The sequence below is a fragment of the Akebia trifoliata genome, unplaced genomic scaffold, assembly GCF_017979445.1.
Source record: "Akebia trifoliata isolate Shusen 1 unplaced genomic scaffold, ASM1797944v1 Contig00325_ERROPOS2800000, whole genome shotgun sequence".
Classification (NCBI taxonomy): domain Eukaryota; kingdom Viridiplantae; phylum Streptophyta; class Magnoliopsida; order Ranunculales; family Lardizabalaceae; genus Akebia; species Akebia trifoliata.
This window is the reverse complement of record NW_028236967.1, coordinates 7,947-80,035: the sequence shown is the minus strand read 5'-3', so window position 1 is coordinate 80,035 and position 72,089 is coordinate 7,947. Positions and strand designations below refer to the sequence as shown.

Below are 72,089 nucleotides of genomic sequence, written 5' to 3'. Positions count from 1 at the left end.
CATTTGTTTCAATGGGTTGATGGGATTTTCCAGTTATGTGAGGTCTTTTGGTAATATCTTTTCATTAGCTTATAGAAAGCAAAAGAGAGTTTCTAAGTGTTTATTTTTGCTGATAAAATGACCTTCTCTTGAAGGGATCTTTTTCTTTTTAAAGTGTGAGAAAGCATCGAATCTTTATCCATTCCATTCGCTTTTCTTATAAAAGCCTATAAGTTCAAGGTTATTGAGTGTGATCGTCAAATTATTGTCACGGGTTTGTGACAATGAGAGCAAGGGTGGAACTACATAGGGACAAGGGGGACTATGGCCCCCACAAAAATTTCAAAATGCGTTTTTTAATATACTTAACCCACGTTACAAACAACATGGGCTGAAGCCACTGTACTATGTGTAGATGGCTTGTGCCCCCACACAATATTTTTATACAGAGAAACACTTTCCTTACCATCTTCGTAAGAGTCAAATCTTACCAAGGGTCATTGAACACAAATTGATTACAAAATTGGCAAATCCAAGATCACAGTCTTCAAGATTTCATGAAAAAACTCAGTTTCAAAAAAATAATCTTCTTGGGGCTTGATCCAAGGTTTTGAAAATGGAAGATTATTGACCACCCAAATTTAAAATAAAAATTTAACATTGAAAAATAACTTTTTTTAAGTTTTTATTTATTTATTTAGTTTAAAGTTAATTGAATTTTGTCCTCTATATCCCTGTGGTATCAAACATGTTTAGGATGCTAGCAGATGAACTCAATGACTCTCTTAGCAAGATTTTAAATCTTACTAAATTAGTAAGGCTAGACTTACTCTTTTATATATAAATTTTGGGAAATAAAAATTCTTTCATGGTTTCACTAACCTATTATACACTTATAAATTTCAACAAATTGTAATTAAAACTTACATAACTGAGTAAACTTTACTCCAACAATTATTATTATTTTATTTTGAGAGGGGGAGGGGGGGATTAATTTTTTGGTCAAAATGAGTTAGGCTTTCTACTTGAGTTCATCTTCTCCACTTCTTTACTTTCTCCCTTCTTAAGATTTTTTTCTCCTAAATCATCATTTTTTATTATTGAAAATTGATTTTCTATAATCTTCTTATTATTTATAAATTTTTTTTATATTTTAAATTTCATCTTCATACTATTATTAGTTCCCCCCTCCCCTCAAGTAAAATTCTCTAGGTCCGCCCCTGAACAGGAATGGGATTAGGATTACTTGTTTGAGTTCTCACTAGAGTTAAATGTAGAGAGTTTGGTAGATTTCATTAGAGTTTTGGAGGTAAGCATATATCTCCATTATTGTAATTTTCTCTTTGATTAGTGGATTTTTACTTGACGGTTTGATCGTGGATGTAGTCTTATTGTGGGTAAACCACTTATATCTTGTATTGTGGTTGTGTGTTCTTTCTCTACTTTCTTTATTAGTTCTTACATATGCTTTGCATGCACTCTGAGTATTCTAATTGTTAAAATTAATCCAACTATTCTTAGAAATTAATTTCGATAATTATTTTTTGTGTGCGTGATTCGGGCTCTTGCAATAACACTTTTTTTTATGATGAATGTTACAATATAGTAAAATGTGTTTTCTAGAAAGCCATTATGATTAGAGCTTTCTTTCTATTGTAAATACAAAATTTAAATAGGAAATTCTAGAATGTTTAACTTATGCAAATATAAGGACAACTTTTATTTTGTACATAAAAATCCCTAAATGAGCATGCTAGAAATATGGGCTCTCCAGTGGAAGGACCCAACCCTATATTGAGAGTTGAGTTGAATTAGTATAAAAAGTGCGCTAATCGACACGAGACTTGCATTTTATGATTAGATAAGAAAGAAAATAAATATGTAATATTTTATAAACTTTAAGAAATTCATGCGATTTTAATGTTGTATATAAAATAGATTTCACTATAATATTCTTAGCATCTTAAAATCATTTTTGTTTCTCATCGTCCTTAATTATAAGATGGAGATGTAAAATTTACCAAGCTTGGTAATTCTTTCTACCGGAATATTTTTCAGATCAAAGTAATTTATAATATAATAAAACTTTTGGATCTGAATGATTTGAGTCATATTTATTATTTTATCATCAAACATCAGAGGATTTTAACATTGATGATGGGTTTTATTTTTAGAGTAGTTGTTTGAGTAAATAATAAAAATAGATGGATTTTTGAGTTTTGGATTTTCAACAAATAATTAATATTGAATTTTGCATAAATTCTCTAAAGATCGATTTCTTAATTCTAATATTTTTGTTTTCTTTTAATAAATTTGTATGCCAGTACATTCACAATTATCTTAATCAATTTTAAGAGGAAATTTATCAAATATTCTTTTAGATAAAAAAAAAAAAAAAGAATAGTCTTGGATCTATAGAAAAATCTTCTAGATTTATGGGGGTAATCACTAGAAGAAAAAAAAATTATAAATTTTTTAAATATTTTTTATAGTGTTTATTTAAAAAATTCAATAGATTATACTTTAGAAGCAAAATAATCTATTTTATAACTCATTATTATCAAGAAAAAAAAAATGTAATAAGATATCAATATATTTGTTTAAAGATCATAATTTTATGTTAAATAATAAGGTAACAAAAATTCATCACATTTTAAATTATTTTAAAAAATAACTTTTACATTAAAATATATCAGAACTTTATAATATTTTCTTTTTGCAAATGATTCCTATTTTTCTTTATATATATATATATACATTTTTCTTCTAGATTCTATGAATCTAAAGTATATTAATTTTAATTGTAAAATGAAATTCCTAAAAATTTGAGGTACCTGATTAGTTAAATAGCAAAAATAAATATGACACCAAACCAATGATTTTCACTAAATATTCATTGTACATATATACTTTTTTTTTAGTTTCTATGATGGATGTTAATGATTGGTTATGACACATGCGTTGTGGGTACGTAAATTTTAGTAGTTAAATTTTTTTTTTTGCCCAAAATGTATAATTATCACGTCTTCGAAGAATGATTTTTCGTAATAAAGTATAAGAAACTTGTATTTTGAGAAAGAATTATCTAAATATATTTCATGTTAAAAAATCTTTATAAGTCACAAAGATATTGGAATTGGTTCCCTCATTTATGTGGATCATTGGAAGTTACTTCAAATTATCACAAAATATATATATGGGTAGCGTTCAATGGCAAACTTTTTGGCAAAAAAACATGAGTTAGAAGTTTTGGAATGGGCTGATTTTTGGTGATGATGATCTCCTCTGATTTTTGGTGAGGATGATCTCTACGGTGAGGAGATCATCATCACAAAAAATCAGCCCATTCCAAAACTTCTAACCCCATCAAAAACAGTTTATAAAAAATGGACGGTCCACGATTTTTCAACTTGTAAACATGGGTCAAAAGTTTTGGAATGGGCTGATTTTTGGTGAGGATGATCTCCTCACCGTAGAGATCATCCTCACCAAAAATCAGCCCATTCCAAAACCTCTAACCCATGTTTTGAAAAATATTTTGCCAAAAAGTTGGCCCTTGAACGCCACCCTATATATATATATATATATATATATATATATATATATGGGAGGTGTTCGGAGGCATCAGTTTCGTCAGCCATTTTAACAAAAGTTACCCGACCGTTGGATATAATTAAATCGGACGGCGTGGATTGAAAATTAGCTGATTTGCGTGTAAGTTATAAAACCTCCATTATTTACAGCGCCATCCTTAAACTTTTAAGGATTTAGTGATACCTCCCCTCAACTTAAAACCCAAAGAACGAAGAAAGAAGAACAGAGAGTTTTGTTCTACACCAGTTCTCTCGTTCTCTCTTGTTCTCGTTGAATCCTCCCTCCCTCTCTGTTCGAACGGTCCTTCTCTTCGTTTTCTTTGCTCTCCTGTGTGTATTATAACGACAGCAAAAGAAAGAGATAGAGATAGAGATATAGAGAGAGTGACCACCATTAAATCTCTATTTAAACTCTGTTGTGTGTGTGTGTAAGGGAAAGAGACGCAGAGAGGTATAGAGAAATGTATGCAGAGACATGTCTTCTGTTCCCTTATTTTCAAAGTTTCTCACAAGAGATTCAACAAGTTGAGGGTTTTCTCAAAACCAGAAAACCAATTTTTCGAATGTAAATTCTTTATCTTTTTCTCTCTTTTATGATTCTTTGATTGATTTGCATTTTTAATTATTTTTTCCTTCACTGATGCTGCTTCCTCTATTTTTCTATCGTGTCTCAGATGCAAATCTCGGGTTTCGACGAGAGAGAGGAGCCATTCGTGTTCGTGTTCGTGCTTCGTCGATGGAGTTGCAGCGAGAGAGAGGAGGGTTTCAACGAGAGAGAGTGAGAGTGAGGAGGTTCGAGGGTTTCGGCGTCGCGAGAGAGAGAGAGAGAGAGAGAGGTTTTCGTCGAGGAGTTGCAGCGAGAGAGAGGAGGGTTGTTCGAGACTTTTAGAGAGAACAGACGAGAGAGAACGTAATAAGCACTCTCTGCTGTTTTTTAGTCAGGGAGGTGACACTAATAAGTCAAAAGATGAGGGATGGCGCAGTAAAAACCTATAAATTATCATTTAAACGTAATAAACAATCTCGACCGTCCGATTTAATTATATCCAACGGTCGGGTAACTTTTGTTAAAATGGCTGACGAAACTGATGCCTCCGAACGCCTCCCTATATATATATATATATATATATATATATATATATATATATATATATATATATATATATATATATGGGTCCCTTTCAGCAACAAACATTTTGACAAACATTTTGGCAAAACATTTTTCAAAACATGGGTTAGAGGTTTTGGAATGGGCTGATTTTTGGTGAGGATGATCTCTACGGTGAGGAGATCATCCTCATCAAAAATCAGCCCATTCCAAAACTTCTAGCCCCATGTTTACAGGTTGAAAAATCGTGGACCGTCCATTTTTTGTAAACCATTTTTGATGGGTTAGAAGTTTTGGAATGGGCTGATTTTTGGTGATGATGATCTATTCCCTGTAGAGATCATCCTCACCAAAAATCAGCCCATTCCAAAACCTGTAACCCATATTTTGAAAAATGTTTTGCCAAAATGTTTGTCAAAATGTTTGTTGCTGAACATTTCCCTATATATATATATATATATATATATATATATATATATATATATATAGGGTCCTGTTCGGCGCCCTACCACGTAACAAACAATTTGGCAAACATTTTGGAGCCGTCAGATACGAAGAAATCGGACGGACAAGATTAAAACCAACACCGATCCGCGTTAAGTTATAAACTTTATGTTTATTTACAACGCCATCCCTTAATAACATATTATTTAGTGTTTCCTCCCTCTTCTCTTTAAACTCAATCGAACAAAAAAATAGAGAGTTCTGTGGAACCCTCTCTCTCTTATTGAAACCCCCTCTCTCACTCTCTCATTCTCTCTCGCTATCGCTCTCTACCTGCAACTACCTCCCTCTCGACAGAGCCCCTATCTCTCACTCTCTCAAACCCTCGATCAATATCCAACGGTTCCATCGTATTTTGTTGTAAAAGCTGGACAACAAAAGAGGAATTGGATAATCAGAAATCAAGCTTTCAATCACTATCTGATTGATAGAGGAAGGGAAGGGCGTGGAAGTGATTCCATTCGGTAGACACGATTTTTGAATTTTCAGCTTTTCTATCGATTTAGATGTAGTAGAGGCCGTATGAGAAAGATTGGTGTGGTGGCTCTCCTATTTAACTCGCTTTGTCCCTAGAACCATATTGTGCTCTCGTTCCTCCACCTTCAAAGTTGGATTGCTTGGGTTTGTTGTTCATCTCCTTTTTTATTCCTATATTACTTTATTTTCCCATTTAATTGTTTGTAAACGTCTTTGAAATTAAGAAAAACACCATAACCTATATATTTCCTATTTTTTTTTCTTTTGAGTACAAATGTAAAGTGGAATTCAGTACATGAAGTCTTACACTATTGTTCAATCGTGAGTGCAGGAATCTTCTTTGTGGCACCAACCTCATCCTGTCAGTTCGATCAAGAATGAGATCGTGAGAGAGAGTGAGCTCGAACGGACGATTGAGAATGAGAGAGTGAGAGAGAGAGGGTTCTATCGTAATCTATCGAGTTCTGTCGAGAGTGAGAGGGTTTGAGAGAGAGAGAGAGAGAGTTCATTCGAGAGAGAGAGAGAATGAGAGTCTCACTCTGTTTTTTTTTAATAAGAGAGTGAAAGAGAGTGAGAGAGAGAGGGTTATATCGTAATCTATCGAGTTCTGTCGAGAGCGAGAGGGTTTGAGAGAGAGAGAGAGAGAGTTCTTTCGAGAGAGAGAGAGAGAATGAGAGTCTCACTCTATTTTTTTTTTTAATGAGAGAGGGAGGTAACACTAAATAATCGAAAGTAGAATGATGGCGATGTAATTAATTGAAAACGTATAAGTTATTCGTTAAATCGAGGAGATTGAATCTCGTCCGTTCGATCTTCTCATATCTGACGGTTCCAAAATGTTTGCCAAAATGCTTGTCAAAATGTTCTGTGCTGAACATTTCCCATATAAATATATATATAGGATGGCGTTATTACGACCCCTTATTACGACTCATATTACGACTCACCGTTTGTCTTATATGGGCAAAAATGTTTGGAATGGGCTGATTTTTTGTGAAAATGATCTCTGTGATAAGGGGATCATCTTGGAAAAAAATCATCCCATTCCAAAACTTCTAACCCCATCAAAATTGATTTACAAAAATTGGACGGTCTAAAAATTTTCAACTTGTAAACATGGGGCTAGAAGTTTCAACATGAGCTGATTTTTGGCAAGGATGATCTCCTCACCATAGAGATCATCCTCACAAAAAATCAGCTCATTCCAAACATTTTTGCCCATATAAGACAAAACGATGTGTTGCAATGTGAGTTGTAATAGGGGTATACAGAACCCGACCCATATATATATATATATGGGAATGTTCAGCAACAAACATTTTGACAAACATTTTGGCAAAACATTTTTCAAAACATGGGTTAGAGGCTTTGGAATGGGCTGATTTTTGGTGAGGATGATCTCCTCGGTGTAGAGATCATCCTCACCAAAAATCAGCCCATTCCAAAACTTCTGACTCCATCAAAAATGGTTTACAAAAAATGGACGGTCCACGATTTTTCAACTTGTAAACTAGGGCTAGAAGTTTTGGATTGAGCTGATTTTTGGTGAGGATGATCTCCTCACCGTAGAGATCATCATCACCAAAAATCAGCCCATTCCAAAACCTCTAACCCATGTTTTGAAAAATGTTTTGCCAAAATGTTTGTTGCTGAATGGGACCCATATATATATATAGGGAAATGTTCAGCACCAAACATTTTCGCAAAACATTTTTCAAAACATGGGTTAGAAGTTTTGGAATTGGCTGATTTTTTATGAGGATGATCTCTACGGTGAGGAGATCATCATCACCAAAAAGCATCCCATTCCAAAACTTCTAACCCCATCAAAATGATTTACAAAAAATGGACGGTCCACAATTTTTCAACTTGTAAACATGAGACTAGAAGTTTTGGAATGGGCTGATTTTTGGTGAGGATGATCTCCTCACCGTAGACCATTCCAAAACTTCTAACCCATGTAGGAAAAAAATGATTGGCTAAAATGTTGGCCAAAATGTTTGGTGCTGCACGGGACCCATATATATATACATATGTTTTGAAAAATCGTGGACCGTCCATTTTTTGTAAACCATTTTTGATGGGGTTAGAAGTATTAGAATGGGTTGATTTTTGGTAATGATGATCTCCTCACCGTAGAGATCATCCTCACGAAAAATCAACCAATTCCAAAACTTCTAACCTATGTTTTAAAAAATGTTTCGCCAAAATGTTTGGTGCCGAACATTTCCCTATATATATATATATATGGTGGCGTTCAAGGGCCAACTTTTTGGCAAAACATTTTTCAAAACATGGGTTAGAGGTTTTGGAATGGGTTGATTTTTGGTGAAGATGATCTCTACGGTGAGGAGATCATCCTCACCAAAAATCAGCCCATTCCAAAACTTCTAACTCATGTTTTGAAAAATGTTTTGCCAAAAAGTTTGCCATTGAACGCTACCCTATATATATATATATATATATATATATATATATATATATATATATAATTTTCATTTAAAAACAAAAGAGAAATTAAAAATACAAGGTTGAGAATAGATATTCAGTTTCCTATCATGCAACTGTGGCCACTAGGTCTAAAATAAATAATGGAACTTGGAGCCTCTGCGCTAATAGAATTTAAATAAACATGCAACCAATCATTATCCCTGGATATCCCTTCACCAACCTACATATAACATTATAATGTAAAATGCAGACATCACCTACATTTTACTGTTTCATCTTTTTTTTTTTTAATTTTCGCAGTTTTCAACCTTTCGAATAACATATCCACTTTCTAATATTTATCAACTCAATATGAGTACATTGAATAGTAAATCATTTTTTTCCGACTATGAAATTCATTTTTATTAATAACATTGAAAAACTACAAAAATTAGATCAAAATGGGGTCCGAACGGTGCACAGGACCCAACTGACGAAAATAACACGGTGAAATGTCCTACCCGCATATAATTTATTATAAAATACAATTAAACACATTAAATAAGCAGGTTCTGGCGTGAATTTGAAACAACGAAAAGAATTTTATATTTTGGAAATATATAACAAATTTTCGAAAAAATCTTAAATGCAATTTTCACAATCAATGATTACTAATAGAAATTGAGAGTTCCTTACAATCTTTGTGTGAGATGATCGAAGCGCGTGCGCAAAAATTGAGATGATTGGAGCAAAAATCGAGACGGACCAAACTTAAAGACTGCTAATTTTCAAATTTGACCTAGTGATTTTGAAGATCTTGATGCCATCGTTCTTTCTTCCTTCTGTGATAGAAAACGGTTTGACTCCGAAACAGATGAAATCTAGGGTCGAAAGTACGAAATATCCATATCACATACGACTATTTTTTGATGATACGGGATGAAAAATACGAGAAAACGACAGAAAATTGAGTGGATTTTATAGAGGTTGAGGCTGCGGATGTTTTTCCCTTCTGCATCGAAGGTCGAAGACAGATCGTTCGTGGTGAATCTGAGTTGAAAAGTCGAGGAAAAAAACCAATTTTTTTAAAAAATGTTGGTTAGTTTTGGATGGTTTTAAATGATGATGAATAGTGAAAATTTTTAAAAATTTATTTATATAAATTTTTGGGACGAAATCGGTATTTTACCTATTGTTTCGTTTGACGATAACTTGATCGTCCGGACTTCAAAAATGACGAATGAATACTCTAGTTTATCTAATTTTTCATTTTGGATCTAATGGTATGGTCAATTTATACAAATTTTGTCTCAAACAAAAATTTACATTTTTGACCCAATGGGACTCAAAAATTGATGTCGTTTTCGTTTTTTTATGATAATTCGACTTTTTAGGTTCCAAAAATGATAAGTAAATAGTCCATTTTTTATAATTTTTCGTTACGAATCCAATGGTATGATCAAATCTTAATAATTTTTACTCTAACAAAAAATCATTATTTTTGTCCTGTCCGACTCGGTAATCGAGGATTTTGCAATTTTTCTATTCGGACTCTCATTTGAGCGTACTTACAGGCTAAACTATATTTTTCAATCATTTTGAATCCAATGGTAAGGTCATATTTTATTAAAAATGATCATATCAAAATCTCACAATTTTACCCTAAGTCCCACTTTTAGGATTTTTTCAAATTTTCATTATTTTTTTATCGAGATACGAATAAAAACTTAGGGTTTTATATAATGGTCAAAGACCATGTTGATATTTTTGAAGGTCAAAGGTAAAAAATCTCATCTAACCAAAGTGAAGTCTGACTCTCTTGATGAAAAAGTCATTGAGGTATGAAAACAAGAAGATACTTAGATTGTTACTTGATTGTAAAACATTATGGAGTTGTAGATTAGTATTAACTTTATGTTTTTGAATACTATGAAGAAGATTTGGGAATGAGTAAGGCACATGTATCCAGGATCCAATAATATAATCCGAATTTATGAGATCATTCAGCAATACTTCTCTTTACAATATGATAATAAAACTTTGTATCAGACCTTCGTTTCATTGATGCATATGCGTAAAAAGCTTGATCAATATCAACCTATTTCTACTGATATCCTTCAAATACAGAAACAAATAGAGGACATGTATGTTATTCATTTTCTTTCATCCCTTTAATCAAAGTATGATGCAATCAAGTTTAGATTTTAGGAAGTCCTAATCTTCCTTCCTTAACAGATGTTTTCTCTAAGCTAAAGAGAGTCATTCTATCAGATAATGGCCGACCTACTAGTAATCACTTTCTATGCGTTTGGATAGAACTTCTTGACGACTTTTGCTCCTACGAGGAGTTAACAAACATTTGAATATATTTTTACTTTTACGCAGAGAGATTTTTGCTCTTGCGGAAAGGTTTTTTACTCTTTGTTGAGAAGCTCCAAGAACATGCTCTTCCGGGAAGGGATTGAGTTTTTGCTCTTGTGTGGAGAGATGTATTTGCTTTAGTTACTCTTGGAGATCGTGGTGGTCGTGGTCATCAAGGTAGGCATGGGGGATATGGTAGTTAGTAGTCATGGAGGTAGATTTGATAGTAGGATTTAGGAAGGGGTTGTGAAGGTCATGAAACCCGAAAGTGTACCCATTGTGATAAGGATGGACATACTATTGACTTTTATTGAGATTTTCATAGGAGATCAGTTGTTTTTCAAACATCATTATCTTTAGTTCAAGATGCTGTGTAGCCTACTATTTCATCTAATCAAAGTATTGAGAATGAATTCATTGTCTTTTCTTGAGAGGAGTATGGTAAGTTATTCTCTAACTCATCAGCTACTACTACATTAGGCCATACAGATAAGGTATCTACTTGTTTATTATCATCTATGAGCCCTTGGATCATTAATTTTGGTGTATCAAACCATATGATAAGTAATTTTTACCTATTATCATCTCTTTCTCCATCAAAATATTAAATTAGATGATGAGTCATTTTCAAAAGTTGTTGGGTTAAGAACTTCACAACCCAATTCTAGCCTTTCTTTATCCTCAGTATTTTATGTTCCTAAATTTCTATTTAGTCTCCTTTTATTGAGTCAACTTACAAATAAATTGAATTATTCAATAACATTGTTTCCTTTTTATTGTGTATTTTAAGATTTAAAGACGAAGAAGATGATTAGTAGCGGGCGTGAAGTTGATGATATGTATCTTCTCGATAATGCTTCAGTCCCAACAACTCTTCATTCATTTTCTAGCAGCTTTCAATGGTATTATCGACTTGGTCAAACTTCTCATGTTTTATAGAGTCGAGTTCCTGCTTTAAATAATGACTTTACATTTAATTGTGAAGCGTGTTAGTTTAGCAAACACCATCGAGTATCATTTCCACTTAGTGTGAGTCGTAAAGAATCCAGTCCTTTTCATTTAGAGCATTCTAATGTATGGGATCCTCCCCCCATTACTTCTTATTTATGTTTAATTATTTTATTATTTGTGAGGATGACTATTAAAGGATAATATGATTATTTTTAATGAAAGATTGTTCTAAGTTATTTAATATATTTCAACAGTTTCATATGGAAATTTGAATCCAATTTCGTATTTTTTTTATGCATTTTAAGCTCTGATAATGAAAAAAAAAATCATTAGTCATTATACTACTTATTTGTAGTTTCATGGTATCATTTATCAATCATCTTATGTTCATACCCCTCAACAAAATGGGGTAGTTGAACTAAAAAATTGTCATCTTTTTGAGGTTGCATGTGCCTTAATATTTTAGATAAAGGTTTCCAAATATTATTAGAGTGAGGCTGTGCTTATTGTTTGTCATCTCATCAATCGTATGCCGATTGTTGTCTTTGATAGTATTTCTTCACGTCAAATCTTATTTCTTGACTGTCCTATTTTTCATTTTCTTTCTCATATTTTTTGTTGTGTCTATTTTGTTTATCATTTGGTTCTTGATCGTGATAAGTTAGATCCCAAGAGTTTGAAATGTGTATTTCTTAGGTACTTTCGTTGTAACACCCCGAGTTTTAATTTGTATCTCAAAGAAATCTAATTGTGAATTTCGATAAAATTCTAAAAGAAAGACTTGTGGTAGAATATTCAAATTTTAGGTCGTTCATTTTAACAAATTTTGATTTCACCATTAGGTTTAAAATGATCGAAATATATACTTTATCTTGTAAGAACGTTCAAATTCGAGTTCGGATGAGAAAGTTATAAAATCCTCAAATTTCGTGTTGAGTGGGACGCAAAATAATAAATTTTCATTAAAAGAAGAATCAAAAAAATTCAACCACACCATGAGGTCCACAACGAAAAATTATTCGAAATGGAAAACTCATGTGTCATTTTCTGAGTTCGAATGGTTATGATTTCGTCGAAAATAGAAATGAAGGAAAAATATAAAAGTGCCCTCCAGCTTTTATTATAAAAAGTACCAACTCATTCTTTTATTCACTTTCTCCTCTCCAACTTACAAAGAATCAGTCCAATCTCCAAACTTAGGGTTTCAACCCTTCCCATCAAGATCTATCGCAAGCAAGTCCGAGTTGATCATCGACGAAGGAGAAAAAGTCGTTGGCATCGACAAAGTCCATACCTTCAACCAGTTTAATCTTCATCTTCCTTTCTTTCTCTTGTTCTCTTACAAAAATCAATAAGTAAGTTCATCTATACCTACTTAGAGTCTCATCCAAATCAAGGAAGAGTCATCCATCTTCATTGAAAAAGAGAAGAACACCTCAAACAGGGTTTCACGATCAACTCGACCGTTGGCAGTCGAGTTAAATCACTTTCGAAACTTCGAGCCGCCGAACATTGACCCTTAGTGTTGGTTCATCACCATTGACAACTACGAACCAAGTAGGGGACTCTCAACTCTTATTAGTAGCCGTAGATTTCGAAAAAATTGTATTTAGGGATGTTTTGAAACTTATTTTGTGTTTTAAAATTGTAAAATATTGTTGTAATTGTTTCAAATTCATGATTAGAACTAAGGTATTTGATGTATTTTATCATGATTTAAATATTGGATTCGTGGGTGGGTTATTAGAATCGAAAACGAGTGAAAAACTCGAAGAAACGATGAAAAAAATGGAAAAATCGCGAAATTCCAGCATTCTGACAGTTCCACTATGAAAATTAAAAAGTGCCCGAAATTCTTTTTTATATTATTTTTGGATTCCTTGTGCTTTTAACATACCAAAACGACTACTTATGGGCCCCGTAACTCTTTCAAATGAGCCAGAAAAAAAAATAAACAAAATTTCGTCACGACGGGAATGTTTCAAGAATTCGTGTGATATCTTTTGCATTACTTTGAATTATGTTACAAAATTACATGACTCTTCTCATGTTGTCGAGGGTCTTCATTTACAAAAATTCATTTTTAATTTTGACAATTTTGAAAAATCGAGTTTTAGATACTTAGTCAAAATTCCACCAGTTTTCCCAATTTTGGTAGTTTGCCTTCGCATACCTATTGGGATTCCGTTTTAATAAAAGTTGGACAGTTTTTTTATCGAATGATCAAAGTGAATTTGCAAGCTTGAAAAAGAAATATTTGATTTGAAAAGTCGAGAAGTTAAAACACGACAGAATGGGAAAGGAAAAAATCAATAAAATGTCAGAATCACACCGAAGGGTGATGTCTGCATTTTACATTGCATGTTATGTGTAAGTTGATGAAGGGATATCCAACGATAATGAAAATGTTGCATATTTATTTAAATTATGTTGGCGCAGAGGCTCCGAGTATTTTTTTATTTTATGTGTAAGTTGATGAAGGGAAGGCAACCTACTTTAAGCTATTTTCAACGGTTGAATGAAGTTTAAAATTGCCTCCGGCCAATCTCCAAATTTTTCTTCCGACGAAAATGGGATTTCTTTGCGTCCACGCGTAACCCTCGGCGAGAGGAACAACTTTCCTTCTTGCGCCTAAGCTCTGATCGTTCTCGTTTAGTGTAGATCTGAGTTTCAAATATTGAAGGAAAATGGTTGAGATTTGTTTAGAGAGGAGAATAAGAAAAATCTGATTTTTCTAATAGAATTTAGATATTTATATCACTTAAGTTGGGACATACTTGTCATTTTGGGAAATGTTTTTTCCAAATGCCGAATTAGACAAACTTATACTCTATTTCGGGTGATTTTTCGACACGAATCTAATGATATGATCGGTTTCCTCAAATTACGTCTCTAAGGTGTCATTTACCTATTGTAAAATATCTAACGCGAAACTCCAGGATTTGATAACTTTTAAATCAATGCACGGATCTAAAATTCTTTCCTCGAGATACATTTTAGGATTTTTAGGTCATTACATGCACTGCTAACAACAACTTCTTTTCCATCTAAAGATCCATCTCCACCTTTTGTACCCGTATATCATTTCGTTTAGGTAATGGAGTTGTTTCATATTCTAATGAATTACCTATCGCTATTCTTAAATGTACCCATTTTTGTGTTACTAAAAATCCTATCTCTAATTTTGTTTCTTATGTCTTATTATCTTTTTTAAAGTCTTTTTTATTTCTATTGTCTCTTTTATTTCTACTCCTAAGAATCTCTAGGATGTCTTATCTTACATGAGATGGAAGATAATTATAATTGATGAGATAGATGTTCTACATCATAATGATACTTGGTCTTCGGTTTCCCTTCTTCTTGAGAAATATGTTGTTGGTTGTAGGTAAGTCTACGTAGTTAAATTTCATCCTAACGACACAGTTGATAGATTGAAAACTCAGTTAGTTGCTAAAGAATACACATAGATTTTTGAAATTGACTATGCTGATACTTTCTCTTTAGTTAGAAAAATTACTTTAGCTCGAGTGTTGATTGTATTAGTTGCTATGTCTGATTAGCCTTTGCATCAGATATATGTTCAAAATGCATTTTTACATAGCGATTTACATAAGAAAGTGTATATGGAACAACCACTTGAGTTCGCTACTCAGGTGAAGACTAGAAAAGTATGTAAGCTTTAAAAAGTACTCTATGGTTTAAAGCAATCTCAACGACATGGTTTGGTAAATTCAGAAATACGCTTTTTTTTTGTTGGATGATGCGATGTTAGACAGATCTTTCAATTTTTCATAAGAAAACTAAAAATGGGTACGTGTTGCTGATAGTCTACGTTGATGACATTGTTTTAACTAGTAGTGATGTCATGGAATACAAAAGTTGAAATCTTATCTTCAACAACAATTTCATTCCAGGGACTTAGGAAAATTAAGGTATTTTCTCGGTTAAAACTAGTAAGTAACCCCATGGACTAGAAGTTGAAATTTACAATTGAACAAGGATGTCGTTTAATGATCTCAACAGATACAGGAGATTAGTTGGAAAGTTGAATTACCTAACAATTACAAGACTAGACATCTCACATATTGTTAGCATTATAAGTCAGTTTATGGAAGTACCTAGAATGTCACACTGGGTAGTTGTTCAATGTATTATGAGGTACCTAAAGGGATTTCTAATATGTGGTTTGTTGTACATGCCTAATGGTTATAATTAGATTAAAAAATATACAGATGCATATTGAATTGGTTCTTTCTCAGACAGGTGGTCTACTACAGGTTATTGTACATTCATATGAGATAATCTTGTATCTTGAAAAAAATATAAACAGTGGTGGCCAGATCAATGTAGAAACTGAATATAAAATCATGTATCATACTTCTTATGAAATTATTTAGTTGATACATTTTTTCAAGGAGATTGGTTTCATGATAGAGACGCATATGAGTCTTTTATCTGATAACTAGGAAGCCACACATATAACTTTCAATCCAATGTTTCACAAGCGAACGAAGCATATCGAGATGGACTATCATTTTATTCATGAGAAGTTTCTAAGTGGTGAAATTGACACAACGTATGTCAAGTCTAAAGATCAACTTGTTGATCTATTTACTAAGTTGTTGGAAAGTGCTAGGGTTAAATTTCGTTTTGTAGATTATAGATATTTAAATCATAAAAAATTGAATATTTCATCTAAAAAATATCAAATTCAATTGAATCAGACAATATTTTCATAATAGTGATAATCTCGCGTAGTTGCCTATGAGATCAAAATGATTTATATGAGTCATTTATGTCAAAATCACATCTATTATTTCTAAATATTAAAAAAAAAAAAATGTTTGCATTATCTTATTGTCTATAGCAAAATTTAGAAGGAAAAAAAAAACATATTTTAAGGTCTTTGTTTTTGTTTTCGCTTCAAAACATCTTTCAAAAAAACCTATTTTTTGAAATTATGTATCAAAAAGTCCCTTCTAAAAAAATATGGACTCTTTCGTACTCTTTGATCAATATTAGTCTAAAAAGGATTTTTAAAACAAAAATACCGTAACTTCCCTTTTAACGATTTTTTAGGTTTACAGAAATGTGTTTATTTGAAAATATTTTAGGTACTCCTATGTTTTAAAATTAATGAAAAATCCCTTGATTATGGTCATCTCTTACAGAACAATGGAAAAAAAGATATAAATAAATAAAAAAACCTTGCTTGATCTCTTCCCAAAACTAGTACTCTTGAACTCACATAGATGATTATGATGATTACAACAAAGATGATAGAGATGAGTATGGTCATCATCACCATCAAACTGATTTGATCTATATATGTTAGATTTATTAAAATATATAAATAAATTTTAATAATTAAAAGATAATTTAAATATTCAACTTGAATCTTCATCGAATTGATTCAATTCAAAAATTTGTAAGACGACTTAAATGAGTAAAATACAATTATATTAAATTTATGAATAACTTTTAATAAATAAAAATATGTATTTTATATTTTTCACAGAAATATTAATAACCAAATAAATTGGTCAAGTTTTTTATTTGTTTTGGTATATTTTTAGATAGATCAAACCACTTTGTAAAGTTGTTAAAAGGGTATTTCATGTATTTTATTTTAAAAAATCTTTAAAAGATCCTTAATAGGTTAATATTTTATTAAATGAAACGTAAATGATCCCTATTGTTTATTAGGGGACTATTCGATACATATTCTTAATAAAAAGTCATTCACAATCATTGTCCCAAAATTAAATTACTCCCATATTTTTTAAATTAATCAAATAATTTAAATTAATATAATAAGAAAAGTGATAAAAATAACTTTAAATAAAATTGAATGAGATATAAAAAATTTCATCATTACTTACAATTGGATAAGTAGCACATGTCATGCAAGTTTGATTAAGATAAGAACACTCTTCAAAGCCATGGACTCTTGTCTTGATACATTTTGTTTTAGTCAAAACCACTAGCACAATTAAGATTCTTTAAAATTATGGACTACTACCGCTGTAAATTTTGTCACATACCAAAATTATGGACAAGTGTTACATACATCCTATTAGTTATTGCATATATTTATGATTTTTGAAATATTGTATTTTCTACCCATATTGTAAAACCTCGAGTTTTTAATTCGTATCTCGAGAAAAAAAATAGTAAATTTTGAGAAAATCTTGAAAGTGGAACTTAGGGATAAAATTTTAGGAGGTTTCTGATCATCTTTTAAGAAAATCTGAGCTCACAATTTAATTCAAAATGATTGAAAAACATACTTTAGCCTATAAGTATACTCAAATGCGAGTCCAAACAGAAAAGTTGCAAAATCTTCGATTACCGAGTCGGATTAGGCTAAAATAATGACTTGTTATTAAAGGAAATTTTTTTAAAATTCAATTATAGCATTGGATTCGTAAAGAAAAATTATTAAACATGGACTATTTACTTGTCATTTTTAGAGATCAAAAAGTTGAATTATCGTCAAAAATGAAAATGACGTCAATTTTAGGGCTCACCTCAGGCAAAAAATATAAATTTTTGTTAAAGATAAAAATTTTAAAAATTGACCACATCATTAGATCCAGAATGAAAAATTAGATGAAATAGAGTATTTATTTGTCATTTTTGGAGTTTGAATAGTTAAGTTATTGTTTAACGAAACAATAGGAAAAATACCGATTTCGTCCCAAGATTTATATAAATAATCTTTTTTTAATTTTTTTTCACTATTCATCATTTTAAACTAACCAAAACCAGCCGACCTATTAAAAAAATTCATTTTTTTTTTTTGGATTTTCAACCTCGGATTCATCACGAACGGCTCGTCGTCGACTTCCGACGTAAAAGGGAGAAACATCCGCAGTCTCGTTCTCTACAAAACCCACCCAACCTCTTTTCGTTTCACCTTCTTTTTCACCCCGTATCGTTAAAAATTAGTCGTATTGATATACAGGGATTTCGAAACTTTAACTTTGAATTTCTTCCGTTTCGGGATCAAACCATCATTTGTCGTAGAAGGGAGAAATGACGACGACGTCGAAATCTTCAAAATCATTAGGTCAAATTCAAAAATTAGTCGTCTCGAAATGTGAGTCACCTCGATTTTAGCATCAACTGTCTTGATTTCTCCGTCGATCATTTCAATTTTTGTGCACGCGCTTCGATCCTATCACATAGAGATAGTAAGTAACTTTCAATTTTTATTAGTAATCGTAGATTGTGAAAATTATGTTTAAGATTTTATTAAAAATTTGTGATGTGTTTCCAAAAATATAGAATTCAATTGATTATTTCAAATTCACGCCAGAACTTGCATATTTGATATGTTTAATTGTATTTTACAACAAATTATACGTAGGTATGATATTTCACCGGGTTATTTCCGTCAGTTGGGTCTTGTGCACCGTTTGGACCCCGTTTTGATCTAAGTTTTATATTTATTCAATATTATTGATAAAAATGAATTTCATAGTTGGAAAAATAATTTAATATTCAATGAACTCATATTGAGTTGATGAATATCAGAAAGTTGATATTTGGTTTAAGAGATTGAAAAGTGTAAAAATTTGAAAAAGGGAAAAATGGTATGAAACGATAAAATGTCAGAATCACACCCGAGGGATGATGTCTGCATTTTACATTGTTGTATTGTGTGTAGGTTGGTGAACAAATATCTAGGGATAATGTTACTGATTGTATGTTTATTTACTTTCTGTTAACGCAAGGCGCTGTTTACTTTTCCGTTATGTTATTTATTTTAGGCTGGGTGGCCACAATTACATGGTAGAAAGCTGGATATCTATTCTCAACCTTGTATTGTTAATTTCTCTTTTGTTTTCAAATGAAAATAATATATATATATATATATATATATATATATATATATATATATATATTGTGAGCTGTTAAAGAGTATGTGAATGCCTAAAGGGATAGTGTGTCATATCATCTGGAGTGGTGTACTATCCTGGAATGTACGGTAAGGACCACCAAGCTCATACGTGGTATGGGACGCGTATGAGAATGGAGTCACAACTGGAATCCGGATTTATTCATTTCTATCTTTACGAGTGAACTTGTAATGTAAAGGTGACCGTATACAAATGGTTTGTATATTTGGGAATCACATACATGCTTGATAGGCATAGACAAAGATGATTAGTCAGTGATTACTAACAATCTATAGTAGTCGAACGTTCTGATACATCGAAAAGAGATCTATTGCTTATGGTCACGTCAAACAGTCAGCCTAAGCCGGATAAATGGTCTCGCAAGTGTAGTAAACAACGATCAGTCACAAAATCAGGAACTACTACTTGATTATGAGACATCATGTCTCGACTGGGAGGGATCCAGTCGTGAATCCCAACTCTCTAATTCCACTACTCCACCATTGTGTATTATGTATCTGTTGCCTATTTTGATATATAAAATGAATGCATGTTTAATGTTTCCATTTGGTCAATTAGATTTATATAAAAAGAAAATGTTATAGTGAGTACTGTTGATAGATATAATGTGAGTTTTAAAATATTTAGTTATTCATCCCTGACTATATGTACCAGTTAATCGTAGTTTACTATGTAAAATTTTGCATATGTTAAAATGATTTAGTATGCTTATTCTTTCATACTAGAAGATATTATTAGCAGAAATTATTTTCTTCCTTACTTGGTAATCATTATTACTCACCTTTCTTTCTTTTTTTTTTTAATTTCAGATCCGAAGCTTCGCGAGACAGGTGTAGAACAAGGTTGAGAATCATCTGGTGGGTCAAATAGATAGCTAGATTCCGTCACTTGGTGAGTATTGGGATTATACCCCCTAGTGGTGTCGATTTGTCCAAAAGTATTATAGATGTTATTCTAAGCGTTAGGACTTTTGTTAGAGTGAGAAATTTTTGTATAATCCCATGTTAAATTTCTTCTTATGCACTATGATCTATTGTACGTTATTAGATGTTTATAGGTTTCCGCTAGTATTATATTTTGTATGTATATATGTAGGATTGTATGTCGTTTATCAGGTACAGGTTGAACGCCTTGGAATGCTAACATAAATAAAAGAAACCATGCTAAAATTTCGAGGTGCCACCTAATGCCCCGAGATCTGACATAGGACTTTGTATTAGCATTTGACGGGGCGCCACACATATCGAATCAACTCATCCGTATCTTAAACAACTCAACTGCATAAATCAATTAAAAATTACTTACAAATACATAGATCATTATGATAACTACAATAAAGATGATGATGGAGATGAGTATGATCATGATTACCATCAAACTGATTTGATTTATATATGTTAGATTTATTAAATATATAAATAAAGTACAATAATTTAAAACTCGACTTGAATCTTAATCAAATTGATTCAATTCAAAAATTTACAAGACGACTTAAATGAGTCAAACACAATTATATTGAACTTATAATAAATTTTGATAAATAAAAATATTTATTTCATATTTTTCACATAAATATTAATTAGCAAATAAATTGGTCAAGCTTTTTATTTGTTTCAGTATATTTTTAGATCAAATCCCTTTGTAAAGTTATTAAATGGGTATTTTAAGTATTTTACTTAAAAAATCTTCAAAAGATCTTTAATAAGTTAATATTTTATTAAGTGAAACGTAAATGGCCTTTATTGTTTATTAGGGGACTATTTGATACATATTCTAAATAAAGAGTCATTCACAATCATTATCTCAAAATTAAATTACTCCCATACTATCTAAACTTATTAAATAATTTGAATTAATATATTAAAAAAGTGACAAAAATAGCTTTAAATAAAATTAAATGAGATATAAAAAATTTATCATCATTACTTACATTTGGAAAAATGACACATGTCATGCAAGTCTAGTTAAGATAGGAACACTCTTCAAAATCATGGACTCTTGCCTTTATTCATTTTGTTTTAGTCAAAACTACTGGTGCAATTAAGATTCTTTAAAATTGTGGACTACTTACGCTGTAAATTTTGTCACATACCAAAATTATGGACAAGTGTTACGCACATCCTGTTAGTTCTTGCATGTATTTATGATTTTTGAAATCTTGTATTTTCCACCCATATCGAGTCAACTCATTCGTATCTTAAACAACTCAACTGCATAAATCAATTAAAAATTATTTACAAATACATAAATAATTATGATGAGTACAATAAAGATGATGATGGAGATGAGTATGGTCATCATCACCATCAAACTGATTTGATCTATATATGTTAGATTTATTAAATACATAAATAAAGTATAATAATTAAAAGATAATTTTAAAATTTGACTTGAATCTTAATCTAATTGATTCAATTCAAAAATTTGCAAGACAACTTAAATGAGTCAAACACAATTATATTAAACTTATGAATAAATTTTGATAAATAAAAATATTTATTTCATATTTTTCACAAAAATATTAATTAGCAAATAAATTGGACAAGCTTTTTATTTGTTTCGGTATATTTTTAGATTTCCGCTTTGTAAAGTTGTTAAAAGGGTATTTCAGGTATTTTACTCAAAAAATCTTCAAAAGATCCTTAATACATTAATATTTTATTAAGTGGAACTTAAATGATCCCTATTGTTTTATTAGGAGATTATTCAGTACATATTCTCAATAAAGAGTCATTCACAATCATTGTCCCAAAATTAAATTACTCTCATATTTTCTAAATTAATCAAATAAATTGAATTAATATATTAACAAAAGTAACAAAAATAGCTTTAAATAAAATTGAATGAAATACAAAAAATTTATCATTGTTACTTACAATTAGATAAGTGATACATGTCATGCAAGTCTGGTTAAGATAAGAACACTCTTCAAAACCTTGGATTCTTGCCTGCATACATTTTGTTTTAGTCAAAACCACCAGCACAATTAAGATTATTTAAAGCTGTGGATTACTATCATTGTAAATTTTGTCACATACCAAAATTATGGACAAATATTACGCACATCCTGTTAGTTCTTGCATGTATTTATGATTTTTGAAATCTTATATTTTCCACCCATATCGAGTCAACTCATTCGTATCTTAAATAATTAAACTACATAAATCAATTAAAAATTATTTACAAATACATAGATCATTATGATGACTATAATAAAGATGATGATGGAGATGAGTATGGTCATCATCACCATCAAATTGATTTGATCTATTTATGTTAGATTTATGAAAATATATAAATAAATTACAATAATTAAAAGATAATTTTAAAACTCGACTTGAATCTTCATTGAATTGATTCAATTCAAAAATTTGCAAGACGACTTAAATAAGTCAAACACAATTATATTGAACTTATTAATAAATAAAAATATTTCTTTCATATTCTTCATAGAAATATTAATTAGCAAATAAATTGGTCAAACTTTTTATTTGTTTCGGTATATGTTTAGATAGATCAAACCACTCTGTAAAGTTATTAAAAGGGTATTTAAGGTATTTTACTTAAAAAATCTTCAAAAGATTCTTAAAAGGTTAAGTGGAACTTAAATGGTTCCTATTATTTATTAGGAGATTATTTGGTACATATTCTCAATAAAGAGTCCTTTACAATCATTGTCCCAAAATTAAATTACTCCCATATTTTCTAAATTAATCAAATAATTTGAATTAATATATTAAGAAAAGTGACAAAAATAACTTCAAATAAAATTGAATGAAATACATAAAATTTATCATCATTACTTACAATTAAATAAGTGACACATGTCATGCAAGTCTGGTTAAGATAAGAACATTTTTTAAAATCATGGACTCTTGCCTTTATACATTTTGTTTTAGTCAAAACCACTGGCACAATTAAGATTCTTTAAAACTGTAGACTACTATCTCTGTAAATGATTCTTTAAAACTGTGGACTACTACGTCTGTAAATTTTGTCATGTACCAAAATCATGAACAAGTGTTACACAGATCCTGTTAGCTCTTACATGTATTTACGGTTTTGAAATCTTATATTTTCCACTCATATCGAGTTAACTCATTCATATCTTAAACAACTCAACCGCATAAATCAATTGAAAATTATTTACAAATATATATTTATATTTAAATAATGATTCTATATATCATATAAAAAATTTAAATTATTAAAAAATAATTATTTTATTTAAAAAATTACCAAACCCAGTTGATTGTTGATTGTGAAAGGAACGAACCAACTCATCTCGAAGGATATGCTTAGTTATTAATACATTTTAAAAGGGTAGTTTCGGTATAAGAACAACAGAGAAAGAATCCTGACGAAAACAACGGCAACTCAGACTCAGTTTCCTTTGCATGCATTGTTCGCGCCCTTTTGTTTGCTAATTAATATTTATTTATTTCCTTTTCTGTCCTTTCCAAAACTCTACTTATTCGCCGCTGCAACTTCTTTCTCTCTCACCGGAAATCTTCGTCTCGAAAACAAAGGTCTCTCTATCTTTCTCTCACTAAAGTTTCAATCTTTCTGTCATGAAAGTTTCAATCTTTCTCTCTCTTTGAATATTCGAGTTTTGTTATTTCTGCTCTTCGATTGGATCTTTGATTGTTTTTCTTTAAGTTTTGGTTTAATATTTTGTTTCAAAGATCGAAATTTTGTAAAATTTGGTGATGGATTTCTCTTCGTCTATAGCGAAGAGAACTCGATCAAAAGAAGCCCTATTTTTCAAAACCGAATTTGAGAGAAGAAAGAAGAGTAATGGAGGTAGTAGTACAGTGGGGTTGAATCAATGTGGTAGTAAGGAGTGTGGAGAATCGAATGGAAATGGAGTTAGAATTAGGGATTTTGAGAAATTAGGGTTTGAGAATGTAAGAGGGGATAAAGATGGTTCTAAGGCTCGTGATCATGCAGTTTTTGTTGACGATAGAGAGGATGAAGAAGAAGAAGAAGAATTGGAAGTAAGAGGCGGAGTACGAGAGAGAGGAGGATTTGATTCTTTTTGTAAAAAGGGTTTTGGTTCAAAATCAGGGGTTGAGCGTGAAGGAGAGGGAGAGGGAAAGAAAGGGTTTTTTTCTGTTCCTTCTGATGGTTATGAATTGAAGAGGAAAAGTTTATCGACATCAGGGATGGAGAAAGGTAAGAATGTGGTTTCAATTGATATAGATGATAGTGAATCGTCTGATGATGAAGAAGTTGAAAGGTTTGAATTTTTTAATGAAAAGGAGGAATTTTGCATAGGGAGAAGAACTCGTTCGAAGCTGGGAGTTCCGGAAGAGCAGAGAACTAGTAGGACTGTTTGCATTGATACCGATGAGTCAGAATCAGAATCTGAATCTTCTAGTAGTGATGATAATGAGGATTATGAAATGGGTGTCGATGTGGAGGAGTCCACTTCTTTCAGTGGAGATGGAGACGGAAGTGAGGATGGAGACAGAGAAGAAAATGGGGATGGAGATGGGGAAGATACTGAAGTTTTTGAGGTGGACGGGGAGGATGGAAGTGATGAAACAAAACTTAAGAGAAAAAGGTTTCCTGGAGTCAATGTTATTCATGCCAAAGGGGATAAGAATAGTCCAAGAACTCCTGGTGAGAGTATTTCTATAGCACAACGAACTCGATCACATTTTAATTCAGTATCTTCCAAGAAGAAGAAGTTTGGGACAATTAGTCACCCGATATGTTTTGATGAGAAAAAGATTGATTCTTCATTTGGGAGTGACAGTGATGATGACGATGATGATGATGATGATGATGAGAGTGAAGGTGATGATGAATGTGGTGGAAATGAAGACGATGGCAATGGTGATAATGGTGTTGAAAAGGAAGTAGTTGGTAAAAAGGAGGAAGCGGAGTTGGGAAAACCCACAAAAAGAAAGCGTGTTTGTGCACCAAAGGGTGATTCACTTTTCAATCTTTTTGTAAATACAATTTGGGAGAAGGGTGAAGTGCTTCAACAAGAGTTAAGTCATTCTGAAGATGAGACCCCTGAAGAAGAAGGAACTCCAACCGTTGTTCCTCGGGCATCGCTTCCTTTGAAGTTCTCTTTTGGTGTTAAAGAGTGTAAGCCGAAGGAGAAATCAGATTATGAGAAAGAAATGGATAAGTTGTGGGCTGAGTTTGATTTTGCTCTGCAGTCCAGCGTGATTGGTTCCTTTGGTTGCTCTGCGGTAAGACCAAATATTTGTTATTCAACTCGGTGCATTTGAATTTAAGTGAAAAATTGTGTGATCATAATTCCATTTATTTCCTTATGTGAACTATTACTCTTGCTTGATTATGTTTGTTATCATGTTATCCCTATTTCAGCTAGATTCGATCTGGATTTCTTATTGCCAACATTGATGGTAGTTTACTTAAATAGCCATGTTTATGAAGAGGAGTACTTGTGTATGGACTTCCACATGTTTGCTCTCCCTCCCCACTTACCCAGGCTACAATGTGATATGTGGAACTTTGCTATTGCACCATTTCTGTGATTTATTATGGGTAAAAGTAGTTTTTACAGTAGTGAAACTGAATGCTTGTCCCATCACAACGTTGAGATTGTGGGCTTGATCCCAGCTTCTCAAAATGATAGTAGTAATAAAATAAATGAAACTTACTGCCATGTGCTGTACATGAATAACACATAACCTCAATGGTAGGATATACTCCTGATTAACAAATTATCTGTTGCAGAAAAAGAAAAGTTACCCTCACTTTTCCGTAAAATATGTAAGTTACCCTCAGATAATATCAAGCCTTTAAGTGCTATATCCTCGATTCTTTCATTAAAATATAATGAAAGATTGTAAGTTGAAAAGTGATTATCCAGAATATATCAATTATTATTGTTATTTTTTTTGTGTGTGTGATTATACTATAATATAAATATTCTTATGTAAAGCTTTCTATTATGTTAGTGGTATTCCTTTTGTAGTGTATACCGTCCATATTTGATTTTATATCTGCATGAGTATGTCACTTGTGGTATGCCATTAAATGTTTGGACCATAATTTATATTCATTCATGGAAATTACAGAATAAGTGTGATACTGAGGGGGACCTGGTTGGCGAAGAGTAAGAGAGTTTTCCAAGGAGTGAAAGTCTCATCTCTGGAGCTCATTTTAAGCATTATAGGATTGATATATTTTTGAAGTAAACTCTTTTGTGGATTTTAATGGTGTTTTTTTTTTTTTTTTTTTTCGTGAAGAGTTTTTATTTTATTTTTAGGTGGGTGTCTTTTTGTTCCTGTTCCCTTCTTTTTTTGTTTTTCTTAGGTCAATCACCTCGACTGCCTTATGTACATTCTCTTCCTCTTCTTTGAAATAAAATTTAATTATCAAAAAAAAAAAAAAAAGAAGATACTTAGGTTTATCACGCATTGGACATGCATAGGAGCAGTTCTGATTCTTGTAAATAGATGTGATAACTTTGGTTGTCCTGTGTCGAGAAGTAACATAATTTGTAATTAAATATCTCAAACATGGAGCCATATATTTTTTTTTCATTCAGCTATTTTGGTTCATGGATCAAATTTGTACAAAAATAGCTATAATTATCTGAGAAGAGACTATGCAACACTGGCGAATTATCTAGGTAAAAAATTACATGTTGCGCCCTCCATGTGTGCGATGTCATGGCAAGGGGACTTGCCTCACATATGATGCAAGTCAGGGGAGATCGCCCTTGTGGAGTCGTGCTAGAGGAAATAGCCATTCCACCCTTGGTTCACGTGTCTAGTCAACTGGGGTGAACCATCATGGCATCATGGTAGCACGGAGAGAGACCTGCACAATGTGAAAGCAATCGCTAGCATGTAGAGGACATACATCCATGAAGAGAGTGGGAATTACGCTATTGAGGGGATGCCAATTGGCATTTGTATACGACCAAGAACGTGATAAAGACGCCACTAGGGCATACCACCTGGCAAAGGCCATTTAGCAATTAAACCCTAGTTGAAGGACTATAAGAAGGGGGCCTATGCACGTGAGACGGTGAGAGGGGGTCTTTCTGTTTGTAAAAACCCAATTTGGAGGAGCACTCATGCGAGTTCAGAGGGGAGATTACACAAAGTCCTTGTTCACCGATATAATTCTATAGTTAGGAAGAATTAGATAATTGGACTATATTTTTGCCCATGTCATTTCCAAGTTGAATCCATTGCTTGTGATACTTACGAAAGGCCCATAATTGAAGAAAATTAGGTTGGGTTGAAGAAGTTTTTCAAGGATAAAGAGAAAGAATGGGTTTGGACAGGATATAGAGATGAGCAAGATATGAAGGAAATAGATATATGATGAAAGAGAATGAAGGAAAAATATATGGGTCTCATGCATTGATTTTTCCAGAGAATTTTAATATTTTCCAATGAAGTTTATTTTTTAATGCGCTTGGATGAAGTGAAATGGGAGCCAAATGACAAAATTGCTCTAGAAGAAGTAAATGTTTTCTAGGAAGAACAATTCCATAGTTATTTACAGAATTCAGCATCTCAGCACCATCCAATTTAATGTCTGGTGTGGAAACCGGACCGTACTTGTACTTTACATGAGCTTTGTGCTATAAGTACGGCAAATTAACTTCAAAACCTGAGTTTATTTACTCCAAAAATCTGCACCCCCCCACAATTCCATAGTTATTTACAGAATTCAACATCTCAGCACCATCCAATTTAATGTTTGGTGTGGAAACCGGACCGTTTTTGTACTTTACAGGAGCTTTGTGCTATAAGTATGGCAAATTAACTTCAAAACCTGAGTTTATTTACTCCAAAAATCTGCCCCCCCCCCCCAAGTTAGGGATTTAGGATCTTGGAAACAAACTATCATTGTAATCATCATCATCTGTGCCTTGTCCCAATATTGGTGTCGGTAACATGAATCCCAAAAAGCTATGGAAACTTCTACCCATAGTCACCAAAATCTGCGACTTATTGAAAAAGTAGCAATTAAATCGTGACACAAACTTCACAATTAAATCACAAACTTTGTGATTAAATCGGAAAGAATAAAAGATGACATCGATGCACTAGTAAGAGAAGATGGCCTAGATAAAGGTGATGGTGATCTTGTTACCGATGAAGTGTTAGATATTGAGGACGCAAATGAAGATGACATTGGTTTTGATTGGTTAATGAATCTTAAATTGCGCTCAGGATTGTAATCTTTTTACATTTTGAACTATATAAACCTTAATTGTGTTGTAGACCTGTGTTTACTTCTTGTGATTTGATATGGAGGTTTGGTAATTTATTATTGTAATTTAACATGATATTTAATTATATAATATAAGAACAACACTTAGTAAGAACAATTACACTGTCCTAACTCTAGCTCGATTTTTTCTGAATGTTTCCCAATCTTACTCTATTTTCCGAATTTTTTTCCTTTCTGACTTATTCCTGAACCCCAACTTGGTGACTATGCTTCGACCTACCTTCTAGAAGAAAAGTCTTTCCTTCTAATTATTTGACTGACTAGCCCTAACAAACTACATCGTAACAGAAGCCTTATCAGTCTTAATTACAGGTGCCAGGTAGCTTAGTTGGTAAAGTCTTTGGATGATGATACCAGAGACCTGGGTTCAAATCCCGCCAGCTCCGAGTTAGTAAACTAGTTAAAAACAGGCTTACCAATAATAAAAAACAAGCTTTATCAGGAAACTAGTTTCTAAAACTTGCACTATGCTGGAAACTCCTGCAAGTAGGAAATTTATGAAATAAGTAGTGTGTTGGAAATATTTCAATGAGATAAAGGGTTTGTGACAGAAAAATGCGGGCTATAAGGTCCTCCTGGGATTTGGGTCTGGTCATATGTCTGTAAGCAGTTTGCTATGGCTGTCGGTTTATAGAGCTTTTGTCCTGAAATCATCAATCAATCAGATGGTGTGTCCCAGATTCCCTTGATACGTGTTATATGGTATAACCATTTAGTGGGGTTGTACATACTTCATTATATTCATAATTTTCTATTGAGACTCAACTAGATTTGATCTCATCAAAGTTTGTGATATAGTATGGTCATATTTCCAGATTATTAAAGTCAAGCATTAGATGTTCGATAATTATTATTGTTCTACTTTTGATTTTTAAGCCACGAGTCTTAGAAGCCTCCAGGGATGGGGCACTTGTGTCGTACGTAACCAAGTTAATAATATATTAGCCAAGGATAGTCAATACAACTCGTCATTTTAAAAAAAATTAGATGCATAAATTCCATTGGTGTCGTATGGCAAGTTTAAAAATTATACCACTGTAGCTTGCTAAGTTGAATACCCGAACCTGCTTTAAAAATCCGTCTCCACCTACAAACTCCTAACCCACTCTTCTATCATGACAAAAAAAAAAAAAAAAGAACAGAAAAAGAAAATAAGATCATAATAATTTGTATGCATTTTTCTTCCTTTTTCTTTTGAATAGGTTTAAGTGTGAAGACGGGATTTTGATCCTAGGTCTGCAGTATTACGTCACACACTTCATCACCTGACCAAGGTGGTACCTTCATAATTTATGTGCTCATTTAATAGCAAAAAATTCCTTATGTATTTTGCATACTTTACGGTGGATTCTATTAAGTAGATTTTGCTAGTATTCCTTTAAATAGTTTATTTACATGCATTATATAATTTAAACATGTTGATATGTAGCATGTATGAATGTGTGTTTTTCATTGGTTTTTTTTTTCAACTCTTAATCCCTCACCAAATTGTACTGATATGAGAATCACTTTAATATTTTATATACTAGGTGAGGGGTACGCGTGATGCACGTGTTGCTCAAGTAATGGTATTTTTTTAGTTATTCAATGATCTTAGTAGTGTTTTTTCCCTACAAAAGTGTTTTAAGAGTTGTTGGAGGGCAAGTGAACAATGTAAATTTTAAATATCCATATTATCATTATTTTCTACATTTTCGTTGTAAAATTTAAATTGTTAGGGAATATAAGAAATTTAAAACAAAATAAATATTAGTTTTATAGGTACTAAAAGTTTAGTCAACAGATGTTAATGTAAAGATCTCAGCAAGAAGTTTCCAATGGTTTTATTGCCCAAACATACTAGATCGAATTATGTGCTTTTGAAAAATCTGAAGAGAAAAAATGTTGAAGGGTGGAAAAGAGAGAAACATGGGCTAACATTGCAATTTGGTAGAGGACATTTCAAAATAAATAAAAATTGACAACCTATAGGGCAATAATGTTTTCTTAAAGATGAAAAGATGAAGTATCTTTTCACTCATCATGCGAGCTGTCCAAGATCTGCCTTGTCATTATGACAAAGCATGTCTTCTTAGAGTGTTTTTGGGTAGAGAAATGATTTTATGGGGGTTGACTCCATTTTCCATTTGTTGGGGGCATTTAGAAGGGGAGAAATAACTGTTTTTTTTTTTAGATGGAAATCTCTATTGTAAAGACGTGGGGTAAGTGCTGTAGGTGTAAAATTACATTTTACCAATAAGAAAATTCCCTGACTTATAATGCACGTTTAAAATAAGTAATAAAGATATTTAAAGAAACATTTGGATGGAAAATTTGTAATGACAATAAATGGATTATTTTATTTTATAAATACATTCATTCTATTTCTAAATGAAGTTAAAACTTTAAGTTGTTGAATCTTTGTTTATTTATCAATATATGAAACTCCTTGACTTGTTTTATTCTCTATTTAGAATAACCAATGGGCTTTTATGATTGTATGCAGGTAGACACTGAAGATGCTAATGAACCCAAGGATGAAGCAGACCCATCTGTTCTTTGTCGTCAAGGGAAGCATCAACTGATCCTCGATGAGCAAATTGGAATTAAATGCAGATTTTGTTCTTTTGTGCAGCTGGAGATTAAATATATATTACCACCCTTGGTAAGTTATGTCGGTTTAATTGGGCCCATCGACCTGTTTTTCGTAGTCTTTGTTTTTATTAACAAATTTGTGGATAAACCATTCCCAATGAATTTATTCTTCTTATTAAAGGCCCATTTTTAATAGTCTTTCTGTTTATAAACAAATTTATGGATAATCTGAAAATGGAGAAAACACCCCAAACCATTCCCAAAGAATTTATTCTTGTTCAATAAAATTTTGTTTATTAATTTCAGGTCCTGCAGGGAAGCTTGACAATATTTTCTTCTTAAAAGGAAAATTCTACTGTTTTGGAATTTTCAAAAAAAGTAAAAAAAATCTTTTTATGGAATTAATTTATGATTTTCTTTTAAGCTTCCATACAGAGCCCAAGTGTTCTCTTAAATTTCATCAAAATTATAGCTTTATCTTTAGCCGAAAACTCTATGAAAAGAGTAATTCTTTAAGAGTTAATTTATAGTAATGAAAATGGAATAATTCAATTTATTGTGATATTGCTGACAAGTGGTGCAGGTAACAATAGATGGTTGAGTTAAAAAAAATAGATTGAGCTATTTGTATGATGTCATCCTCTCTTCGGGATTAAATGACAAGGGGAATGTAATCTGAGATACTAATTTTACTTTTCTTTCATATATATATTTTTTTGGAGATTAGTGTTTCCTTTTAATTCCTTTACCAATTTCTAATTTTAAAAGAATTTAAGTTGGAAACTCTAATATGTACTCTGTTTTGTATGTTGAAGAACACACACCATTCGGAAGTAACGAACAAGAAAACCTGTTATAGCAATGGAGACTTTTCTATGTTGGATGGATTTCATTTTCAGGATACCGATGAGTCTCAGGGCTCCTTTGGTCGTTCTAAAGGCACAGTGTGGGACAAATTCCCGGGCATCAGAACGAGAATGTTTCCACATCAACAAGAAGGTTTTGAGTTTATGTGGAAAAACATAGCAGGCAGTATTGACCTTGATAAGTTGAAGTCTGCTAATTCTTCTGGAATAGGCGGCTGCGTGATTTCCCATGCCCCCGGAACTGGGAAGACCCTTTTAACGATTGTCTTCCTCCAGACATATATGGAAGTATTTGAAGAATGCAGACCAGTCATTATTGCTCCTTGTAGTATGTTACTTACTTGGGAAGAAGAATTCAAAAAATGGAAGGTTGACATTCCATTTCACAATCTCAATAGTCTCGAGTTCTCTGGGAAGGAAAATCCGGCAGCCCGTAAATTGGTCCAGAACCGATCCAGAAGTAAGAAGTTGAACCGCATAGTGAAGCTATATTCATGGAGTAGGGGAAAGAGCATCCTAGGAGTTAGCTATCCTTTGTTTCAAAAGCTTGCTGGACAAAGGGATAAAGAGTGCGAGATCCCCCTTGATAAAGAAGGTGAGGAGATACGGAAGATCTTACTTGAGAAGCCGAGTCTGTTAGTCCTTGATGAAGGTCATACACCCCGAAATGAACGAAGTCGTATCTGGTTGGCTCTAGAGAAGATTAAAACAGAAAGGCGCATCATTCTGTCGGGAACTCCTTTTCAGAACAATTTTGATGAGCTCTACAATACGTTGTGGTTGGTGAGACCGAAATTTGCAGACAAGATCTCATCAAAAACACAAAAGATCCTCCAAAGAAAATCAAAATTGCGGGAAGGGAAAGAGGCAAGAGGGAAATGGGTTTCTCTAACGAGTTCTATTGGCAAACAAGATGATGATCAAATGTTAGAGGAGATTAGAAGAATGATTGTTCCGTTTGTTCATGTTCATAGAGGTAGTATACTTCAACAAAATCTTCCCGGATTGAGGGACTGTGTAGTTGTTTTACATCCGCCCCCTTTGCAGAAGCACCTACTTGAGGGTCTTCAAGGTATACAGAACCCATTTGAATTCGAATATACTGTGTCGTTGGCCTCTGTCCATCCCTCGTTGTTGACAAGGTGCAATTGGTCTGGAAACGAAAAATCCGTTGTGGACAAGATTACGTCAGAAAGATTTAAATTGAACCCCGATGAAGGGGTGAAGACAAGATTTCTTATGGAACTAATCCGTCTTAGTCAGGCTTTGAATGAGAAAGTATTGGTTTTCAGCCAATACATTGATCCATTCGGGCTTATAAAGGACCAACTTCTTTCCCATTTCAATTGGACTGAAGGGAAGGAGGTTCTTCAGATGGACGGCAAGCTGAACATGAAGATTAGGCAAACTTCCATAAATCTGTTTAATGATCCAACAAGTAAGGTCAGGGTATTACTAGCATCCACAAAGGCTTGTCGTGAGGGGATCAATCTTGTTGGGGCTTCAAGAATTGTGCTTCTTGATGTTGTTTGGAATCCGTCGGTTGAAAGGCAAGCTATAAGCCGTGCATACAGACTAGGACAGAAGAAAGTAGTGTACACATACCATCTAATTACGTCAGGGACTATGGAGGGCGAGAAATACTGTAGACAGATTGGGAAGGATCGGTTATCTAAGTTGGTGTTTTCGTCTGCACACAGTGATGAAGCTAAGAAGACTGATTCGTCTACAGTCTCAGATGATAAAATCTTGGAAGAGATGGTGGGGCACGACAAGCTCAAAAACATGTTCGAGAAGATAATATACCAACCAAAAGAATCGAGCTTGATTGACTCTTTTGGATCCGTGGCTTCCAAGCGAACACCCATTGTAAATGCAGTTGGGTAGCCATCAGACAACATCTTCACCAAGTGACTTGTAAATTTCCGGCAGAGTTGGGTCTATCAAAGCCATTGACCTTGGAAATTCTGAATAATGTAAATGGAAGTTATATGCCAACCAGTGCTTCATTGGTTGATCCAAGATAGTAAGTTCTCCTCCTATTAACTATTGTAGTTTTATCATTTATCTCTTAATGGGTAGATATATATTCCAAGTTATAGTAGTCAGTATCAAACAAAATTTTAGAATTCATGCCTCTCACTAAGGGTGAGAGGTCCTATTTAATTGGTACGGTGAGGGAGGTCTTGTTTGCCAGACATCATCTGATAATCATAACCACGCATTCCATCATTCATAAAATGTCTAATTCTGATGTTTTGAACATCTAATCAGACTGATTTAATTTTATTTTTTTCACTTTTAATTGACCTCTTAGGTGTGACTACCAAATGGTAGGTCACTATGGACATGTCCCGACGTATTCAAGGCACTATATATAGTAGTCTTTTATTTATTTATGTACTTGATAAGGCAAAAGTAAATATATATTGGAAATAGGGAAGTTAAACATTGTTTCAATTTACATTATTTACCTAATTATGTCTGATTTATAATATACTCAGCGCAGACATTTTCCCTGCATTTTTTTAGATTGCTCTATGTTGCTTCATTTCTTGAATTATGCTTACTTAATTCTCTCAAGTCACATTATTTTCTAGAACTGATCATAATAAGTGAGTCTGACCTTGGCCATGCTTGTTTTACTCATAGCCTTTAAGCTGCTACATTTTAAATTCATGAAGAAACTCTTTTTTTGTTGATCAGACTTGTTGTTACCGACCTCGATATTTAGTATAATTAGGTTTAGATGATGATGACCAACTTCCTTGCGTCGGTCAACTCTCATATTCCTCATTCTCAAGTTAGGTTTCCATTCTTCATGAAAAGTCAATTGTTTTACCCTAATGCCTTTAATTTCATATATTTCAGACTGTGGACTATGAATTGAAACAATCCAAGCGTCGCCCCCTCACCAACCCCTCGCTGGCTACTGGAAGTCTATGTAAGACAGTCTACCCTTTTCAGGCTTCATTTTGTAGAGTTTTATATTTTAGCTTTTAATACCATCATAATTATAATTTTTGGGATTTATCACTGTTCTTTTATTTCAAGAAAAGTTTTTTTTTCCTTTGTACTTTTTTCATTTTTAAATATTCGACGGCGCCTTCAAATTGAAAATTAATAGTGGCTTTATCTTCAAAAAAATTTCTTTATTGTTTTTGTTTGTAAAGGGACAATCTGTAAATACACATTTCTGAAAGTTCTATACATGATCTTTTCTTGGTTTTGTCCTTTGAAAGTCCCCATGTTGTAGACAGTATGTACGGTCTATTAGTGCCATAGCTTTTCAATGCTTTGCACATGTAGGGGAGTAGTATGATTTGTCCTGGATACCCCAACACAATGGCCATTATTGACTATTGGGGATTATCTTTGGCACATGCAATTCCATTGGTGGGCTGGGCTGGGCTGGACCAAAAACAACCTGGCCCATTTGGGGCAGTCTTAGAGAAGAAAAGTAAAGGCCCATATAGGTTTTGGGTCAAGTTGGACTAAGACCCATTTATTTAAAGGATCGGGTTTTGAATAGGGTGTAGGAAAATTTTGGGGTCGGTTGAGCTTATTTTGTTCCTTATTTCCTTTCTATCCATGTCTTCCATTAAACTACAAACGATTGAATAGGCTTTGTCTTGTACTCTCCATTGTAGGTTTGACCCCTAGTTTTAAATCCCTTTCAAGTATTCAAAGTTTTTTATTCTATTCATCCCTAATCTCGCACTTGATATAATCCCATGAAAGGAAATACCTCTACTTCGAATAATTAAAACCCCATTGTGTTGTTTCCATATCTAAGGATAATTTGAAATGGTCCAATTTTTTTTATATTCTTGTGAGCTTGTGATATATACCCATGGACGACAAATCCGTCGTGCTAGTATTTTTAGGATTTTGGTTCTGGCTTCCCACCAATGTTTGCTTGGGTCAGCCCATCTCAATTGGGTATCAGATTAACGCTAAAAGCATGGTTTAAAAAATAGTTATAACCGATGTGAAATCGTTTTAATTTTTCTCCATATCAAGACAATGCCTCGTAATAAGATTTTAACAATGTGTATAGAGGGTTGGGTTGAAACTGATCCTACTTTATTGAATCGAAAGATGATCAACTATGAAATTCATCGACCTTTCTCGGGTTAGGGCTTGGGTTTGGGTTTATATTTCAGTTTGATAAACGGGTTGATGTATATTAATATGACCTTTAGGCCCATTTTCGTTATCAGTTTGTGGGTGTATTTCTTTATGTTTTTGGAATCTGTCTTTCTACGTGGCCTACAAGTAATCACAAAAGCTGACTCACTAAAATGTGCTTTTTTAATTTTGATGAGTCCCACAATGAAGTGTTTCTTGCTACCTTTACATCATCATGACAATTGAATCTAGTTGACACGTGTCCTTACTCCACTTATTAGGCTTCTCTAAAACCATATCAACATCTCAAATAATCCTCTTTGACCATTTGATTTAACAAGAGTTCCCTACTTTATATATGTGGCCCATACTCCCATATTGTTAGGCCATGTTTGCTATACCTGCAAAAAAGTGGTAAATCTATAATTGAGAAAATAACTGGGGCATGGAAAAAAAAATTATTTGGCAGCCAAGCACTGAAAAATTTCCACGAATTTTTATCTATTTATACCAATTTTAGAAACAATAATTGAATAATTGATTGGACGATCTTGATCATCTGATCAGATTGGTTGTTTGGATAGAAGTTTATAAGTGGATGGTTTAGATAAAAAAACTTAAGGTCCTTATAAAGCCAAGCAATCGTACAAGAGGAAATTGTAAGGAAGTACCATTGGATACTACTACTTGGTGCCTTCCCTTGTAAGGATTTGCTTGGTTCCTTCCGATTGCTTTTTGAAAAAAGGGCTTTCAAAGTTGTCAAAAAAAAGCTTTACTTTTACATTTGTAACCATTCGATTGGATTTATTTTTTTAAATATTAGATTGTATGGAATCACAGTATCTATTTGGATGCATTGCTCATGAAGCAAACCGTTACTAATTGTTTAATTTATAATCCTACTTAGTTGTTATTTATCCTTTTGTCTTTTGTGATTAAGAAAAATTAAAAAAGTTAAAAAGACTCCTTGTCATCGTCATTGTTTTGTCACATTATTGAGATTAGGATACATGTCTACCTTAAGTTTAAATATCGATCTGAAGCTAATGAGGATGTGAAATCAACTTTCCGAATATTACCTTTAACATCTTAATCCAAGTGAAAAACAACAAGTACGATAATATTACCTTTAATAAGTTAACTTGGAATTATCCAAAGGAAGTTCAATCAAAGAAATTGCAAAGATTAAAAATTGAGATGATTAGAACAAATATGCAAGTTAGATTTCAAATCCGCGTATAAATAGTATAAAATAGTCTATTAGGTTGGTAAAAAAGAATAATGATTTTCTAACTAGAAAGTCTTCACTCGGTCAATACTCTGATGACATGGCATGGATACAGAATCAAAGATTTTTTCTCAAGATACACAACGGCACATCTTCCATCAACCGAGTGAAGACTTCCTAATTAAAAAATCAGCCCTCATTAAAAAAAAATAATAATAAATAAATAAATAAAGGGGGGGCATACCCACTTTTATATGTTTTGATGAATATTTGAGATACCTCTTAATTTTCACATTAATGATATGCCTTCCTTCACCTCAGTCTTATCTACTAGACTAATGAAAAACTGACTTAGCTACTCTCATCTTTAACTTCTAGTCAAAAATCCTTATCCCACTCCATCTTCAAGGTTTTCAAGTTTTATAATAAATTATTCCTATTCAACCCATCCTACCTTCAAATCCATTATTTTCATCCTCACCTTAACCTCTTATAGAAAACCTTTGATTTTTCGTTCTCAAAATTCCATTGTCTTCTACTTCCTTTGGACATTTGGGTCATTTTTTCATTAGTCAATTAGAGAATGCCAAATTCAAGAGTGCATGTCATAAGTTTAAAAACACAAGGACATCTCAAATATTCACCAAAACGTGGAGGGGTATGTATGTTTAAATTAGAGAGTTATTATTGCCATACCGACTTTTACTAATGCCACACCAATTCCTATATAAATCCCAATGACTTGTGCACAATTGGTGTGGCAAATGATAAATCTCTTAAATTAAACCCCTACAAATGGTATTTTCCCCTAAATGAATTTTCTTGTGCAATCATATTGATCCAGAGTTTGAAATCCAAGCGAATTGCCCATCCATCATTATTAGCAACAAAATCTTATTCCAAAATATGTGGCCTATTAAAATTCATGTTAATATGTGGTGAACTTTTTCTATTTGGGCTGCAACTTTAGGTAAACCCTCGTCATGTATCTTGAATTTGATCGATAACTTGGTGAACCACCCCTATTTCATGCACTTGATAATGGGCATCCCTACCATGTTGAAGTTTCAAATAAAATGTGGTTAGACCATGAAAACTTTGTAATTAGTGAACTTCTCAAATATTTTGATCAATTCTTGGTTCACATAGTACGATATTTAAGTCTATCAGATTGTACTATTTTAGTCCCATGATTTCTATCTCTTTGATTCAACAATATGGGGAAAATGAAACCAAAATGCCAAAAAGTCACCAATCAAGTCAATTTTTATGTCTTGATGTGAGCCAACCTATAATATTGTTATTTAGTACAGTTTCATTTAATTTAATTTTTATTTATTTTTTTAACAAAATGGGTACATGTGCTTCTTGATTAATATCTTACAAATATCTCTGGACTTGTAATTTTAGAATCATTTGTGTCCATTTTTGTAATTTCATCTTTTTGGAATTGGCTGTTTTTCTTGACTGTGCTGACGTCATCACAAAGCCCTTAGTTAACGTCATCATGATGTTGATTCTGCTTCGTCTCTTGTCAACCCTACCCTACACGTGTCACATATTCCACTTGTTGGTCTTCTTTAATGCAATATTGTCGTCTAAAGTTTCACACTAGCTTTGCAAAAAATTACGGCTAATATGGGAAATCAAGCACAAGCAAATATTTGCTTCGATTTGCAAAGAGAAAGCCAAGCACCAAATGCCTGCACTTTATTAGGATGATTTATGCATACCCCTCCAACTTTTGGTGAATATTTGAGATACCCTTTATGTTTTCAAATTGATGATATGCCCCATGACCTCAGTCCTTTCTAATAGACAAAAGTAAAATGACTTAAACACCCTCCATCCTAAATCAAAAGAATCCCTAAACTCTCACTTTCAGCCTCGTGTAAAATGTTGGGAAAATTACTTAAAAGACCCTAATGGAGTGATTTATTTCTAATTAGTCCCTGAGTTTTGGCCAGTTTCTTGACAGTCCATTTAGTAAAACTTTCTTTTCTTAATAGGCCCTCAACCTCATCTCAGGTTATAATATTTTAGAAATACATAAATTACCCTTTTTCATCTTCTTCTCATACCGAGATTTTTCAAACACGATTCCAATCATTTTTTATTAATTTTTTTATTGTGAATGATGAATGAAAATTATATACTTCTAATTTTGAAATTTTGGATGCATATATTTTTTTAATTATCTATTTTGGCAATTTAAAAAAAAATGAAGAATGAATCCAAGATTCAAAAAAATCACAGTGTCGGGCTCGCCACATTTTATTTATTATCGAGCTTACATGTTTTATTTATTTTGATCTCACCAATTTTTATTTATTGTTGAACTCACCAATTTTATTATTTTGTCGAGCTCACCACTTTTTATTGTTGAGCTCATTAATTTTTATTGCTGAGTTCGACAATTTAAAAAAAAATGTTGAACCCAAAAATAAAAAGTTGTGAGCTTGACGTTGGTAAAACCCACATATTTTTTTTTTCATCTTTTAAGTTTTTCTAACTAAAATACATGAAAAGATTGAATAAAAACTTGACATAACGACTTGTGTAGATGATTTCAAACAAAAAGAACCATCCTTGATTTATTTTCATCCAAAAATGAAATAAAATAAAAAACTAATTTTTTTACATATATCTTTAAAAATGCTTGAAAAATCTTTGAAAATGGCTTTTTCTTCCTTCTCAAATTCTTTCCATCGGAATGGAATCTCCGAAACTAGACTAGGGTGTCGAAAATCCAACTTTTTTGGATGAAAATGGTGAGTTCAAATGATCAGGGTAATTTCGACATTTCAATCATAAGAGATGTGTTGAGTGGGGTTTAGGAATTGATTAGAAATAAAAGTTTTATTAAATGGACTATTAAGAAGCCCTAAAACTTAGGGACAATTATTTAAAAAAATCTCTCTATTTGAGTCCTTTAAGAAAATTTTCCTAAAATATTTGGCCCACTTCAAAATTCAAAAATAAGATAGGATTTTAAGTAGAAGATGAAGAAATTTTGGGGAAAAAAAAAATCAAAGGTTCTCTACAAGAGAGCCATGTGAGTTTCAAAACGATGGCTTTAAAATGATATTCGATATTAAATTACCTTACTTTAGGGATTAAAGAATTTGAAGATAACCAACTTTAAAAAGAAAAATCAAAGGTTTTTAGTTAAAGGTTGAAGATGAAGCATTTAAGTTACTCTTTTTTTTTTTTTTTTTCCTTTTTAAAGAGAAGAGTGAGTCAAAGTAGGCATGTCATCAATTTGAAAATAGAAAGGTATCTCAAATATCCTCCACAAATTTTGATGGTTGAGATCTAACAACATGTGGGCCATGTTGAATATAAGATTAAGCAATGCTACAAGTGGGATGGGTGCCTTACCTGCTAAGGATTTTGCCTTGCTTTTAGAAAGCTCTTTTAAAAGTTTGGGATTGGGAAATTAATAAACTTTACTTTTACATTTGGACTCTTGTATAAATATGCTTTTAAAAAAGTAAAATGTGGCTTAAAGAATAAAGATTACATATAATAAGAGCTATTGACTAGGGTGATCTATATGAGTTATCAAGGAATTCATTTAAAAGGGAGTATAAATATTTCGAAAAAATGTTTATGGGAAAATGAATTCTATCATTTTATTGCAATTAGGGTGGGGGTATTGTGCATGAGAAAAAAACATTTGGATAGGAAAATAATTCTGCTGTATCGTGGAAATGAAAATTATTTTCCTATCCAAGATGAAGTCATTTTAAGTTGCAAAATGATTTCTAGAGAATAAGCACGATCATTAACTCAAAGAATCACACTTTTCTTGGGAAATTATTTTTTTGTCTATTTTTCATGCGAAATCATCCTGGCCTAAAATAAGTTTTAACCTGAGCCAATTATTATATATTCTTTGTGATTGAAAAAAATTGGGAAAATGACAAGAAAGACCTATTTTTTGAAAATATTTATCAAAAAATCCTTTTTTAAAATAATAGGGACTCTTTAGTACCCAATTTATCAAATATAAGTCTAAAAAGGATATTTGACTCCCTATATTTTTAAATCAAATACTTTGTAAAGTTGTTAAAATGGTATTTCAGGTATTTTTTTTTTTAAATCTTCAAAAAATCTATAATAGACTAAAATTTTATTAAGTGAGACTTAAATGATTCATATTCTTTATTAGGGGACTATTTGATACATATTCTCAATAAAGAGTCCTTTAGAGTCATTCTCTCAAAGATAAATATACTTGTTATCATCACCAAAACCTAATTCCAAATATCTAAAGTCAGTTGTAAAAAACTTAATTCTTTCAATTCAATTCAATTCAATTTGAACAAAGATTTTTTTTTTCTTAATTCAAGTGTTCATATCTACTCTCACTATCTCAATTAATGTTCGTTTTGGTCTATCAACACAATGGGAGAAGGGTGAGTATTGCTGATGCAAATCCACTATATTGTTGTTACATTAATTACTCAATATGTTTTAAAGCTAGATTATCTATCTAAAATTTCCTAAATAATCTTTTTTATTTAATTATAAAGACAATTCTGACCTTACATAAATACTAATTTTTTTAAAACTCAAATGCAAACACACATGCCATCCACCAGTATGTATGTATGCTATAGAATTGTATGATTGGTTTTTATTTCCATTTTTTTAGAGAAAAATAAAAATAAAATTTCAAGACTAAGTGACATAAAAATAATGAGTCCAATAACCAAATTGCATAGTTGACTAAGGTTTGACACATAGAATTACACAAAATAAAATATTTAAAGAACCTCCCATGTTTCTTATAGTAGAAATTATAGAATGAGAAAAAAAAAAAAAACAAATTCATCATCAGCAATATTCATCAAACCTGTAGGCCAAACTAATTTCAATTTAGAACAACAAACTTATTTTTGCCCCTATAGAATATGTAGTGCTACATCTTCTATTATTGCATTTGTCTTTCAATCTTTTCTTTTCTCTAATTATTCAATTCTCACCATTAAATATTTCAAATTATAACTCATTCTCTATGGTGCTGTCATTGATATTTCTTGAGCATTCTTCAAATTACATCGACGTAACTCCCTCAAAAGTTCATACGCCCATCAAAAGTCTACTAATTTTATCTTTCTATCTCACTTTTTGAAATCACAATCCCTCTTTCATCACCCTCTCGCACTTGAATTACGATTAGTACTTTAGAATCGATCAAACCTTTAAAACTCTCAAACCCAGTCGACATTCTCTTCTTATATATATCAAACCCACTTCCCAATTCTCTCTATAAATCCTGATTTCCACATTAGTTTTTATAATTGATTTCGTTTGGGTTCGTGGGTTTGATCATTGGATCTGTATTTGTTGCAGAAAAGATCGTATTTATGTCCTTCAATCAATCTTAGAGTGATAGAAGCGAGTCCTCATACTCGAGAAAGAACTCAAGTAATCAGAGGAGCTCCTACAGTAGCGGAGGTGGTATGAATGGTGAAGGCTCTACTGCCCCTCCTCCACCTTCTTCAATTAATGCTACAAGTCCGATTTTGGAATCGAATGTTTCGGTTGCCCGTGCTGTACAGAATGGTGCCCATGCACAACCCCCATTGCCAGGTTAAAAAAAGAAAAAAAAAAAAAAAAAAAAATTATATTTTTAGTTTTTATGTCACATTATCTCTGAACATAGAGTATGATTGAATTAAAGAATGGGTTTTTTTTGTTGATTTATACGGCCCATTCTGTCCTTCTTTAATCTTTAATAGTTGTCTATGTCCATATTTAATAGGTTCATCTAATGCATCTATCTCAGGGGTTACTGCCAAGCCTACAAGTTCATCAATTCCGAGAAACCCTCAACATATTCCGACGCCTCCATCTAAACAGCCTCATGTGGAGCCAGCAACACCTATAAAGGGTATGAAACCTTCTTTGGATTGTGAATAGGGTTCTTCTCTTAGTTTTTCAAAATTTACTCTTTTGATTGCATGTTGTATTCTTGTTATTTTCTGAATTTTTGTTTGTAAACTTATCTTGAAATTTTATTTTAATACTATTATTATCGTTGCATAATTGATTTTGTTTGCAATTGTTTTTTTAGGCGATGTGTCTAAGGGATTCCCTCTTCAATTTGGGATTATAAGCCCTGGTTTTATGAATGGAATGCAGGTTCGCATTTTTTTTCATATAAGTTCTTTTCTTTGGACTACCCCTGGTTTAGATATTTTTGTTTTCTTATAAAGTTTATGTGTTTTTGTTTGTAGATACCTGCTCGAACTACCTCAGCTCCAACAAACTTGGATGAGCAGAAACGTGACCAGGTTTGTTATTGTTTGTTGTGGTTGAATCATCTCCTCTCATCCATATTTTAATGTTGTATTGTTAATTATATTGTTTTCATGTAAAAATATTATATTTTACTGCACAATATTAGAAATATTTGTTGATGGGTGAAAGATACTGCATTGCTGCATTTACAAATTGGAGATGGAGAAGTGGAGATGATTAGCCATTTGGGGCTCTGTTTTTAACTCAACCTTTCTCTGCATGTATAAAGGTTTATGTTTAAAGGAAATATTGAGAATGGGATCCTGCACAAGGCGTTGGGTGTCATTTTCTATTTGTTTTGGTGCAAGTTAGAACCCATGTATCCTTTATCTTTGAGAGTTTCTGCATTATGTGTGACCACATAAGTAGTCACTAAGTTGGAATATGGGTTTAAATCATTAAGGAAAAACTTCAGAAAAAAAAAGGGGATATGAACGAGGAGAAAAGGATAGAAGAATGATAAATATAACAATGTATGAAAAGTTATATATATGTAGGTATATGTGTGTGTACACACATTAGATATTTATTTTAAGTTTTCAATATATTTTTTAGCAAAAAAATTCTATTGAATATCTATGAATGATAACATGTTTCCACACATAATTCTTCTTTTTTATTTATTTATGATAGGCAAACAATTTTATTGAAAAGTGGTCGAGATGACCAACTGAAAAGGAAACAAGTATACAAAGAAGAATAGCTACAACATAACAATTGTACAAACCCAGTCCCACCCACCAACAAAGTCATTAAAGAAAACACCAGTATAAACCTTACACTAGAAAAACAAGCAAGAAAGAATATGGTGCTAAAAATCTCTAATCATTATTATATCTTTTGATCAAATAACGCACTATTGAAAAAAATAAAAATCACAGGTGTATAAAGAAGTTTTTTTTTTTTTTTTGTTGAAAAAAATGTGTTTAAAATGTAAAAATGCATTTTTTTTTTATTTAAATGTTGTGATTTTTATTGTATAATCGTTGGATGTCCAAAACACGTTTTAAACATAACTTTTTCAACAACAACAAAAAAAAATCCCATTTCTTGTGACTATTGTCACTTTTTATTTTATTTTTAATATCCTATCATTCCTTAATTTAATAACCCAAGCTCCATACTCGAATCAGATTAATACGAGAATAATTTTATTTTGACTGATTTTGTTCAGAACTGAGTTTCATTTTTCATGCAGGCACGCCACGTTTCTTCTAGAGCTGTGCCCACAATGCCTATCCCTCCCAATACTAAGCAGCAGCAACCAAGGAAGGATGCAAGTAACATTAACCGATCTAACACTGGTGAATCCCATGCTCCGTCCCAGTCCAAAAGAGATGTGCATCCTCAAATGGGTCATCAGCATCAGCTGGCCCCACCTCAGTTAGGTAACATGGGAATTGGGATTGGTTCACAATTTACCCAACAACAGGCTGCAAAATTTGGTGCTCGTCGCATAGCTGTCAAGATAATTCATCCCGAGACTCACGAAGAGTTGAGGCTCGATAAAAGAATAGATCCATATTCGGATGGCTCTAGGTCTCATCCTAATGTAACCCCCCAATCCCAACCACCCATTCAATCATATACTCCAACCCATCAAATCGGCTACTTTTCCCATATACAACCCAGTACCTACAACCAAACTCCTATATTCTTTCAAGCTCAAACTACTCCTTTGACAAGTACTCAAATGACTGTCAATCCTCAACCACCGAGATATAACTATTCTATTAGCCACGGTCCACAAAATCTGTCAGTTATGAATCCTTCTACTCTTAATCCCTTACAAGTTACTAAGTCGGGGCCACCGATGCATGGGGTTGCTGATGGTGAAAAGGTTGGGTCATCGACAGTTACAGTTAGCGCACCTGTTGCTAGCGAGGGAGACTCACCTAAATTATTAAGGCCACCTCAAGAAGCTAGAATATTTCATCCCCAAAAGGACAGAGAGATTGGTTCTGAAAAAACTTTTCAGCTTTCAAAATCTGTTTCTGAATCAGCAGGTTCTATTTCATTGTCTCTCACGGATAAACATTCTGTTTCATCCGCTGCTCCTGCTGTTCCTTCCGAGGAATCTGCATCAGTTGTGAACAACGCTGATGGAAAAAGGAGGGACAATATTAGAAGATCAGATTCACTGAAGGAGCATCAGAAGAAGCCGAGCAGAAAAGATCTACAACAGGTATCATGTGCTGTGCACTAGTCATTTTTTCCCTCAGTTTCAAGTTTTCTATCAATAACTTGTAGACATGGTTGTGATGCAGGAAGATACCTCTGATTCTGGAGGTAGGTCAAACAAGGGTCCCGAGGAAAAACAAGATGTTGTTGTTTCTTTCGAGAATATAGACAGCTCTTCGAGTGTCAATGTTAAGCAGGCAATTGGAGATGATGCTGAGAAGGTTGTTTCAGGCAGAAACAAGTACTCTAGAGATTTTCTACTGACGTTGGCTGAGCGCTGTACTGACCTTCCTGAGAGTTTTAGGGTTGGATCAGATATAGCGGGTTCCCTTATGATTTTTCCGATAGGTATGCCGCATCTTATTGATAGTGAATCCTATCCAAATGTCTGGAAGAAATATATATAATAGGTCAATTGCGGGGCTTAGCCAACAAAAAAAAAAAAAAAAAAAAGTCAAGAGTCAAGTGGGGGACCTCGGCTTGACCGTCGTGTGAGTGGTGTGGTGGATGAGGACAAGTGGAGCAAATCATCTGGTGTCTTTGCTTCAGGATGGGACCCGCACATGGATGTTGGTGATCATGGTCATTGTGGATGGCATTTTCGTGAACCCCTCTGGGTATATGAGGGTTCGATATCCCTGCTTCCTTCAAATTAATTCCTTGACCCCTGAAATCAATACCTCCGATGTTAAAGTTAAGTTTTGCAAAATATAACAATATCTAGTAATCCCTAATAGAGAGAACACTTTTTTCCATACCTTTTCTTATGATTTACCCTCCTTTTTATAGGCAGAGGATCCTTCCTTTTCTTCTTTAACCATTTTTCCTCATTCGTCGCTGGATCTCTTAATAAAGGGAAAATTTCTTAGAAAACTTCAATTTAAATCCCAAATATCTTGGGATTGTGGCGCCTTTTCTTTCGGACTGCTAACTTCCTGGTCAATCTCCGATTTATGACAGATCGGTTAATATCCGATCTTCTCTCCTATGGCCATGCATCGGGAGATCTTTTAATCAGGAAATTTTATTTCGCCTATATTCGGTTACTTCATTCTCAAGGTGTAATAATGGGCACGGCAATTGATTATGTGCACTTTTCTCTAAGTACTTCTGTCCATTGGATCGAATTCCCATCTCGAGGTTACTTTAACTATAAATATGCTCATCTTTTGTTTTCATTTTCATCTTTTTTTCTATTTTGCGTCGAAGTGCTGTTGGTTTTTTGCTGAGAATTTTCCAGCAAACAAATCCATCCGCACTTCTTTTCTTCTTCCCCATTCAAGGTACCCCTTCTGCGTTTCACATACGTAAATTTTCTTTTCTTATTATCTCTGAAAATACATCCCTATTGCTATAAGTAAAAAACCTTATACACTTGCGTGCCCATCTATGGAAGATTTCCGAGCTACATACTCTATTCTGGGGTTTGTAGCTACGGATTGGTGCGATTTCCCTGACCCCAATGAGACCCGAGAAAGGGACACGACTGTTGCGCTCTGGGGTCAATTCAAAGCAGGTCTTAGGGTCCCTCTATCTCCCCTAACCTGAGAGGTGTTGAATTTTTACCACAAGTCCCCTAGGCAAATGACAGGGAATTATTTCCATCCGATCTTCATGTTTGAGCTGATAAACACCCATCTCCCCGAGGGTAAGAAGATTGGTTTAATCGATATTCGTGCCCAATACAAGCTTTCAAATGCCCCTAAACAACCCGGATTTTTCTACTTGATGAAGAGAAAAGGTCAGGAAATTCTGTTCCAACTACTGGAGACTGACAAAGAATTGTTTCTGTACCTGGTAAAACTCACGGGTTCGTGGGAATATGCCGAAGGCCAGTCAAATCCTGGTCTTAAAAATCATTACTTTAATTGGACCGGTAGGGGTAACCATAGCATTTTTAAATATCAGTTCTCATTTTCTTCTCTTAAACTAATGCTCCTCTTTCTTTTGCTTATGTAGGCGTGAAGGACAGGAACCCTCCTTTTGCCCCCGTTCTTGAATCCATCCTTGCCGACAAAGAGTTTAAGGATCAACTCATTTCCCTTTCTTCAACTCTTCCGCTTACCACTCTCCTACGATCTGAAAGGTGGTCTTCCCGCCTTTCTCAGACTACCATTTTGTCATCCACTACCTCTTCCTCTTTTTCACTTGGGAATTCTAGATTGGACTCTGAGGAGGATATGTTTTCCCAGCTAGTTACCCGAAAACCTTCAACGAGGAAACACCCGGTCTCTAATATCCCACCAGTGCCAGTATCAGTGCTTCCCCCATCTGACTCATTCCCTCCCGTTTCTTCGCCTCTTCTTCCCTCGGGAATGGATACTGCGGCCCATTCAACCAAACAGCCTAACTCTGACCACCAAGGCAAAAAACAGAAAAATGACCCTCCTCCAATTGATGCTTCAGAGGCGAAAGACCAAGCAAATGTTCCTACTAAGGATCCTCCCTCCAAGGAAAATTTTCTTAATGTAAGGGTCCCTCTTGGGGCCTCGGCTTTTTCAGATCCTAAGGTCGCCCGCGTCCTTATAGAAGGGAGCCTTCTTCCTAGTGACAAGAAGGTAGCTTCTGATCTTCTAGAGAAAGATCAAATGACTTTCCTTGATAACCTCTGCAGTCAAATGGCTCAGGTAACGTGTTTGCCCTTTGGTAAATTTCTTTTTGATTTCTTTTCGATTTTCACCAGATGCCTGCTTTTCAGGTTCAGCATGGATTGTTTGCCTTTGCTCGAGGTCAATCAGATGCACTTAAAGGCGCCCGATCCTCTCGCTGCTCCCTAGAGGCGAAAGACAAGGAAAATTCTGAACTCAAAAGCCAAATTGCAAGTCTGTGGAAACAAATCGAAGATCTTCAATCCCTAATGACTCAAAGAAACCAGACCGTGCTGGCTCTAGAAGGTCGTGTCGATCAGATGAAGAAAGAAGCTGACGAAAAAGACGTTTTACACTTTAAGATTCTTGAAGAGCAAAAAGCTGAACTCCAACGCCAATTGGACGAAAATGTAAAAGAATGGGAAAATGCTTTAGAAGAAGAAAGACAGTTGACTTCCAAGCTAGAAGCCGAAATTCTAGCTCTGCAAACTGCATCTCATCCTGAAGGGACTCCTTCACTGCCCCCATCCCACAACATCATCGACCCCTCTTCCTCCACACTTAATGACCCCAACCCTACCGAGAAATGATTACCCATGTATTTTTGTTTTCGTTTCCTGTAATGAACTTTTTGATTTATGGATGTTAATACTCTTGCTGAAATTTGCTGGTCTGCATATGTTTTCCATGCGTCCATGAGTAGCAAAAATTTTATGATGTTCTTAATACACCAAAGATTATCCATTTGGTGTTCGATTATTCGTGAAGATCAGGGCCTGTCGACGAATAGAGCAGCGCTTGGATTCTTGACTTATTGACTCTTAACTAGTTTCTTGTCACTCAAAAATAAGTGGCGTTCCAGCTCATGACAAATAGGTTGTATTGAATTTTTTGTACTTGTCATCGAATTTGAATGACGCTTGGGTCTATGAGGATCCCACCATGTTGAGTTTCGAGTCAATCATTTAATTGAATGACGCTCAGGTCCGTGAGGAATCGGCCATATTGGGTTTTGCATCAATCATTTAATTGAGTGACGTTCGGGTCCATAAGGAACTGGCCATATTGGGTTTTGCATCAATCATTTAATTGAGTGACGTTTGGGTCTGTGAGGAACTGGCCATATTGGGTTTTGCATCAATCATTTAATTGAGTGACGTTCGGGTCCGTAAGGAACCGACCATATTGGGTTTAATTTTTTTTTTTTTTTTTAAGAACTAAACGGAAATCACAAATAATAGCATTATCACATAGGTACTTAGAAACTAAAAATTGAGATTGAATAAAACGAATTGTTACACATATAAACCCGTTCCATCAGAGCTAAATACTTTATCACTGAAAGTACCTTTTGAGGTTGAAAGCATTCCTTGGTGATCCAATTGGATCTCTAGACAATGTTCTTAGGTAATATGCCCCAACTTGTCCAACCTTGTCTATCACATACGGGCCTTCCCAATTCTCCCTGAGCTTCCCACTGCTCGGGTCCTGTGTATTTTGGAAGACTTTTCTTAGCACAAGGTCCCCTTACTTAAACCCACTTCTCTGCATTTTCCGATCGTAAGATCTCTTTAACACCTGGTGATACCTACCGAGCCTTTCTAAGACCATTTCCCTTGTTTCATCCATCCAGTTTAAATTCTGAGCCAAAAGTTCATCTTTTGTTATATCTTTAACTATTCATGTTCAAGCTATTGGTACTTGAATTTTGGTCGGGATTACTGCTTCTGTTCCATAAGTCAGGGCGAAAGGCGACAATCCCGTTCCTCCTCTTGCAGTAGTTCGGTATGCCCACAATACGCTGTGCAATTCGTCTACCCACCGTCATTTCCTCTCATCCATCTTCTTCAAGTTGCTTAGTGTTGTTTTGTTGAATGCTTCTGCCTGTCCGTTCCCCTAGGGATACCTTGGAGTAGAATTTATCCTCATGATACAATACTCCTGGCAGTAAGTGGAAACCTTCCTGCCTATAAATTGTTTCTCGTTATCTATTATAATGGTATGGGCTATTCCGAATTTGGTTATAATGTTTTCCCATAGGAATTTCACCACTTCCTCCTCCTAAATCTGAGCTAAAGGGGTGGCCTCAATCCATTTGGTGAAATAATCTGTCCTAAGAAGAAGGAATTCCCTCCTTCCAGTAGATTGGGGAAATGGTATCATTATATCTAACCCCCATATTGCGAAAAGCCAGGGGCTAAGTATTGAGTGGAGTTCTTCTGAGGGTCTCCAAATCTTATGCGCATGTTTTTGACATTTGTTGCATTTTCGAACGTACTTTTTGGCATCTTCTTGCATATAGGGCCAATAATATCCTTATGAGCTAACGATTTGCCTACTAAGTAGTTTTCGCAAGTGCCCTCGTGTTTCTCCCCGATGATCAATTTTGTTTCTTCAGAATTCACACATTTTAAATGGGGCCTCCATAAAACATTCGGAAGAGTTTCTCGTCTATGAGGACATAACGCCCCATTTTTCATTTCAGCTTCTAGGCTTCTTTCCTATCTTCTGGCAACCCACGTGACCCGATATAACTTATGATTTCCTTTCCTCAGCTTGGGCTGGTGTCTACCTGCATACAATCCTCTTCTTCGTGGTCAATGCTTGCACAAACCTGAAATTCAACGGGGATGGTTCAAGCTTCCATGCTTCCGAGCATTGAAGCAATGTATGCTAACAAATCTGCATGGCAATTATCATCTCTGTATATTTTGGATGTTTTTGCTTTTTAGAACCTCGACATTTCTTTCAGTATGAGCTTTACATACTTTTCCATCCTATTGTTCTTCACCTGGTATGTTCATTCGCATTGCCCAACGACCAGTTGATAATCTGAATAAACTTGCAGCTCCGGGATCTTTAACTCTCGTGCCATTCTCAAGCCGTTCAGCAATGCTTCATACTCTACTTCGTTATTCAATGCTTCGAATCCAAGCTTGACAATTTTCTCTAGTCGGTCGTTACTGGGTGTTACTACTACAACGCCTGCTCCTGACCCGTTGAAGTTTGTAGACCCATCTAGAATAATCTCCATCCGATTTCTGGGCTCATAGGATTGGGTATGTCATCTTCTAGTGGTTCTACCTCCTCTCCCTTTTACTAGTAAGGATCTTCCACGGGGAAATCTGCAAGGAGATCGGCAACTACCTGCCCTTTTCTGGGTGTTCTTGGGCTCAAAAACTAGGTCGAATTCACCTAGTGCAACTACCCACTTTGCCATCCTTCGAGATTTTCCATCCTTTTGCAGTATTTCCCTTAGTAGGTAATTTGTTATGACTTTAATTTTATGAGTTTGGAAATAAGGCCTGAGTTTTTGGGCCGAATACACCAATGCAAGTCCGATCTTCTCTGTTTGACTGTACTTCATTTATGATATTCCCAACATCTTATTCACAAAATACATAGGTAGTTCTTTCTTTTTCTCTGTCTTGAACAAGACAGAACTGATTGCGGTTGGTGTGGTTGCCAAGTACATCCCTAGGATTTCACCATCTACTGGCTTACTCAAGACTGGAGGAGAGCCAAGATACGTTTTTTGATTAGAGAATGCCTTTTCGCACTCTTCAGACCACACGAACCCCGTTCCCTTCCTCAGCAATATGAACATAGGTCGGCATTTATCTGAAGATCTTGATACGAACCTGTTGAGTGCAGCTATTTGTCCTGCCAACTTTTGCACCTGTTTTATGTCGGTTGGCAAGGGCATTCCAATTAATGATCTTATCTGATTCGGATTACCTTCTATTCCTCTTCTCGTAACCATGTATCCTAGAAATTTTCTAGAAGATACTCCGAATGTGCATTTCTTCGGATGTGGTGACACATGTCCCAAGATTTAAACTATAAAACCCTCTCTCAAAAATTAAGAGAGGATTGAAAAATTATCATTCTTTTTTTTAAGAAGATCACTTCTGCATTTTCACTATTCATCTTCTTCTTCATTGATGTTTTTCCCCTTTTTTGATCAATTATCTTCACTATACTAATTAAATCCTCAGAGAATCTTTAACATGCACCACAACGAGGCCCCTTCCTTCTTCCTTCTCTTTTATTTTCTTAATCTATGGATTTGTGTGATTAGAGGGGATTTGTTTTCAAATTAATGGAAACTCATGGGAAAATAAAATAATAATAAAAAATAAAAATAAAAAAAGAGTAATCATGAGTGAATAACATTAGGAGGTAAGAAAATCATTTTCCCTGTGAGATGGGATGAGAAGACATTTACCCTATGGGTATCAATATATAATCGAAAATTCGGATATTATCTGAAATTTTCGAATATCGAATTCGAATTCAGATAGTTTTAAATATTTGAATCCTTATCGGATACAGATTCAGATATTAAATTTTGAATTCGATAATATCCGATTCGAAATAATATATGATATATATTATTTTATTATATTAATATACTATATATTATTTTTTTATAGAAATAATATACTATATATTATTTTATTTTATTTTATTTATTATATAAATAATATAAAATATAATAAGTTTCTTTTAATAATGAAAAATCAGTTGGATAAGGAAAAATTATGTTTTTTTTTTTATTATATATATATACAAATTATTTGAATTCTAATCGGATTCAAATTCGGATAGAGTTTTAGAACATCCTTCGAATTTGAAATGGCATTCAGATATCAGATAAAATTTTAAGATTCGGATTCGGATATTACTGTATCTGAACCAATAAGCATCCGTTGACAACCCTAATTTACCCTCTCAGAATAGAAATTCACTTTCGATGAAAAATTGAATTCCAAGAAAAATGTACAATCATACACTTAAAATTTGCATTTTTCGCTCATTTTCAACATGCAATCATATACAAATCCTATGTGTCTTCACACATACTTTCTTAGTACCTCAATAAACATCCTTGCTAGTCTTCTCTTGTTCTTGTTGGTACTTCAATGTTCGACTTCCTTTCTTTCAATGTCGTTATTTATCTTTGTTACACAAGTCCAAATCACTCCAAATGACATTCTCCTACTTAACTACATATTGGGGATATGTCAAAATTTTCACAAATGCATGAATTTTTAATTATACTTTTATTGTATTTCTACTCATCTCAATATCCTCTTAAGACAAGTTTTTGTCGTACCAAGATTTAAAAAAAAAAAAAAACATGTTAATTTGATATCATACCACATAAATCCCAACATTATTGTAATATAATGGAATTCACAATGCTCCCTTTCAAATAATAGTCGCTATAACAAGTTGTGCCAAAGGACTTTCTACCATTGTATATTAAAAAAGAATAATGATTTTCTAGCTAGAAAGTCTTCACTCGGTCAATACTCGGATGACATGGCATGGATACAGAATCGTAGATCTTTTTCCTCCGAATACACAACTGCACATCTTCCATTGACCAAGTGAAGACTTCCTAATTATATGTTTTCGATGAATATTTGAGATACCCCTGAATTTTCAGATTAATGATATGCCCACCTTAACCTCAGTCTTGTCTACTTAGATTAATGAAAACTCACTTAAATGCCCTCATCTTCAACTTATAGCCAAAAATCCTTGTCCCACTCCCCCTCTATGTCATCTTCAAGGTTTTTAGCTTATATAGTAAATTATTCATATTCAACCCTGTCTTCAAATCCATTATTTTCAACCTCACCTTAACCTTTTATAGAAAATCTTTGATTTTTCATTCTCAAAATTCCATTGTCTTCTACTTCCTCTTGACATTTGGGTCATTTTTTCATTTGTCAATCAGAGAATGCCAAATTCAAGAGTACATGTAATAAGTTTAAAAACACAAGGACATCTCAAATATTCACCAAAACGTGGGAGGGGTATGTATGTTTAAATTAGAGAGTTGCTATTGCCACACCAATTCTTATATAAATCCCAAGGACTTACACACAATTGGTGTGGCATTAGCAAAAGTTGGTGTGACAATAATAACTCTCTTAAATTAAACCCCTACAAATGGTATTTTCTCCGAAATGAATTTTTTCCATTAATTTTCCTGTGGAATCATATTGATCTGGAGTTTGAAATCCAAGTGAATTGCCCATCCATCATTATTAGCAACAAAATCTTATTCCAAAATATGTGGCCTATTAAAATTCATGTTGGTGAACTTTTTCTATGTGGGCTGCAACTTTAGGTAAACCCTCCTCATGTATCTTGAATTTGATCAATGACTTGGTGAACCACCCCTTTTTCATGCACTTGGTAATGGGCACCTCTACAATGTTGAAGTTCCAAATAAAATGTGGTTAGACCATGAAAACTTTGTAATTAGTGAACTTCTCAAATATTTTGATCAATTCTTTGATTCAACAATATGGGGAAAATGAAATGCCAAAAAGTCACTAATCAAGTCAATTTTTATGTCTTGATATGAGCCAACCTATAACATTGTTATTTACTACAGTTTCATTTAATTTAATTTTTATTTATTTATTTATTTGTTGGAGAATATGGGGCCAAGATCAAGTTGCACTTCCCTGGGGTGAGGTGGCATAAAGACATGCACCTCATCCAAAATTAGTTCTTGACTAACTTGGTTTTAATATTGTATTAAATTTATTGACCAAAAGAAATGATTTTTTTTTTTTTAAATCATGTTTGACTAATTATATTTTTAAAACTGCTTCAAAAACCAAGAGTTGAATCAGTTTTAAGGTCCCAAATAATATAAGTGAAGACCAAAAATGTGGGTCCCATGGAATTGCCAAACCAGATCTAAAATGTTTAGGCCCAAACAGGTTTTGACTTGTCCCGATTTCTAACTTCCCAAGCATCGTACCAGTCCATTCCAACAATCGAATTGTCGCGTTGATCCCGATCCCACAAGAACTTGATCCAACTCTATTTAATGTATAAATGAACAAAAATTGCAAACTGGCTAACCTTTCTTGAGTTACTATCGAGGTTGGGGTGTATGCTGTGATTTGCTATTGATGCTAAGATGATGAATTAATGGCACGGGGTTTAAAAATTCTGGTTGGCACAATAGCAATGAATTTTCTCTTCTTTTTTCTTTCTGGCACCATTACCATTCACAATAGAATATAAATCCTTATAATTTTTAAAAATACTTGTGGATGCCCCCCCGCCCCATTGCTTCCACTGTAAATCTGCCCCGACATGAATACTAAGTGTAGACAAAAAGAAATTACCTCACTCCTAAACTCATATTTTGAGGAAGATCCCCCTCTTGTTCTTTACAAAAAATCTTAAATCTAGTACGACTTTCCAGATTAAAATCTTCTAACAATCAAGTTAGCAAAAAAATAATAAAAGTTGAATTAGAGCATGAGATAAAAAGTTCTTTACCTGTGTTTTGATACATGTATTTATAGATTTCCTAAGTTTTTCTCCTATTGGTAACTTTTTTCTTTGAAAATCTTGCGTATGTTGTTGAATGCAAATTATCAATAAAAATAAGGAACAAAATAATAAGTCTTGGCAAGTAAGGATCGATCCATAGAGACAACGTTGATCCACAATTTCTAACTTAAAACGATCACAATTCAAAGTATTTAAAGAAGACTGAAGAAAACTAACTTTAGATAAAGAAGAATTGAAATCACAATGTAAAAAATTTGATTGATCGAATACACTAAAAACAATCCATCTCATCAGTTTATTTGTCTTTTTATTATCTCGATCCTATCAACAAATCTAATGTTGTTAAATTGAAAGATGAAATCTTTTTAGGATGATTTATACGTACCCCTCCAACTTTTGGTGAATATTTGAGATACCATTTATGTTTTCAAATTGATCATATGCCCCCATGACCTCAGTCCTTTCTAATAGACAAAATTAAAATGACCTAAACACTCTCCTCATCTTTAATCTCCTACTTGTACCCTTAACAACAACCCCACCCCCCACCCTCCTTCTCCCAAAAAAAAAAAAAAAAAAAAAAAAACCCCAAGCCAAAAGAACCTAAACTCAATCACTTTCAGCCTCTTTTGTAAAATATTAGGAAAATTACTTAAAGGTTACTAATGGAGGGATTTCTTTCTAATTAGTCCCTAAGTTTTGGGCAATTGCTTGATAGTCCATTAAGTAAAACTCTCTTTTCTTAATGGTCCCTTATTCATCCTAGGTTATAATATTTTTTAAATACTTAAATTACCCTTTTTTATCTTCTTTACATACTTAATATTTTTCAAGCGTGATTCCAATCATTTTCGATAATTTTTTTATCGTGAATGACGAATGAAAATTATATACTTCTAATTTTGAAAATTTAGATATATATTTTTTATTATCTAATTTAACGATTTTAAAAAAAATGAAGAACGAATCCGAGATTCAAAAAAATCATAGTGTCGGGCTCACCACTTTTTATTTATTATTGAGTTCAACATTTTTATCATCGAGCTTACAGGTTTTATTTATTGTCAAGCTCACTACTTTTTATTGTAGAGCTCATTAATTTTTATTGTTGAGTTCGACAATTTTTAAAAAAATGTTGAACCCAAAAATAAAAAGTGGTGAGCTCGACGCTGGTAAAACCCACATATTTTTTCATTTTTAAGTTTTTCTAACTAAAATACATGAAAAAATTGACTAAAAACTTTACATAATGACTTTTGTAGATGATTTCAAACAAAAAGAACCATCATTGATTGATTTTCATCCAAAAATGAAATAAAAGAAAAAACTAATTTTTTTACATGTCTTCAAAATGCTTGAAAAATCTTTGAAAATGGTTTTTTCTTCCTTCTCAAATCCTTTCCATCGGAATGGAATCTCCGAAACTCTACTAGGATGCCGAAAATCCAATTTTTTTGGATGAAAATGGTGAGTTCGAATGGTAAGGGTAATTTTGACATTTCAATCATAAGAGATGTGTTGAGTGGGGTTTAGGAATTGATTAGAAATAAAATTTTTATTAAATGGACTATTAAGAGAAGCCCTATAACTTAGGAACAATTATAAAAAAAAAATCCCTCTTTCGGGGTCCTTTAAGAAATTTTTCCTAAAATATTTGACCCACCTTAAAATTCAAAAATAAGATAGGATTTTTGAGTAAAAGATTAAAGAATTTTGGATTTAAAAAAAAAAATCAGAGGTTCTCTACAAGAGTCATTTGAGTTTCAAAACGATGGATTGAAAATGAGATTCGATATAACATTACCTTACTTTAGGGATTAAAGAATTTGAAGATAACCAATTTTGAAAAGAACAATCAAAAGTTTTTGGTTAAAAGTTGAAGACTAGGCATTTAAGTCACTTTTTCTTATTCTTTTTCTTTTTTTTTTGAAGAGAAGAGTGAGTCATAGCGGGCATGTCATCAATTTGAAAATATAAGGGTATGTCTAATATCCTCCACAAATTTTGATGGTTGGGATCTAACAATAAGCAATACTACTAGTGGGATATGTGTGCCTTCCCTGCTAAGGATTTTGCCTTGCTTTTAGAAATGTCTTTTAAAAGTTTGGGATTGGGAAATTAATATACTTTACTTTTACATTTGGACACTTGTATAGATATGTTTTTTAAAAAGTAAAATGTGGCTTAAAGAATAAATATTACATATAATCAGAGCTATTTGCCTAGGGTGATCTATATGAATTTTCGAGGAATTCATTTTTAAGGGAATATAAATATTTTGGAAAAATGTTTATGGGAAAATGAATTCCATCATTTTATTGCAACTAGGGTGGGGGTATTGTGCGTGAGAAAATAGCATTTGGATAGGAAAATAATTCTCCCGCAGCGTGGAAATGAAAATTATTTTCCTATCCAAGATGAAGTTATTTTGGGTCGTAAAATGATTTTTAGAGAATAAGCACAATCATTAACTAGAAGAATCACACTTTTCTTGTAAAATTATTTTCTTGTCTATTTTTCATGCAAAATCATCTTGGCTTAAAACAAGTTTTAACCTGAGCCAATTATTATGTATTCTTTGTGATTGAAATTTTTTTGAAAATTGACAACAAAGACCTAGTTTTGAAAATATATACCAAAAATTCCTTTTCTAAAAAAATTAGGGACTCTTTAGTACTCAAATTATCAAATATAAGTCTAAAAAGGATATTTGACTCCCTATATTTTTTATATGAAACACTTTGTAAAGTTGTTAAAATGATATTTCAGGTATTTTTCTTTAAAAATCTTTAAAAAATTCATAATAGATTAACATTGTATTAAGTGAGACTTAAATGATCCATATTCTTTATTAGAGGACTATTTGATACATATTCTCTGTAAAGAGCCCTTAGTCATTCTCCCCCTAATTTTATCTTTTTATCTTACTCTTTGAAATCACAATCCCTCTTTCGTCACCCTCTCACACTTGAGTTACAATTAGTACTTTAGAATCGATCAAACCCTTAAAACTCTCAAACCCAGTCGACATTCTCTTCTTATATACCAAACCCACTTCCCAATTCTATCTATAAATCCTGATTTCCACATTAGTTTTTATAATTGATTTTGTTTGGGTTCGTGGGTTTGATCGTTGAATCTGTATTTGTTGCAGAGAAGATCGTATTTATGTCCTTGAATCAATCTAAGAGTGATAGAAGCGAGTCCTCATAGTCGAGAAAACCTGGTCGATCCGGGAACTCAAGTAATCAGAGGAGCTCCTACAGTAGCGGAGGTGGTGTGAAGGGCGGAGGCTCCACCTTCTTCAATTAATTCGTCGTCGAATCGAAGGTACCCACTTCTCAGTTTTTCCAAATTATTATTATTATTATTATTATTTTTTTTTTTTGGTATTCGAAATTTAGGGTTTTGATTTGGGTATTTTTGGTTCTCTCAGGTATAAGAATTCTGGTAGTGGACAACCTAGGGTTAATGCTACAAGTCTGATTTTGAAGTCGAATGTTGCGGTTGCCTGTGCTGTACGGAATGGTGCTCATGCACAACCCACTTACCTGTTTTTTTTTTTTTTTTTTTTAAATCATATTTTTAGTTTTTATGTCATATTATCTCTGAACATAGAGCATGATTGAATTAGAGAATTGGGTTTTTAATCTTTAATAGTTGTCTATGTTCATATTTAATAGGTTCATCTAATGCATCTACGACCCCCATTATGACTCACCGTTTGTCGTACATGGGCAAAAATGTTTGAAATGGGCTGATTTTTTGTGAGAATGATCTCTGTGATAAGGGGATCATCCTGGCAAAAAATCATCCCATTCCAAAACTTCTAACCCCATCAAAATTGATTTACAAAAATTGGACGGTCTAAAATTTTTCAACTTGTAAACATGGGGCTAGAAGTTTCATAATGAGCTGATTTTTGGCAAGGATGATCTCCTCACCATAGAGATCATCCTCACAAAAAATCAGCCCATTCCAAACATTTTTGCCCATATAAGACAAAACGGTGAGTCGTAATGGGGTCATAATGGGGGTCTACGAACCCGACCCTATATATATATATATATATTTATATCTCAGGGGTTACTGCGAAGCCAGCAAGTTCATCAATTCCGAGAAGCCCTCAACCTATTCCGGGGCCTCCATCTAAACAAGCTGCAAAATTTGGTGCTCCTAGCAAAGTTGTCAAGATAACTCATCTCGAGACTCACAAAGGATAAAAGGATAGATCTGAATTCGGATGGCTCCAGGTCTCCCAATCCCAACCACCCATTCAATCATATACTCCTCCAACCCATCAAATCGGCTACTTTTCCCATATACAACCCAATTCCTACAATTAAACTCATTTATTCATATAAGTTATTTTCTTTGGACTACCCTTACCCTCGGTTTAGATATATATTTTATTTTCTTATAAAGTTGATGTGGTTTTTGTTTGTAGATAGGTGGTCGAACTACCTCAGCTCCACCAAACTTGGATGAGCAGAAACGTGACCTGCAGGTTTGTGATTGTTTGTTCCGTATTTTAATGTTGTATTGTTTAGGGTAGTAGTAACTCAGGTTCCAAGGATAAGGTGAAGAGCAGCAATGCCAAATGCCAAATGCCAAAGCGAGGAAGAAACAGAAAAGACATACTTAACAAGGCAAAACAAGATGTTGTCTTTTCTTTCAAGATGACGCTGAGAAGCAAATTAAGACTGAGCCAATAGGTATGCCGCATCTTACTCCTAGTGAAATTCATCGACCTTTCTCGGGTTTGGGTTTGATAAATGGGTTGATCTATAATATGACCTTTAGGCCCATTTTCGTTATCAGTTTGTGGGTGTATTTCTTTTATCTTTTTGGAATCTGTATGTCTTTGTGACCTACTAGTAATCACAATGAAGTGCTTGCTTGCTACCTTTACATCATCATGACAATTGAAGCTAGTTGATATCTAACATACACGTGTCCTTACTCCACTTATCAACATCTCAAATAATCCTCTTTAATCATTTGATTTAACAAGAGTTCCCTACTCTATATATGTGGCCCATACTCCCATATTGTTGGGCCATGTTTGGTATACCTGCAAAAAAGCAGTAATTAAATCTATCAAGTTCACGATAATTAGTTTGAAAGAAAATTGTAGAATTTCTTGAGAAAATAACTGGCAATGAAAAATTTTCACGAATTTTTATCTATTTATACCAATTTTTATTTCTTTCACAATTTTTGAAACAATAATTGAATAATTGATTGGATGATCTTGATCATCCGATCAGATTGGTTGTTTGGATAGAAGTTTTTAAGTGAACGGTTTGGATCTAAAAACTTAAGATCCTTCATATAAGGCCAAGCAACCCTACTAGTGGGAATTTTAAGGAAGTACCATTGGATACTACTTGGTGCCTTCCCTTCTAAGGATTTTGCTTGGTGCCTTCCAATTGCTTTTGGAAAAAGGTCTTTCAAAGTTGGAAAAACAAACTTTACTTTTACATTGTAGCCATTCGATTGGATTTATTTTTTTTTTAATATTATTATACGTTTAATCCTACTTCGTTGTTATTTGTCCTTAAAAAAGTTAAAGACTCCTCGATATCGTCTTTGTAGAGATCATTTTTGTCACATTATTGAGTTTAGGACACATGTCTTTAAGTGTTAGGTGGACCCTAAGTTTAAATGTCGATCTGAAGCTAATAGGAGCATGAAATCAACTTTCCGAATATTACCTTTAACATCTTAATCCGAGTGAAAAACAACAAGTATGATGATATTACCTTTAACAAGTTAACTCGAAATTATCCAAAGGAAGCACGATTTAAGAAATTGCAAAGACTAAAAATCGAGATGACTAGAATAAAGATGCAAGCTAAATTTTGGATTCGTGCATGAATTGTCTAAAATAGTTTATCAAGTCGATGAAACAACAAATCGGGTGTAATATAAACATTTAAATAAGATAAATAATTAAATGTGATCTGAACTCTCTCATATGTCAGATCTCTCCAGTTAATGTAATATTTTAGATTACTTATCAAATCTAAGGTGGATGTGATACCTTTAAATAGTGAATAATACCAACTCAACATTAATTGACTTAAGATAATATAAATCAAATCAAATATCAACATTAATGAAAGATGAGCACAAAACCCAATAATAGAGTTAGTAGTTCTTATTCAACTTATGTCTCATATGGCATTACACTTGGGCCAATTACATGTTGATACATGTCCCAAGATTTTAGACTATAAAATTATATCTCAAACACTGAGAGAGTTGAAAAATTATCATTCTTTCTTTCTTAAGTAGATCATTTTTGCGTTTTCATTATTCATCTTTTTCTTCATTGATGTTTTTCCCCTTCTTTGATCAATCTTTTTTACTATACTAATTAAATATTCGGAAAATCTTTGACAAGTGCCACACCGAGGCCCTTTTTTTCTTCCTTCTCTTTTATTTGGTTAATATATGGATTTGTGTGATTAGAGGGGATTTATTTTCAAGGGAATGAGAATTCATGGGAAACTGAAGTAATAATAATATATATAGGGTCTCGTTCAGTACCAAACATTTTGCCCAACCATTATTGTCCTACATGGGTTAGAAGTTTTGAAATGGGCTGATTTTTGGTGATGATGATCTTCTCACCGTAGAGATCATCCTCACCAAAAATCAGCCAATTCCAAAACTTCTACTCATGTAAGACAAAAATGGTTGGGCAAAATGTTTGCCAAAATGTTTGGTGCCGAACATTTTCCCATATATATATAGGGGGGCGTTCAATGGCCAATTTTTTGGCAAACTTTTTGGCAAAACATTTTTCAAAACATGAGTTAGAGGTTTTGGAATGGGCTGATTTTTGGTGAGGATGATCTCTACGGTGAAGAGATCATCCTCACCAAAAATCAGCCCATTCCAAAACTTCTAACCCCATCAAAAACAGTTTACAAAAAATGGACAGTCCACGATTTTTCAGCTGGTAAACATGGGTTAGAAGTTTTGGAATGGGCTGATTTTTGGTGAGGATGATCTACTCACCGTAGAGATCATCCTCACCAAAATCAGCCCATTCCAAAACCTCTAACCCATGTTTTGCCAAAAAGTTTGTTAAAAAGTTTGCTCTTGAACGCTACCCATATATATATATATAAGAGTAATCGTGGGTGAATAACATTAGGAGGTAAGAAAATCATTTTCCTTGTGGGATGGGATGAGAAGACATTTACCCTCTCAGAGTAGAAATTCACTTTCGATGAAAAATTGAATTCAAAGGAAAATGTACAATCATACACTTGAAAATTGCATTTTTCGCTCATTTTCAACGTGCAATCGTATACAAATCCTATGTGTCTTCACACATACTTTCTTAGTACCTCAATAAACATTCTTGCTAGTCTTCTCTTGTTCTTGGTGGTAATTCTCAATGTTCAACTTCCTTTCTTTCAATGTCGATCTTTGTTTCACATGGCCAAATCATTCCATAATGACATTCTCCTACTTAACTACATATTGGGGATAAGCCAACATTTTCACCAATGCATGAATTTTTAATTATACTTTTATCGTATTTTTACTCATCTGAATATCCTCTTACGACAGGTTTTCATCCTACCATGATTTAAAAAAATCATGATGTTAATTTGGTATAATAACACATAAATCCCAACATTATTGTAATATAATGGAATTCCCAATGTACATTCACAATGCTCCATTTCCACGGATGACATGGCATGGATACATAATCATAGATCTTTTTCCTCGAGATGCATAACTGCACATCTTCCATTGACTGAGTGAAGACTTCCTACTTAGAAAATCAGGCCTCATTAGAAAATTAAAAAAGGGGGGTTAATTTAGACATACCCACCTTTATATGTTTTGATGAATATATGAGATACCCCTGAATTTTCAGATTAATGATATGCCCTCCTTTACCTCAGTCTTGTCTACTTAGATTAATGAAAACTGACTTAAATGCCCTCCTCTTCAACATATAGCCAAAAATCCTTGTCCCACTCCCCCTCTATGTCATCTTCAAGGTTTTCAACTTTTATTGTTAATTATTCCTATTCAACCCTGTCTTCAAATCTATTATTTTCATCCTCACTTTGACCTCTTATAGAAAATCTTTGATTTTTTTGTTCTCCAAATTCCATTGTCTTCTACTTCCTCAGGACATTTTGGTCATTTTATCATTAGTCAATTAGAGAATGCCAAATTCAAAAGTGCATGTCACAAATTTAAAAACAAAAGGACATCTCAAATATTCACCAAAACCAATAGGTATGTTTAAATTAGAGAGTTGATATTGCCACACCAATTCCTATATCAATCCCAAGGACCTGCACACAATTGGTGTGGCAATAATAACTCTCTTAAATTAAACCCCAACAAATGGTATTTTCCCCTAAATGAATTTTTTCCCATTAATTTTCTTGTGCAATCGTATTGATCCGAGTTTGAAATCCAAGTGAATTCCCCATCCATCATTATTAGTGACAAAATCTTATTCCAAAATATGTGACCTATTAAAATTCATGTTAAGATGTGGTGAACTTTTTCTATATGAACTGCAACTTTAGGTAAACCCTCGTCATGTATCTTGAATTTGATCGATAACTTGGTGAACCACCCCTTTTTCATGCACTTGGTAATGGGCACCTCTACCATGCTGAAGTTCCTAATAAAATTTGAATAAAATGTGGTTAGATCACGAAAACTTTCTAATGAGTAAACTTCTCAAATATTTTGATCAATTCTTGGTTCACATAGTATGATATTTAAGTCCATCAAATCGTACTATTTTGGTCCCATGATTTCTATCTCTTCGATTCAATAATATGCGGAAAATGAAATCAAAATGCCTAACATTGTTATTTAGTACAGCTTTATCTTATTTTATTTTTATTTATTTATTTATTTGTTAGAGAATATAGGGCCAAAGATCAAGTAGCAGTTCCCTGGGGTGAGGTGGCATAAAGACATGCACCTCATCCAAAATTAGTTCTTGACTAACTTGGTTTTAATATTGTATAAAATTTATTCATCAAAAGAAATGTTTTTTTTTTTTTTTTTTTAAATCATGCATGACTGATTATATTTTTAAAAAGTGCTTCAAAAACCGAGAGTTGAATCAGTTTTAAGGTCCCAAAAAATAAAAGTTAAGACCAAAAATGTGGGTCCCATGGAATTGCCAAACCAGATCTAAAATGTTTATGCCAAAATAGGTTTTGACTTGTCCCGATTTCTAGTTTCCCAAGTATCGTACCAGTCCATTCCAACAATCAAATTGTCATGTTGAACCCGATCCCACAAGAACTTGATCCAACTCTATTTAATGTATACATGAACAAAAATTGCAAACCGGCTAACCTTTCTTGAGTTAATATCGAGGTTCGGGTGTATGATGTGATTTGCTATTGATGCTAAGATGATGAATTAATGGCATAGGGTTTAAAATTTTTGGTGGGTGCAATAGCAATGAATTTTTTATCTTTTTTTTTTTCTGCAATTATTACCATTTATAGTAGAATATAAATTCTTATAATTTTTTAAAATACTTGTGGATACAAGTGCCCCCCATTGCCTCCACTATAAATCTGCCCCGACATAAATGCTAAGTGTAGACAAAAAGAAATTACCTCACTCCTAAACTCATGTTTTGAGGAAGATCCCCCTCTTGTTCTTTGTAAAAAATCTTAAATCGAGTACGGCTTTCCAGATTAAGATCCTCTGACGATCAAGTTAACAGAAAAATAATAAAAGTTGAATTAGAGCACGAGATAAAAAATTCTTTACTTACTTTTTGATACATGTATTTTTAGATTTCCTAAGTTCTTCTCCTATTGGTAACTTTTTTCTTTGAAAATCTTGCGTATGTTATTCAATGCAAATTATCAATAAAAATAAGGAACAAAATAATAAGTCTTAGCAAATAAGGATTAATCCACAGAGACAATGTTGATCCACAATTTCTGGTTTAAAACGATTACAATTCAAAGTATTTAAAGAAGATTGAAGAAAACTAACTTTAGATAAAGAAGAATTGAAATCACAATTTGATTGATCGAATCTACTAAAAACAATTCATCTCATCAGTTTATTTGTCTTTTTATTATCTAGATCCAATCAACAAATCTAATGTTGTTCGATTAGAAGATGAAATCTGTTAAACCCAAATATTTAGTCTAAATTCTATTAGTAGATTTAATAAGATGAAATCAAAAAAATTAAACATAAAATCCCTAACAAGACAAAATTTAGCTTGAACGTATTTAAGATTAAACTATCAAAATCGGGAGAACAAATATTAGATCTAACGATCATTACTAAAGAAATTGGCATCACAATAAAACAATGAAACATATATAAAAACAAATAAAACTAGATAAGATAATCTTGTTTAGGCTTCATCGACCTATCTCATGGAAGTCTAACCATAGATCATTGCAAGTATGATAAAATAAATTATGAAAATAAAGAGAGAAGAGAATGATAATTCTTTTATTAATTTTGGCCTGAAATTGATATGAAACTTCTTCTGTTTACAAAGCTTGAACATAAAATAAACCTAAAAATTGAAAACTAGAAGAAAGGAGAAAAATATAGAAGATTGGAGAAGATCCTTTATGGATCTTGTCTGGTCTCTTATTTATAGATGTCAGATTAGGATTTTTAGATGCGGAATACTTTCGTGTTTTACAAAGAGTATAAATCATAATTTGTTACATCACAATTCATACAGCTTTAAAGTTTCACAAATCTCGAGGCAACTCTTGCCGACATCACCATGTCGCCTAAAAGGTTTATTGCGCCACGACTCTTGTGGGCCTAATGGATTTGGTCTTTGGTCCATGATCTTATCTTGGATTTTGGATTGTAATGTACTTCTCCAATTATCTTGTTTCATCCTTTTGAATCTCATGATTTTTACCTATCACAAATAAATAATCAAAATTAAGTCAAAAAATTATAAATTATGAAAAAACAATAATAAATATGGACAATCAATGAATTATGTTTATTTAGAGAGTTTAGTGTATGATTATACCTTAAAATATCTATAAATAGGACCCTAAAAACGACTTTCTAGGCCCTGATCACATGTACATATCCTCCAATCCTCCTTGGATTAGGATCTTTCTATCTTTATCTTATGGTTTTGTAATGATTAACAATTCTTTAGTATACTATTCTCCTTCTAATTTGGTCTAATAGTTATATTCTAATTAAGATCATGTAAATCTTAGAAAACTTTCTTTTAAGGTCCATTTTCATTTTCTTATTAATTTTGTAATCTTTCATCAACGAATTAAACCCTCGGTCATGTTAAGTCGAGTGTTTTAGATTTTTACCCCTGTCACTTAGACCGAATCCTATCAAAGAGTTGGTTTAGATGATAAATGAATTTTAAGCTCTTAATCATGTTAAGTCGAATGCTTCGTATTTTTACACGTGTCACTCAGACTAAACTCTCTTAGGGAATTGATTAAGATGAGGAATGAATGTCTCGACCGAACTACTCACCTGATGAATGATCCTACTTACTTTAAGAATGAGACACATGTCCCTACTAACTCAACCTTATCTTGTTTTAGTGTCCACTTGAAAGCGTCTTATATGTCCTGATCATCAAACGTAATTACGCCTTCACACTAAGGCGGTGTTTGTTTGCGCTATTTTTCAGTGCTTATTGCTGAAAAAAATTAAATTCAGCACTTTTGTTAAAATAGCGCGTTTGTTTACTCGTGCTTATTGCTGAAAATAAGTGAAAAAAATTCAGCACTATTTTGATGCTGAAAAAAAGTGCTGAAGCGGTAAGCACTTCGCTTTTTTCAACACGGACAAGTATGTCCTTTATTTTTTTGAGCATGGACAAATATGCCCTTATTCTTAAAAGGATATTACCTCTTATATCCCATGGATAAGTATATAAATACCCCACAAATTAATAAACCCACACCATAGCTAAATTATTTTGTCTTATATGGGTTAAAAGTTTTGGAATGAGTTGATTTTTGGTGAGGATGATCTCTACAACAAGGAGATCATCCTCACAAAAAATCAGCACATCTTGAAACTTTTAGCCCTATCAAAACAAGTTCAAGAACCGTAAATTGTCCATTTTTTTTAAAACTATTTTTAACGAGTTAGAAGTTTCAAAATAAGCTGATTTTTGGTGAGGATGATCTCTAGACCATATAAACCATTCTCATTAAAAATTTGCTCATTCCAAAAATTTTAATCCATATAAAACAAAACAAAAAATGGCTATAGTGTGGGTTGCCCTTATTAATTCATAGGGTGCTTTTATAATTACACATCCTTCATTTCCATCGAAAATTATTCATCCAAAATTAAGTTATTTTTAAACTTGATTTCAAATTTTGTGACTTGTATGACATTATTATTTTTAATTTGAAATTTGTGGGCTTTTATAAATAGAAATTATTATTTATAAATTGAAGATTTGAGTATTATTTATTATTTAAAAATAAATTGTATTTTAATTTTATAAGAAATAATATATTTTATTGTGTTTGATAATAAATAAGCATTTGAAACATGCAAACAATGTATAATATGATTGTAAGGGTAACAAAGACAATTTATCAGTTTCAGCAATGTGTAACAAACATGATTCAGTATCTAAACAAACAACTTTTTCAGCACTTAAATTCAGCGCTTATAAGTTTCAGCGCTTAATGCTATTCAGCACTTATTTTTTTCAGTTTAACAAACAGCACCTAAGTATTTTTGTGTATTTCTTGATATGTGTTTGAATAAAAATGGATAAATACCCATTTTGGTAACTTTCATATTTTACTTTTACACTCTCTCTGCGATTCTCAAATAAAAATATTCGTATGAAATTCAAAACAATGGTCTAAAAGGTAAATTTAATAAAATGATTGTACCGGTGTTCATCTTGGTAAAATTTTTTTTACAAAATGGGTACATGTACTTCTTGACTAATATCTTACAAATATCTCTGGACTTATAATTTCATAATCATTTGTGTCCATTTTTGTAATTTCATCTTTTTGGAAGTGGCTGTTTTTCTTGACTGTGCTGACGTCATCACAAAGCCCTTAGTTAACGTCATCATGATGTTGATTCTGCTTCGTCTCTGATCTACCCTACCCTACGGCCTACACGTGTCCCATATTCCACTTGTTGGTCGTCTCTAATGCAATATTGTCGTGTAAAGTTCCACACTAGCTTTGCAAAAAATTACGGTTAATATGGGTAATCAAGCACAAGCAAATAATTGCTTCGGTTTGCAAAGAGAAAGCAAAGCACCAGATGCATGCACGTTTTTTAGGATGATTTATACATACCCCTCCAACTTTTGGTGAATATTTGAGATACCCTTTATGTTTTTAAATTGATGATATGCTCCATGACCTCAGTCCTTTCTAATAGATAAAAGTAAAATGACCTAAACACCCTCCTCATTTTTAATCTCCTACTTCTACTCTTAATCCCCCACCCCCGCCAAAAGAATCCCTAAACTCAATCACTTTCAACCTCTTGAGTAAAATATTAGAAAAATTACTTAAAAGTCCTTAATGGAGGGATTTCTCTCTAATTAGTCTTTGAGTTTTGGGCGATCGCTTGATAGCCCATTTAGTAAAATTTTCTTTTCTTAATGGTTCCTCATCTCATCTCAAGTTATAATATTTTTGAAATACTTAAATTATATTTTTTCATCTTCTTCACATACTTAAGTTTTTCAAGTGCGATTCCAATCATTTTCAATGATTTTTTTTTTATTTTATCGTGAATGACAATTGAAAATTATATACTTAAAATTTTAAATGTATTTTTTTTATTATCTATTTTGACGATTAAAAAAAATGAAAAATGAATCCAAGCTTTAAAAAAATCATAATGTCGGGCTCATCACTTTTTATTTATTATCAAGTTCAACATTTGTATCATCGAGCTTACAGGTTTTATTTATTGTCGAACTCACCAATTTTATTATTTTGTTGAGCTCACTACTTTTTATTGTCGAAATCATTAATTTTTATTGTTGAGTTCGACAATTTTTAAAAAAATATTGAACCCAAAAATAAAAAATGGTGAACTTAACACTGGTAGAACCCACATATTTTTTCATTTTTAAGTTTTTTTTAACTAAAATACATGAAAAGATAGACTAAAAACTTTACATAACAACTTGTGTAGTTGATTTCAAACAAAAAAGAACCATCCTTGATTGATTTTCATCCAAAAATGAAATAAAAGAAAAAACAAAATTTTATTTTACATATATCTTCAAAATAATTAAAAAATCTTTGAAAATGACATTTTCTTCCTTCTCAAATCCTTTCCATCGGAATGGAATCTCCAAAACTCGACTAAGATGCCAAAAATCTAATATTTTTGGATTAAAACGGTGAGTCCGAATGGTAAGGGTAATTTCAACATTTCAATCGTAAGAGATGTGTTGAGTGGGGTTTAGGAATTGATTATTAATAAAAGTTTTATTAAATGGACTATTAAGAAAAGTCTTATAACTTAAGGACAATTATAAAAAAATCCCTCTATCGGGTCCTTTAAGAAAATTTTCCTAAAATATTTGACCCATTTCAAAATTCAAAAATAAGATAGGATTTTTAAGTAGAAGATGAAGGAATTTTGGATTTTTAAAAAAAAAAAAATCCGAGGTTCTCTACAGGAGAGTCATGTGAGTTTCAAAATGATGGATTGAAAATGAGGTTCAACTTTACTTTAGGGATGAAAGAATTTGAAGATCATCAATTTTAAAAAGAAAAATCAAAGGTTTTGGTTAAAGTTGAAGATGGGGCATTTAAATCACTCTTTAAAAAAAAAAAAAAAAAAAAAGAGAAGAATGAGTCAAAGTGGGCATGTCATCAATTTGAAAATATAAGGGTATCTCAAATATCCCCCCACAAATTTTGATGGTTGAGATCTAACAACATGTGGGCCATGTTGAATGTAAGAATAAGTAATACTACAAGTGGGATGTGTGCCTTCCCTGCTAAGGATTTTGCCTTGCTTTTAGAAAGGTCTTTTAAAAGTTTGGGATTGGGAAATTAATAAACTTTACTTTTACATTTGGACTCTTGTATAGATATGTTTTTTAAAAAGTAAAATGTGGCTTAAAGAATAAAGATTACATATAATAAGAGCTATTTGGCTAGGGTGATCTATATGAATTTTTGAGAAATTTATTTTTAAGGGAATATAAATATTTTGGAAAAATGTTTATGAGAAAATGAATTCTATCATTTTATTGCAGGTAGGGTGGGGGTATTGTGTGTGAGAAAATAACATTTGTATAAGAAAGTAATTTTCTAGTAGTGTGGAAATGGAAATTATTTTCCTGTCCAAGATGAAGTCATTTTGAGTCGCAAAATTATTTCTAGAGAATAAGCACAATCATTCACTTGAAGAATCACACTTTTCTTGGGAAATTATTTTCTTGTCTATTTTTCATGCAAAATCATACTAACCTAAAACAGTTTTTAACCTGAGCCAACTATTATGTATTCTTTGTGATTGAAAAAATTTGGGAAAATGACAATAATTACCTGTTTTTTGAAAATATATATCAAAAAGTCGTTTCTAGAAAATTAGGAACTCTTTAGTACCCAATTTATCAAATATTAGTCTAAAAATGATTTTTGAAGCGAAAATGTCATAATTACCCTTTTAATGATTTTTGAAGTTTAAAGAAACATGTTTATTTGAAAATAATTTAGCTACTCCTATGTTTTATAATAAATGACATGCCCCTCAACTATGGTCATCTTATAATGAATTGAAGTACAAACCTTCTTTCAAAACTTGGGCTCAACTCAATTGATATAGTGCAATGGCAATCAAATAAATAGATGAAATCAAGCATATAGAAAAGAAAGCAAAGAATTGGAAAAATAGTTTCAAACAAAGAAATGGAAGAACTAGAGCCTTATGGATTGATAAAGACTTCATGGATAGAAACTAGAAACAAGATATTGAACGTGGTGATATTCTATCTTTCCAAGAGTACTACCCTGTACGTAGTCTATGTCTGGGGAGACAGGTGCGGTAGAGAGGTCCCCCACTTCCCCGCCCCGTTAGCATCTCCGATCCGAGATAAGGGATTACTCCGTTAGGTCTTTTCGGTCCGGAGCCGGCCGGTAATGGACCTACTTACCTTGCTTGTGGACCAGCTGCAGAGCTAACCCTTGTTCTATTGGTTTGGTGGTTGCTACCAAGACGATTTCTTTATGCCCATCAAAGGACCTCGAGATGCTAATCCACGAAAAACGATACGAGAAATTCGAAAGAACTCATA

The 72,089-nt window shown here is 33.0% G+C and overlaps 2 protein-coding genes and 1 long non-coding RNA gene across 6 annotated transcripts; all 3 read left to right on the top strand.

The window, feature by feature from the left end:
• The first annotated feature begins 23,728 nt into the window (after nt 1-23,728).
• LOC147381626 (SNF2 domain-containing protein CLASSY 3-like) lies at nt 23,729-35,920 on the top strand. Its single transcript, XM_086430159.1, has 4 exons — nt 23,729-25,534; nt 31,054-31,212; nt 31,958-34,034; nt 34,880-35,920. The coding sequence occupies exons 1-3, from the start codon at nt 24,038-24,040 to the stop codon at nt 33,893-33,895; spliced, it is 3,594 nt and encodes a 1,197-aa protein (XP_086286285.1). The 5' UTR covers nt 23,729-24,037; the 3' UTR covers nt 33,896-34,034; nt 34,880-35,920.
• A 6,495-nt stretch (nt 35,921-42,415) lies between these two features.
• Nucleotides 42,416-49,191, top strand: LOC147381625 (uncharacterized). Of its 2 annotated transcripts, none has more exons than XM_086430161.1 (8): nt 42,416-42,968; nt 43,165-43,269; nt 43,453-43,520; nt 43,616-43,672; nt 44,878-45,864; nt 45,947-46,208; nt 47,820-48,487; nt 48,559-49,191. In XM_086430161.1, exons 1-8 carry the CDS (start codon nt 42,839-42,841, stop codon nt 49,036-49,038), a joined length of 2,757 nt encoding a protein of 918 aa, XP_086286287.1. In that variant the 5' UTR covers nt 42,416-42,838; the 3' UTR covers nt 49,039-49,191. The 2 variants fall into 2 exon arrangements, with proteins under 2 accessions (XP_086286287.1, XP_086286286.1); XM_086430160.1 differs by having other exon boundaries at nt 43,141-43,269.
• Nucleotides 49,192-58,660: 9,469 nt separating this feature from the next.
• On the top strand, nt 58,661-60,912 carry LOC147381624 (uncharacterized). 3 transcript variants are annotated; one of them, XR_015174457.1, is made up of 5 exons: nt 58,668-59,113; nt 59,220-59,311; nt 59,867-60,036; nt 60,231-60,290; nt 60,334-60,869. It is a non-coding gene; the product is annotated as an uncharacterized LOC147381624 (long non-coding RNA). The 3 variants fall into 3 exon arrangements; XR_015174455.1 differs by lacking the exon at nt 59,867-60,036 and having other exon boundaries at nt 58,661-59,113; nt 60,334-60,912; XR_015174456.1 differs by having other exon boundaries at nt 58,670-59,113; nt 60,231-60,870.
• The last annotated feature ends 11,177 nt before the right edge of the window (nt 60,913-72,089 follow it).

Coding starts and splice junctions, on each gene's coding strand:
- LOC147381626 (XM_086430159.1), top strand. CDS start 24,038: ATGGATTTCTCTTCGTCTATAGCGAAGAGAACTCGATCAAAAGAAGCC. Junction 25,535..31,053: donor GTTCCTTTGGTTGCTCTGCG/GTAAGACCAAAT, acceptor GATTGTATGCAG/GTAGACACTGAAGATGCTAA. Junction 31,213..31,957: donor AATATATATTACCACCCTTG/GTAAGTTATGTC, acceptor TGTATGTTGAAG/AACACACACCATTCGGAAGT.
- LOC147381625 (XM_086430160.1), top strand. CDS start 42,839: ATGAATGGTGAAGGCTCTACTGCCCCTCCTCCACCTTCTTCAATTAAT. Junction 43,521..43,615: donor GTTTTATGAATGGAATGCAG/GTTCGCATTTTT, acceptor TTTTGTTTGTAG/ATACCTGCTCGAACTACCTC. Junction 48,488..48,558: donor TCTGCAGTCAAATGGCTCAG/GTAACGTGTTTG, acceptor CCTGCTTTTCAG/GTTCAGCATGGATTGTTTGC.